The 72,089-nt window shown below is 40.6% G+C and overlaps 3 non-coding genes across 3 annotated transcripts; all 3 read right to left on the bottom strand.

Annotated features, from left to right (window-relative positions):
- Positions 1 to 42,722: 42,722 nt before the first annotated feature.
- trnae-uuc (transfer RNA glutamic acid (anticodon UUC)) lies at positions 42,723 to 42,794 on the bottom strand. The gene has a single exon. It is a non-coding gene; the product is annotated as a tRNA-Glu (tRNA).
- Positions 42,795 to 44,313: 1,519 nt separating this feature from the next.
- On the bottom strand, positions 44,314 to 44,385 carry trnae-uuc (transfer RNA glutamic acid (anticodon UUC)). The gene has a single exon. It is a non-coding gene; the product is annotated as a tRNA-Glu (tRNA).
- A 16,492-nt stretch (positions 44,386 to 60,877) lies between these two features.
- Positions 60,878 to 61,064, bottom strand: LOC131970927 (U2 spliceosomal RNA). Its single transcript, XR_009394330.1, has one exon. It is a non-coding gene; the product is annotated as a U2 spliceosomal RNA (small nuclear RNA).
- Between the last annotated feature and the right edge of the window lie 11,025 nt (positions 61,065 to 72,089).

Here is a 72,089-nt window from a genome sequence, read left to right as displayed (position 1 = left end):
CTTTGTTCTGACATTCACTAAGAATGTAAAGTGTTGCCCTATAACTGAGAGCAGTGCTGTTTTAATATTGTCCCTGTGAAGCAGCTGTATCTGCAGGTCTCCCAGCCCGAAAATACTCCATTATTAATATCAATATTGCAGAATCTCCCACTTGGGGAATCATGTCTCATCTATATGCCAGGTCTTTCTGCTCTCAGCCATGCGGGACTAAGCTGTTTCTCTCTGCTGAACCTCATTCAACCTCTGACATTTTGCTATTTTCACTGGAGATGAGATCTCCAATAAAAAGCCACAAATGCAAACTGTTATTACAATTTATAAAATATTTCATTCACATTTATCATTTCAACATTTCAAGGCTTATAGGTTTTATATTGAACTATTTTTTTTTTAGTGTGGGGATGCACCGGAAGCAGCTTGCCTGTAGGCATGCTCAGGGCCAATGATATCTGAAATGTTTTTTAGACACGTCTCTGACATGAATGTCTCCACGGCTTTCATGCAGGAAATTTAAGCAATGCAGTGGAAGGAGATGCCATAGTGAATAACCATCTGACCCAGAGGAAGTATATTGTATTTCTCTATGCTGCTGGTTTTATATAGACCGAGATGCCACAAGTGGTGCCTGAAGTACTCAGATATGTTACTTAATTAAAAGTACTGTGAGATTCTGACCTTGTTGCTGTGAGGCCACAGTGTTAACCACTGCTGCTGATCTCCTCTCCAGCTCCACCTGTAGCTCCTCCTGTGCTGCTTTATGGGGTGAGGGTGATGATAAAGAAGGCAGTCAGTATTCCTGCAGAAACAGCTAGGACCTGGAGCACATCTTTCCAGCAACAAGCTGAGCAGATCAGTCTTTGTTGTGTCTGTGGTTTTGGAGAGCATGACACTCGGTCATCTCGTCAGCAGAAAAATAAACAAGCTGGTTCTCATTTTCTGCCTCAGTTGTCGACTCCCAGCCAGAGAGAGAAGGATCAGCAGACTGTAGATGTGTTAGGTCGGTCCATGGTGACCTCAGAGCTGTTTCCTTCTCTGGGATTGTCTCTGGTGTTTCTTCTTCAGATACAGAACTCTGTCATAGATTCTAGAACTCACATTCACACTCTATGAGCCTTTGATGTGTCACAGATTCTAGAATGCCACTGAATGAGAATGAGCAGACACAGAGCAGCTCCTCATGAAGAGGAACTCAGATCCAGTTGTTGCTTTACAGTCACAAGTCAGTGCATGTACTAATATATTATTGGATTATAATGATGAATGTGCAGCTCAGTGGTGCCATGGTTACCTGTTGCCTCACAGTGAGAGAGCAGCTCGCCTCCTTCTGTCTGGAACCTTCTTCCTGTGTCACTGTGGCTTTTTTATCCGGGTCCTCCAGCTGCCTCCACAGTCCACAGACCTGCAGGTGAGCTTAACTGGTGACTCTAAATTACCCGTAGGAGTGAATGAGAATGTGTGTCTCTGTGTGTCAGCCCTGTGACTGACTGGCAACCTGTCCAAGGTGTGATTACAGCCTCCCACCACTCTCTGTAGGAGAAGGAGTTATAGCTAATGGATTTAGAAGTATTAGAAGTATTTACTTAGAAGTCTAAGGTAACATGAAATTAAAATAAGAGAGCCTCAAATTTGTCCTTCAAGACGCATACAGATTTTCAACCAGCTTTAATGCACTTTTTTATGTTGTTACAAAACCATGAGCATCAGAGCTCTCAGATGAAATGAAACATTTGTTTTTCTTGACTCAAATTAAAAAGGCAGCAAATTGAAATCCCAGAGCAGGTGGCAGAAGCAATCTTCTTTTTTTTTCTTTTTTTGTCAGACAGACAGATGGGCAGTTTGACCCACAGTGAGTCAAGGCAGCTCAAATTACAGTTCATACAAAATGTTGACAGCCACACAGATAATTATAGATCAGATCAGATACTGAGTTCACTCTCAGTTGCTTCATTCCTTTTACGTTAGTTTTAAACAGACATATACTTTAAAACAGCTCACTTCAGTCCTAAGCTGTTACACTGTGTGTGAGAGATTCTTCAGAGCTTTGTTGGATAAATGGAGTGAATAATAAAGAAGTTCAGACAAACAAACACAACATGCTGACAGAGCAGCACTGCTCTGCTTTCATTTATCGGAGATGATAACAACGAGATCAGTCTTCAGAAGCAGTCGATGATCTCAACTGGACCTCCATTCAGTAACAATCAGCACTGATTCATGTTCATACAGAGGATTATAGATTCAGGGTCAACTGCAGTTCATTTTCTGACAGCTGAATCAATGTTGATGAAGCTGATAGTTTGATATGAATCAGGAAGAGACAGAAGCTGTGAAAGGTTTAGAAGATGTTATTACCATCATTGTAGTACAAATTTAAATTCTGTATGTTTGTAGTGTTCTACTTGGTGTCTAAAGCTGAGTGTTATTTTTATGTTAAAATCACATTGAGGGATCACTGTCCCTCCATCCATCCATCCATCCATCCACTCATCCATTCATCCATCCATCCATCCACCTGCATCAGTTTCTCTATCACTCAGTGTGAGAGGAGATCTTGGTTTCTCATCTTCCTCCTCCTGCTTGTCTGCATATCAAAGCCTCCAGCTCGAGTCCTGTCTGCTCTCTCAGACCTCAGTCAGCGCTGGACGTGTTCACTCACTCATTTGTCCTTCATGTAATCTGCTGTTTATTTTTTTAGTGAATGGGGAGAGTGGTGGGGTGCAGAGGTATTCTACAGGCTTCCTTCCAGTTTATGATGTGTAACTATATTGCAGCTACTTGTTCTTCTTTGTACTGACATCAGATTGAGGGGAAATGTGACTTTGTGGTCTTTGTGCTGTTGCTGTCTAAAAACTTATTTGGCAAGCAGAAAGTGTTGAGTCTCTGGGAGCAAACAGCTGAAAAGAAACCTGAGAACCATAATGGAACCTTCTTAAACTCCCACCTGCTTTACTGTGATCGGTGCATTAGTGGGAAATTACATTTGCAATTGTATCTCATTTTTGAAAGATTGATTTGATTTTAACGTACACTTGCTGCTATTGAAATAGTTTCCTATTCAGAGTCATTACATATTCACAGTAAAATGCATCAGACTGCTGAATACTTGAATGAATAAATAAAATGGTCCTGGAATCTTAATGTCCCTCTGATCACCCAACCTGCACATCATCATTGTGAAAATGACCCTGAGCACAAAATGTAAAATATCCCAGAGGCTGTTTTTGCTTCATTTGAGCAAAATGTTGAAACAGCCTGCTGCTGTCATTTACTTCAGAATGTGAGTCATTTAATGTAATTATTAAGGAATTTATAAGCACTTTAATATTAAAAACTTTGACGGTGGCCTCTAGTCTCGTTTGTTCCATTGAGTCCAGGATCATTTGGGACATTTATTCATTATTTATTTATTTCCCTGGTGAATCCAAACATCTGGACATTTTCTCTGTTAGGAAACCAAAAGTTTTTCAGTTGTACATGCAATGCAATATAGCCTAAAATATGACAATATTATTTATAGACTTTATCTCAAAGTGTTTTGACCAGGAGGGATGTCCACACTCACCTTTGCCATTAGCTTCCAGCCGTTTAATTAAATGTGGTCATGGATTCCCACAAGAAACGAGTTGAGCAGAGCATCAGCTGATCTGATCTGCAGCTCCCTGATGGAGAGAGAGAGCAGGGGTAGAGAGAGGCATTGTGGGAGGTAGAGGTTCACGTTAACAATGGAGGGATGAGAGGTGGGAGGAGATGAAACAGCTTAATGTGAAATACAAACACATCCAGCACCCTATTGTTCCTGACTCATTGGCAGCTTCCAGCAGCCTGAGGGTCACATATTGTTTTAGCAATGAGGAGTGAAAATGCTTCAACATAAAGGCTTTTGATTTTATTCCTACCGTCTCTATAAAGGGAGCTAAGCCTCTGCTGATTAATATTCTGTGGATGAATTTTTCTTAACTCTATGAAATGTCCCAATATGTTTCTTTATAGTCACATTAAGATGCAAATGATTTGCTGTCTTGCTGAATATTATTTCTCCAAATCATGTGAGAAAAATATGTTTAATTTTATTGACTGTGTTTTTGAGTTGAGGAATGCATTTACATAGTCTGATGAGTCCCAGCAGTGAGAAGCTGAGAGCTTAAATCTGACTTGACACAGTGACGTGTTTACAGACACACTGTGTACCACCCACAGTTAATAGTTTGGTCAGTGCTTTTGTCTCTCTGCCTCGTGCATTATTTCTCTCTGATAATTCATGCCACCTCCTCATGACATTATACTTTTAGCTCTCAGCATTACAGTGTGCTTCACTCTACCATAGAACTATTAAAACACTTAAAATCACTCTTAATGCAGTTTACCAGATAAATAGGATGATGATGTCTTTATTCCTTTCCTCCTCTGATGCATAAAAGTTGACCTGGTATTAAAGGAAAACAAGGAATAAAAGTCCTTCACATTTGAACAAATCCAGCAAATTGTTTCCATTTGATTAATGTGACATTTAAAAACTTTCACTCTCTACTGTAAAGTATATATAATCTGTTTTTCTTCTATTAAAAGTCAGAAGGTCTGCTATGAAAGTCAGCCAGTAGATGGTGGTGAATCATAGATGTATATCTGAGTCATGGAAATACACTCTGCTGTCAGTTAGAGTTTCATGTTACAATGTGGCTCCTTGAACCTTTTTTTCCTTCCAGTAGTGAGAGTGTGCTGTGTTGGAGAAGCTCAGCTGTGGCTGAATGTCAGTGGACCATGTGATGAGGAAACGTGCAGTGGCCAAACTTAAAATACTGAACATTTCTTATTTTACTGAGTTTATGTAGCATTGATTTCATGTAAACAGAAACATAAAGAGTTTTGTTGTATCAGTTGCTGATCACAGTAGATGAGAGCAGAATAAATAAAGGGCTGAGTAGTTTCCTGCTGACATCATCAAATCTTATCTGAAGCATATGAAGAAACTACATTGTTAGTTGAACCCACTGAAGACAGAGATGGTAGATGGTAGAGTTGACTCCTGCACGTGTCACAAACAGTCTTGGCAGCTGTCCAGTATGAAACAGTAAATCAAGTGAATGGCTACTAAAGAGCTGAACATGTAACTTGTTAATAAATGGACCAAACATATATTTGCATTCATCAGGAGACCAGAAACAACTTGAGTTGTGACTGCTCGTGTTGCTCTGTGTCTGCTGGATGTGTGAGGCAGTCTTCTGCTAACAGTTGAGCCAGAATCACTTGATTAGCTGTCTGTATATCAGCAATAAAACATTACCTCAACCCATGTTACAGTAGCAGTATAATAATGTTCCCCAGTGTGTCTGTATATTAGATGTGTGATACAGTTCAGAGGACTCGTCCTCTCTGGTGGAACTGAAGTGTGAATGTTCACTGAGCAGCTCTAAATACGTATAATCCTACAGAGCCCTGGGGTGGCAGCATTAGAGAGGGAGATGAAACAGACCCTCAACAAAGAGGACACACAAGTCTGACTGCACTTAACAAAACATGACAGTAATTGTATCTGCAGACGATGGATGTCTGTTTTTAACATTTGGTATTACCCTAGAGGGAGCTCTTGGGAATCAAAGTGTGTGTGTTACCTGGTAGGAATTTACCTGCCAGGAAAGGTATATGTAGATGCCCCCTGGTAGCAGATGTGGTTCTGTCTGTGCTGCCTGAAATGTTGGAGTAAAGCTAGAAGAAACCTGCTCCTGAAGCCCTTTGTACTCCTTTGACAAATCCTGATCCACAATGTTATATTGGCGACGACGAGACTTTGGAGATATGCTGCACCGAGGCCGGAGCACATTGAGTGGACTTGGCTGATTGAAGACTCCTGAGAACAGAGAACTTGGTGAAGGGAGGAGGACACGTGGGTGAGACGGCTACAAGAGGGACACTGCCACCGTTTGATCACAGTGTGCACACTTGGAAAACTGAGATTATGGAACACTTTTTATTGCAAATTATGTTGATGAAGATAAAAATAAATCCATATTGCTCAGTTTGGTGGGTAAAAACCTACAGTTTGATGAGAAACCTTCTCCAAGAAGGACGAAAGACTGGAAGTATGACTGAAAAAACACTTTAAACCCAAACCAAGCATCATAATCCAGATATTTAAATTTGATTTGATTATAACCCTTGATTTGCATGAGAAAACCCACAGAATGTGTTGTTGAATATGTGGCTCACAAATATTACGGGACAGGCTGGTGTGAGGGATAAATAATGACAGAATCCAAAGAAGATTACTATCAGAGACTGCTCTCAGATTTGAAAGTGCCTTGTCTCTAGCCCAAGCTATGGAATCTGCTAATAAAAATGTGCAGGATTTGATAATAAAAGTGGAGCTATGTCATGTAATGCAATGAGGAGTGGTAAAGCAAAGAGTTGTGGAAATGTACAAATTGACAAAGAGTGTTAGTGCTGCAAGGGGGAACATGCACCACAGACTGTCGATTCAAAAAGGAAAAAATGTCATGCATGTGGAATGATTGGACACATAGCACTGGAGTGTCACAGTAAGAAAAGAGACAATGCAGAAAAAGGAGGATTGACAAAAGACCTAGAGAAGGAAGAGGAAGGAGCTTCGAGCAAGAGCACAAGGTGCACTACTGTTCATCCAGAGTGGCAGAGGAGAGTGATGAGGATCAACCACTTTCCCTGCACCATGTCCAGCAGAGGATGGAGAGGAGAGGAACCACCATTTAAGATTTGCATTGACTTAATGGGGAACCAGTAACATTTGAAGTGGCATCACTATTAGATACGAACCATTGAATATTAACAACTGCAGAGGAACTAATTTAAACAAGAAAGTGAAGAGAATTAAAGTCACATGTGAACTTGACAATGACAGAAAGTCTGAGACCAAGTAGTCATCATTCAGACAAGCTTCAACTTTGTGATAAAACAATCTGCAACTATCATGATCTTTGAACAGGATATTTCACAGAGTTCTCTGTGTGCTGTGTTGGTCACCTTTGAATCAAGTAAACATTAAAGTGAATGGAGGCTGGGTGCTGTTGAAGCTCCCGTAGGTGCTGCTTATCATCCAGCTGATGGAGGTCTGACTCTTCTCCTCACTCTGATCTGCTCCTCTTCTGTCTTTTCACTTTTTATCTCCTCCTTTAACTTTAATATCAGGGACATATAAATAACAGACAGGAGGTAAACTAAAGACAGTCAGACAGTAGAAGCAGACAGACAGTGTCAGGTCCATGAGGTGAGTTCAGGCAGCAGTGTTCAGTTATAGTGTGAATCAGCTGAACTCAGATCAGCTGCTGGAGGAATAACACACAGTGACATCACTGGTGTTACTCTGAGAGTCAATCATACACTGTTCATCCTCTCATCTCACTTTTATTTATTCACTCGTCTGACTGTTACTGACAGGAGATCAGATCCAAACTCTTATCAGAGGAAATTATACAAACATCATGTGTTTCTCCTCAGACAGACAACACGTAAACAGTTCAGTATGTCAATCAGGCTGCTGTTTGCTGTTAAATAATTTAATTATGTAACCTACTGAACTGTATCCACGTGTGTCTGTGTTATGTTAATAGTATATTCTATGTGGTTCATTTTATGGAGATCAGATCAATATTCAACCTCAGTTGGAGTTGGATTTTACACAGAAGCCCACAATAATGATTTTCACTTCCAAATGAGGAGGTCAGATAACTTTTAAATATACTTAAATAAAACCTTTCTGGATGTGATGCTTTGTGTTTCTGACCCATCACTTCCTCTGACAGCAGGGATGTTTCATGGAGGTTGAAGTTTGTTGGCAGTTTGCTCCAAGCTATAAACAAACTGCAATAAAAAATTAAAAAAAAAAAGTTTTGTCCCTGAAGACAAGAAGAAGACTTGTCCTAGATGATCTGAGAAGTCTGGGTGGCTCATATTAGAATATAAATGTGTTTTGCTTCTGAACAACTCAGTGTCTTGAAGTCAATTATTTGACAAACAGAAAGAAAACAGTGCAGATTTCTGACAGCTGGAGGCCAGAAGATGTTCCCTTGCATTGTAGCTTTTATTCTCATGATCTCACAAGATCACAATATCATAATCCATCTTGCCAGGCTCCAAGTAATGCTTTAAGTTGTACAACTGGAGGTTCAGACCAATCAGCTGCTGGCAGCTCCGTGTCTGTGACACATGTTGACTGTTCCATCAAAACAACAATGCCAGCTCCTAACGAGGTTAGCAAAGGTGCTGCAACAGCTTCAGTTATTTCAGAACTGGAGAATATTTTTTCATTAAAAGAAGAGCAGAGAACACTTTTGTTCTCCTGAGTGGTTTCAGCAGGGACAATATCTGATGAGTCATGTGTTTTTTGAAAGTGACCTCAGATGGTTTTGTGTAACCGTCTCACAGTGTCAGGTTACAGAAGATGTATTCAGACAGCAGAGCCTATAGGAGCCAGTCTGAGGCTACGTTTACACGAGGACGGTCTGAACAGAAGACGCAAAAGTGGCGGCGCGTCTTCACTTTTTATTCCTCGTTTAGACAAGCGTTTTCGGGAGGAAATCTGCGTGCATACGGTGACGCAAAAGTGTGTGAAATTCGATTGTATGCATGCCAGGCGGCATCACTTAAAGCGACAAGAGCATCTTTGGGCATGCAGAAGTTTTCACGCCACACATTTTCATCAGCTACTCCTTCCACAAAGTTTTCCACCATCCACTAGATCTACCAGGTCTCGTTCACAGCCGTCTGGCTCGCCTCCGACGAATTGCTGCATCCAAAATGTGATAGAGGTAATTACAGATCCTTCTCTGTTCAGTAATACTATCTCTACATATCCTGTACATTTGGTGGAAAGACTCCTGTAAGTTTATTAGAGCTGCCAGAGCAGCTTGAAGATCGGACGCATGGAAATAATCCTACGTTTGTTTATTTTCCTGTACTGGAGCATGTATGTGACGTAAACACATACGTGACGTGAGCAGATCTGAGCAGAGTTTTGCGTCTTGGCAGTGTAGACGGACACGCTACGGCGGAGCGTATTTAACTTTTCCACTTTGGAAGGTGGTTTCAGATTTTTGCGTCTTTAAGCCCCAAAAACGCCGTCACTGTCTAAACGAAAGGCACTTCCGATAAAATATTTTGTTGTTTTTACCCGCGAGCGTCCTCGTGTAAACGGGGCCTGAGATTGATTTCTGTTGCATTGAAGCAGGCACATCTGGCATTTCACATCACATCACAGGTCAACACAATGTTTGTTTTAATTCAACATCATATCCACATTTTTACATCTGCCCCAATTCTATCACACATTTATGTTTAAAGAGATGATTCTACACTAAACAACAAATTGTAGGATAACTACAGATCTGTGAGAGTGTTTGAAATGTCAGTTTCTTCAATAATAAAGCAGAAGAAGAGAGAAATGCATTATATAGGAGTGGAGACAGAAAAGTAGAGGCTTTATGTCCATCATGATCCTTTATAGCTGCTGTGCATCATTAGGATGTTTGATTCTGATGTTACTGAGGCTCAGTGGCCCATGAGGAGTATGTGAGAAAATGGAAAAGAAAATCGACTCTTCTCCACTGTTACGACCTTAGTTTGAGGTCTATGGGTCACAGGAAGTAACATATTTGGTAAACATGAAACTATGCAGAAAAATGGCTGCATGGACTCAAAGTTGAACAATTATAATATTCATTAACAGGCAAATGGAATAAACAGAGATAAACCAACTAAGTAGCACAGAAAAAGGAAGCAGCTAAATCTTCAGGGTTTCCAAGGCCAAAATAAGAAACAAAAGTCAATCACTATCTGGAAAATAAGATTCAGCTAAACCTACCAAACATTGCTAAGCTCCCTAAATAAGCAAAAACAGGAGAAAACAGGTTAACAGAAATGGCAGAGAACCCCTACCAGGCTTCCAGACACTCTAACAAGTTTGATTTGATTTGATTTGATTTGATTTGATAAATCTTTATTGTCCCCGAGGGGCAATTTGTTCTGCATTCAGTAGTAAAAAATGTCACACAACAAACAAATAATCATAATAAATACAAAACACAGAACATAAAAACATTAAAGCATAAAAGCATATGGGAGACATCATGGAATATATAATTTACATCGCTTAAGAAAGACAAAGCTACTACCCTAGTTTATTAAGGAAGCCAACATCTGAGGGAACAAATGATTTTAAATATCTGTTTGTTTTGGCCCTCTTCCTGTAAGTATATCTCCTTCCTAGTGGCAGGAGTCGAAACTCTGCATGTAGTGGATGTAGGAGGTTTGACAATATGGCCTTTGCCTTCCTCGTGGCTCTGACTTGATAAATATTGCCAATGTGTTCCAGGTCAAGGCCAATGATCTTTTGGCATAACATAACAATTTTTCCAAGCCTTTTTTTATTTATCAGACTGAGGTTACCGAACCAACAGATCATTCCAAATGTTAAAATTGACTCGATAAAAGATGAATAAAACATTTTTAAAATCGATCTGTCGACATTAAAACTCCTCAGCTTCCTCAGGAAAAACAGCCTCTGATTGGCCTTCTTACAGATGAAGTCTGTATTCACATCAAAAGTCAATTTGTCGTCTAAAATGGTGCCGAGGTATTTATATGTGTTGACTGTCTCCACAGCTACGCCACTGATTACAGTGGGTGCTGTGGCAGGAACATTCCGGCGGAAGTCGATTTTCATTTCTTTTGTCTTTGAGACATTTAATTGTAGATATGAACTATCACACCACTTGACAAAATTGTCCAAGACAGGCCCATGGTCCACCTCATGGTCCTGCAGGAGACTGACTATGACTGAATCATCGGCAAACTTAATAATAGTCCTTGACTCAAAGGTACTCTGGCAGTCATTAGTGTAGAGCACAAATAGTAAGGGCGACAAAACGCAGCCTTGTGGGGATCCAGTGGAACACATCAGGGCATCGGACAGAGTGTCATTAACACGAGTTCTCTGTGACCTCATTGTCAAGAAGTCAACAAGCCAACATACAGTGCCAAAGTCAATGCCAGGTATATTAGAGACCCTCTGAGCAAGAATATGGGGCTGCATGCAGTTGAACGCTGACGAGAAATCTATGAAACATAAGCGTGCATGTGTGTTCTTTCCCTCCAGGTGCCCAACAATGGAATCCAGCAGAGTAGCTATGGCGTCATCTACCCCCTTTCCTCCCTGATAGGCAAATTGGAGAGGGTCCAACACACTCTGTGTCACTGCCAATAAGCCTCTCTTAACAATTTTTTCAAACACCTTCATTACCAAAGAAGTTAGGGCCACTGGACGATAATCACCCAACTCCTTTGGTGATGAACCCTTGGCTACGGGGACAACAATTGATTCTTTCCATAGCATGGGGACTTTGTTACTGGATAAGGAGAGCCGGAAAATATAGGTTAAAATTCCACTCAAAAACAGGGAGCAATTTTTAAGCAGTTTTCCACCGATATTGTCAGGCCCTTGACTTTTCCTCACATTTGTCTTTTCAAGTGTTCTCCAAACATCTGCTTCATTTATCTGAATGTGACTGCCCTCTGAACTACCTCTGAATTCATCTAATTCATTACTAAAGTCATGGGAATCAAATCTCAGGTAAAATGTGTTTAACTCCTCTGCCAGAATGGAGTTAGACCTTTCAGGGTTAGACACCCCTTTTTTCTTATCCTGAATGCCTAGCATGGATTTGATCCCTTTCCATGCAGAGCGAGAGTCCCCATTCTGAAGTTTATCCTCTACCTTGTCTTTAAAGTGCATTTTGGCCAGATTTATTTCCTTTTTCACAAGCTTCTGAGCATCTCTTTGTTGGTTAATGTCACCTTGGTGAAAAGCAATTTTTTTTTGATTGAGGCAAATTTTGAGGGATTTACTAACCCAGGGTTTATTATTAGGGTACACTTTAATTGTCTTCCTCGGGATTATCATTTGCTCACAGAAGGTAATGTAGCTTGATACAGTGAGAGTCAGTTCATCTAAGTCACTACAAGTATCTCGAAAGACATCCCAATTGGTACCATGGAAGCAACCATTTAATTCACGGGTAGCATCATCAGTCCACACAGACACCTCCCTTCGCTCAACTTTCCCTCTTTTGAGGACCGATTGGTAGACCGGGGCAAGAAAGATGCAGTTGTGGTCGGAGGAACCTATCGGTGCCATTGCATATGATTTATAGGCTGCCTTTATGGTGCCATAGCATAAGTCAAGCACTTTACCATACCTAGTTGGACAGGTTACATACTGGTAAAAATGACCAAGGGGCTTTTTAAGGTTGACTCTATATGTAGCTGTGAGACAAAACACAGAGCAGCTACAACACAAACTATATGCAGTCAACCAGAACAGGTCAGTGGCAAGAGAGAGGGAAGACCACTGGCTCTGGAGGTAGATAACAGCTCCCCTGACGAGCAGATCACAGTCAGGTGTGAGTGAACCAGGTATGCGGAGAGGGGCTTGGCAGGACCTGAAACACACAGAGAGAGAACACACCTGTCCTCCAGAAAGAGGCTCAGAGACAGTCAACAGCCGTAACACCCCCTCCCATAAGAATGAACACTTAAAAGAAAATGTTCTCACTGCACCACAGAAGTTACACACTGTTAAGCATGTCACTAAATGACTCAAACTCGAGACAGAGCATCAGCAATGACATTATCAACCCCTTTCTTATGTCAAGGTGAAACTCTTGGACCAGTAATGCCCAGCGCATAAGTCTCTGGTTGTGATTATACATTCGATTAAGAAACACCAAGGGGTTGTGGTCAGTGTATACCACTACAGGAGCTGTACTAGAACCCACGTAAACTTCAAAATGCTGTAAGGCAAGGAGCATAGCCAAGGCTTCCTTCTCAATAGTTGAGTAATTAAGCTGATGGCGCTTAAACTTAACTGAGAAGTAGGAGACAGGGTGGCTGATGTCATCGTCGCCATCTTGAAGCAGCACTGCTCCAGCTCCAGTAGCACTTGCATCCACTTCGTGCTTGAAGGGTTTGGTGAAGTCAGGGGCAGCCAGCACAGGAGAACTACAGAGAAGAGACTTTGCACATTCAAAGGCATGTTGGCAGTCACTGGTCCACACAAAAGGCTCATTTGGACTACAGAAGTGAGTGAAAGGGGCTACCACCACAGAAAAGTTTCGGCAGAAACACAGATAATACCCAGACAATCCTAGTGTAACGGCTATGTGCGGTCAGGGATTGAAGGATGAGTCGATTGCACTGTTTTCTGTGTTTATTTTCCTCCTGCAGAAGACATAATAACATTTTTCACATGTTCTGCTTCCTCCTCTGCATCACCGCTGCCCTCACGAACACAAACAGGGACTGTCGCAGAGTTTAAAGACTTCACAAAACATTTTATCACAATTAATTTATAATCTCAAAACCATAAAAGAACATACAAGGAGCAAACAATGCCACCTGGTGGCGAAACAAGCACAGAGAGTGGGTGAGCTAGCTAAACAAAATTAACAAAATCCATAACTTAACAAAGAAAACACATACCTGCAGAAGACATAATAACATTTTTCACATGTTCTGCTTCCTCCTCTGCATCACCGCTGCCTAAAGATGCAAACATACACTGTCAACGCCAGGAGAGGGGGGACAGCTTACACTACTACACAGAACTAAATCGCGCCAAAAATGTGAAACTAAAAACATCCATAAAACGTATATTTGTGGTTAAAACAACACAAACCAAAGTGATGACATAAAGTATACAATAAAGAACAATATACACCGAAGAGTTATACTTAAATGACTACATTTTCAAAGAAAAATAACACAAGATTACAATGACATTTTCCCACACAACTTACCCTCACGAACACAAACAGGGACTGTGGGGGCAGAGGGGAGGGGCTACAGAAGCCCAGGAGGTACACAACAGACGGAGTGCAGGGAGGTCAAATGTATAAAATAATGGTAAACGAAAATAACTCATTGAGATAAAATTCATAAATACTCAAAATAATCATGAAATGATAATTAAAATGTACAAATACAAATTGGGAATAATAAATGCATTTTTAGCTCTGTTACACTAGGAACCGCCGAAGCTCACGTCTGGTGATGGGCACAGGATAGGTCAGGATGGCATCCACCTTTGCAGTTACGGGGCGCACTTTCCCGTGACCAACCTGCTTCCCCAGATAGGTCAAGACAGCCTTTCCAAACTCGCATTTTGCCAGGTTCAAGGTCAGAGATGCTTGAGCTAAACGGGCAAACACAGTTTTCAGTGAGGTAAGATGATCAGACCAGCTGGAGGAGTACACAACAACATCATCCAAATAGACATTACAATTGGAAATGTCACTCAACAAGGAGTGCATCAGCCGTTGAAAGGTGGCTGGTGCGTTGCGCATCCCAAAAGCCATCACTGTATACTGAAGAAAATGGTCAGGGGTGACAAAAGCAGAAATATCTGAAGCTCTAGGAGTAAGGGGAACCTGCCAGTATCCTTTCAACAAGTCTAATTTAGTGATGTAGGTAGCTGAACCTATAGTGTCTACACAGTCCTCAATGCGTGGCAAAGGAAATGAGTCAGGCACAGTGACTGCATTCGCTTTGCGAAAGTCGGTGCAAAATGAGGAGTACCGTCTGATTTGGGTGCCAACAAGCAGTGGGAACTCCAAGAGCTACGACTGGGCTTAGCCAAGCCATGTTCAACTCCACCTCTTTCTTCATAATCTCCCGTTTTGGTAGTGGACACCTGTAAGCATGTTGTTTAATAGGGGCAGCGTGGCCTACATCAATATCGTGCTCCAGTACAGTGGTACATGAGGGCACATCTCCAGGGTGGAGATAGGACTGAAGGAGACACTGCATATCCTCCTTTTGGGCTTCTGGAAGATAGGAGAGGTGAGTATTTAGGTTAGCCAGAATTACTGAATTCGGCAACCTACCACATTGCTGAATGTCATCATGCAGCTCCAAACCGTCAGCATGATCCACATGGGTAGACAGCAGAGAGATGGAGGCAACAGTGGGAGTAGACTCAGGCTGCTTCTCCTTTGGATCTTGGTCACTTTCCCTGTAATGAAACAGCTTAAGCATATTTATATGGCACAGACGTTTTTGGCGTCTCCGGTCAGGAGTTTGAATTATGTAGTCTGTGTCGTTCACTTTCTTCTTCACCACATATGGGCCGGCAAACTTTGCAGTAAGGGCCGGACTAGGTGTAGGCATCAACACTAACACTCTATCACCAGGCTGTAAAGAATGTGCGACTGCTTTCTTGTCGTAGTGCTGCTTCATTTGTCCCTGTGAGGAAGAGAGGGTGTCTTTGGCGAAGGAACAAGCATGGTGTAGACGCTCCCGGCACTGTGTAACAAAATCAAGAACATTCGTTGGAGACGAGGCACCAGCACACAATATTTTTTCTTTCAGGACTTTCAATGGCCCACGCACACTATGGCCAAATACCAGTTCAGCTGGGCTGAACCCAAGGGACTCCTGCTTTGCTTCACGGGCAGCAAAAAGTAAGAAAGGCAGACCATCATCCCATGCTTTCCCTGTTTCAAGACAGTATTTACGCATCATTGCTTTGAGGGTCTGATGCCACCGCTTCAGCGCACCTTGTGACCCTTGAGGGTGGTATGGACTAGAGACAATATGCTAAATTCAAAGTGACTGTAATGTCTGATTGAAAACCTTCGATTGAAAATTTGTGCCTTGATTGGTTTGGATAACTCTGGGAAGACCAAATGTTGTGAAGAATTTCAGCAAGGCTTTGGTTACTACAGGAGCAGTGATCTTACGGAGAGGAATAGCCTCAGGAAAACGGGTGGCAGAACACATAAGTGTGAGCAGAAACTGATTAGCAGACTTTGATTTTGGTAATGGCCCAACACAATCAACAATAACACGCTCAAAAGGTTCACCAACTACAGGTATTGGTTTGAGAGGAACAGGGGGTACCACTTGGTTAGGTTTACCAGCTATTTGGCAAACCCTACAGGTTTTGCAGAACTTTGCTACATCAGTTTTCAAACCTGGCCAAAAGAAATGCTGGAGAATACAGTCATAAGTTTTTGTGATTCCCAAGTGACCCGACCAGGGATGTTCTTGTGCCAACTGTAACACATTTTGTCGGTACATAGTGGGAACAACAACTTGATGCACTGTACCCCAATCATCATCCATCCCTTCTTGTCTTAACATTGGCCTGGAGACCCATTTCCGCATCAACATCCCCTCTTCTATGTAGAAGGAATGGGACGTTTGTGGGACGATGTTTTTGGCTACAACTTCTGTCACTCCCTCAAAACACTTAGTGAGACTAGCATCAGCTTTCTGAGCTAGAATCAAGGACTCACAAGTCACAGGCAGTGACGAAGAAATCACTGTGGGGGTAGTTGAGTCCTGTAGAGGAGGTGCAGACTCCGGGAGAATAGTGGGGGTCCTATCCTCTGTGAGAGCTTGTGCAAGCATGGAGTCAGCCAGATTGGCTTCTTGCTGTTTACGAGCCTGGGATCTGGTGAGGACACTAACAGAAAACACAACAGGATGACTTTTTGACACTTCGTCCTTATCTGGGCTGGTATCAGGGATATCCACTACTTCAGGATTAGGTAGTACTTTGTCCCCAGCTATGTCATTTCCCATAATAATGTCAACTCCTTTTATAGGAAATGAATAACGTGCAGCAACATCAAAGAAACCAGAAGTTAGCTTGGACTGGACATGCACTACTTGTGTCTAACCTGCAAGTGTGAGGCTGGAGGAGCTACATTATGTATGTATAATGACACATTTATAAGGTCATCAGTTATTATACACAGTTTTATCTTTGCCTGAATCTAAAATGGATCTTATCTGTTTTGTCTTATCTATATACGTTGATAATCAACTCTCAAGTTTAAAACACAGCTGTTTAATTTTATGTTAAAATAGTTTCTTGCATTGCCTTTAGATATCATAGATGATCTATGGAGACCTGTAATGTCACAGTAGGCAGCTGAGAGAGTGAACAGCAGGTAGTTAGCAGTCTGCCAACATTTTCTCACACATCATCTGTATTGTGGCCCAGTTCATGCACACCTCTCATATATTTATCAGTGGCTGAGCCCTCAGAGTTTCATCCTAGAATCCACTGACCTTATTGTTACACTCATGATACATTACATTTCTATGGTTGCAGTCCTCCAGAGTGTATTACGAATAGCATCATTCTGAATAAATGAGTAAGAAGTGAGATCATGTACAGCAGCACCATTATCAAAAACGTATGTTGTAATCCTGCATACAAGCACACATTACATGTCATGCTGTTCCTTTAAGAGGATGCTGTGAACTCCGACACTAGTCCCCATATTGGAATGAAAAAAAGATCCTGCATCGTTGAGAGTTGAGATGATGTCAGTGTCTGACAGTGTCAAATGGTGTGTAGAAGTTACGCATCAGAAACACAGTAAGACATGGCTGACATGGTTTTCATCTGGAGGGAGGACTTGGACTGACAGGAAATGTGGAAGTGGACAAGCTAACAAGTGTGCAGAGCCTCAACAGGAGAATCCTCAGGAGAACAGCTGAGGTCAGTGCAGGACATTCAGCTGAATGCAGCAGCTGGATGCAGGAGAGAGAAAGATGAGACTGAGCCATTGTGTAGCAGGAGAGAAACATTAGAGAAGGTTGAAGTATGATTTTTGTGTTTACAGATGTTAAAGTTACAAATGTGCAGGTCAGCTTCTGCATCACATTCATTTTCTGTTTCTGCTTCAGTGACTCCAACCTGCCAGATCCACATTCACAGCATACAGGACAGAGCAGAGACCCTGTGCAGCTCACTGACAGATACATTTAATAACTAACACAAGTAATGTGTCAAATGTCAAATGTTCTCAGGGAAGTTATTTAGTGGATCAGGTACCTGTGAGCCTTTCATGTTGGGGAGCCCAGGGATGTTGTACTCTGTGGCTTTAAGAACAGCCTTATCAAAGGTTTGCATCCATGTTGCAGGCAGACACACACCTGCACACACACCCTCTCACATCAGTCTACATGTCTGGTTCTTCCTCATTTTTCTGTCTCTTGTAACTCACTGTGTGTTTTCCCTTCAGACACACTACAGCAGCAGAAAACTATCAAGTTAAAACACAATGAGACAAATTGTGAGTTTTGTTACTTTCTGTGTGTGAATACTGGATGCCAGTAAGATCACCATGACATTATTTAACAGGACCAATGAGAGGGATCACATGACACAGAAAGGGAGAAGAGGTGAAACAGGAGAGACAGATTTAGTCCTCTAGCCTCCATGTGAAACCTGCTGATGTCAGTGAGCTGCATTAAGAATGGTGGTGTGACAGTTTAATAAAGTTAAAAGGTTTCTGCTGTGCTGAGCTTCAGATCTACACTTCAGGCTGTCATGGTTGGACATCTATCAGAGATGAATGAGACAGAAAGGAGGAGGAAGAGAAGAGAGTCTCACAGACAGAAAGAAGACAATTTTTACCCTTGAAACATGTTCAGTGTGTCGGACTCACACACCAGAGCGCAAACACACACAGCCCAATCTCTCCACACAGCAGCCTTCAATACTTAATTACTACATTAGGGAAATACAAATAATCACATTAATATTATGTGAGCATGAACTGACACTCTGTACCAGAGCTCCATCTACTGAGTGAAGAGACAACTAGTCAGCATGTCTTTGGGCTGAGATTTAAACACACATATTTCCAGTGTAAGCAGCAGTTTAGAATGACTGACCTTTGAGAAGAGACTTGGCATCTGCGAGGTGTTGAATCTTTGTTAGAAACAGTGAAACAGTGCAGAGTCTCTGTGTGTCTGAACTGGAATGATGGAATGATGAACACAGCTCTGATGTTCTTTGCTTTGATCTTCTGTGATGAACATTCTGGAACATTATTGTGTCGTCATGGTGATATGGAACCTTCCTAAGAACAGGCACACTTTAGCTTCATAACAAGTGACATTATAATGACTGTTGTCTGTAATGTTGAAGGGCTACACGGTGGTGTAGTGGTTAGCGCTCTCGCCGGTCGCCGGTTCGCCTCCCGCCTGCGTGGAGTTTGCATGTTCTCCCCGTGTCAGCGTGGGTTCCCTCCGGGTACTCCGGCTTCCTCCCACAGTCCAAAAACATGCACTTAGGTTTAATTGGGGACTCTAAATTGCCCGTAGGTGTGAATGAGAGTGTGATTGTCTGTCTCTATGTGTCAGCCCTGCGATAGTCTGGCGTCCTGTCCAGGGTGTACCCCGCCTCTCGCCCAATGACAGCTGGGATCGGCTCCAGCCCCCGCGACCCGATTGCGGTTAATGGTAATGAATGAATGAATGAATGTAATGTTGAAACTTGTTTTCTAACAGCAATCTGTTCAGGTACCAAAACACTGCAGAGTTCTTTACAACACCATGATTTTTGTCTTCATGTCTGACAATGCAGGCGGTTCTGGTTCGTCTGGCGTTTGCTTGTTCAGTTGAGAGAGAAGAACATACAGTATTTTCAAGGCAGTACAGCCGATGAAGTTGGATGTTTGTCAGTTGACAGCGCTTCTGTTGCCACTTTGAAGGGTTTCAGAACCTTTTGTACCTGTAATAAATACAATAAGTAAATATAATATGCGTTGAAATTAGGTCAGGTTTGCAATTGTCCAGTTTATCGAAATTCAGACAAAGTAAACTAGGGTTGTCATTCTACCTATTGAACAACAACAAAAAAGTTTTGCATTTTGTCCAACCTTTGTACAAATTTCATACACTACGCTCACCTTTTCCATGAGGGACCATTCGCTTGTGGTGAGCTCCATTCCAGACAGTTTTTTTCTCAAAGATGACAGCAGACACAGCTGCTTGCTGCTCCGACGCCCGGCAGATCATGTCCTATGTGCTGTTCCATGGCGTCAGACAGTTGTTAATCAGCTTCTTCGTTTTCCCCCCAAAAGTTTTGGTTTCTGCTGGAGGAGGTAGATGTCAATGGTAGATTTGCTGAAATGTGCCGCTGCCACTTTCAGCCTATTAACGGGTGTTTCAATGGCTGTGACCATGAGCCCTTTACACACAGGCAGTAGTATATACAGGGACATGGAAATCACCTGCTAGGCATTGCTGCCTTTTCACACCTACTCCAGTGCCAACAGGACAGCTGCAGGGTTTTCAGCCAAGAACCACCAATCACCAACATTTCTCTCCTTTAATCCTGTAATGTCTCCTGGTGGTGGAGCGATGCCAGGGACGTCTCCCTGTCACCTCCTGTAGCTGTTGTTGGGGTAAGTTGTGTTTTCCCCAGCACTAATTGTGTTTTTTTTGTGCATTTCAGCGGTTGTGGGCTGGAAAATCTCACTAGCACCTGTCAACACTTGACCCGACAAAAGCTGTGCCACACATGATATCTTCACTGTTTCAAGATGTCTCTACACTGCATTTACGTAATGAGTGGCATTGTCCATTGTTACGGTAATCACAGATCCCCTTTTTGCGCTACCCTTTTAACAAAGGATATGTCCAGGACACTCAGGACGTGAGTAAGGGAGGATTGGATGGTGGCTCAGGGAGCCTTGAGGAACTGTAAGCTGAACATCTGTCGGCTGCACACCTGTAAGTAGCTGTGCTTCATGCAGATTTTTCTCAAATTTTGTTTTGTAGGCTAAGGACAGATTAGATCCTGATTGTGTTGGATATAAAGTGCTATATGGTCACACTTACTGATTATTGACTTAGAACGTAGCCTAACCTAAGAAATATCTCGGCTGCTGGCCAGTCCTGTAATAACGGGTCTCTGTGGGGAGTGTCTGTTGTGAGTTTATGGAGCACGTCAGACAGAGCTGTAGTAAGTATGACAACCCTGGTCGCGTCTCACTTTCAGCAGTGACGCTGTGACTTGTCCCTGACACGTGATTCAGTGCACCCACCCACAAAGCACCGCAGCCATTTTTTTTCCACAGTCGAATATTAATTTTCACAACAAACAATTTAAACATTTGAATATATATTCGAATTTCGAATTTTCGTTGACAGCCCTAAAGTGTTGAGAGCAAAGCTGTGATAAAATAAGAGAATGTGATCCCTCTCCATCTGTTGCCTTTGACTCACACACAGTTAACTTAAGTTAAGTTACTTAATAACTACATTATGGAAATACAAATAATCACATTAATATTATGTGAGCATGAACTGACACTCTGGACCAGAGCCAGCTACTACTCCATCTACTGAGTGAAGAAACAACTAGTCAGCATGTCTTTGGGCTGAGATTTAAACACACATATTTCCAGAGTTAGCAGCAGTTTAGAATGACTGACCTTTGAGAAGAGACTTGGCATCTGCGAGGTGTTGAATCTTTGTTAGAAACAGTGAAACAGTGCAGAGTCTCTGTGTGTCTGAACTGGAATGATGGAATGATGAACACAGCTCTGATGTTCTTTGCTTTGATCTTCTGTGCTGAACATTCTGGAACATTATTGTGTCGTCATGGTGATATGGAACCTCCCTAAGAACAAGCACACTTTAGCTTCATAACAAGTGACAATATAATTACTGTTAGCGTTTCACTTGTCGCCATCTTTCTTTTTGTATGTTGCCATCTTTTTTTCGGAAACTGGGAGCAGACCATATTTGGACTGTGGAGGAGTGTGAGGGATCTGACGATGCTGACTACATCTCTCTACACCAGCAACCTGACTGAGCGAAGACACTAATAATTAATGTCATCATTAACTGGAGCATTAACTAGAATGTACGTAAAGATGTACGTTTCTTACCTGAACAAATGAACAGCCGACTCCTCGGAGTGTGTGTTAGTACAAACAAATGTTGAACTAGATATTTTAAATGGACAAAATGTTCAAAGAGTGTTGTTTTATGCTGCAGATTGATTTTTTTCTTTATTTGATTTAAAAAATACTGTCATTAAGTTAAAATACAGTAGGATACGCATTGGATTTCTACTATCCTGATGATGACTGACCTTGTTAGCCACCTGTCAATCAATGGTTGCCATGCCCCAAATCATATGATTCTTTAACTTCTAATTCCTTCTACATGGGGCCATTATTTACACTATTAACATCAAATTGTCTTGAAGACTATTTTTTACTCGCAATTAAGACCATTGTAGTGTTTTAAAAATTGTTTTCTGAGGTAATAAATCGAGTGAGAAGATTTCTCACTTTGTATTGAGATGGATTAGACTGAAATGTTTCTGCAACCGCCATCAGCGTCTCCTGTTGGAATTTTTTGGTAGAATGCGGCTAAAGACACTTCCAGGTTCCTGCTCAGACCCGGAGGTTGCTGGTTTCAACTTGTTCATGTACCAAAACACTGCAGAGTCAGGATTTTATTATATGATTACCATGGCAACAGCAGACATTGTGACATGAGCACAGGTCTAATTAATAACACTAACGATGGAGCTGTGCTGCTGCTCACTGGCTCACTGGGACATCGTTAGTGTTATTAGTTCCACCTGTGCTTCTTTGCTGTCACAATATGCTATGAAAAAGATCTCTTTAATTTTCATATCAGCTCATTTATTTATTTTCTTTTCATCCACAACTTTTATCACAGAGGCTGAAACACTGTTTGACAACAATTATGTATACAAATCATGTGGTAATCATTAATTAATAATGTAAGCTATAAATCACCCAAAAAAATATTTGATTCCCTAACAGTCCTGAAACATGTATTAATATTAAATTTCATATTACACCAAACACCCTTTTTTAATTATTGAGTTCAGGGCTGGACTGGGACAAAAAAATCAGCCCTGGCATTTTTGCCCCGACCGGCCCACCACAACTGATAACTCACCAAGTATCTTAGTGCTCTCCTAGCCATGTAGATATCTGAACTATATCACTTCACACTACACTACATTTAGGCTACATAAGATGGCCCTCATCCTAGAGTGTCAAAACACAGGAAGTCAGAATGGATAACTTCCACTTTTTAATATAAATGCAATAACATGCAGCACAACAAAGCAAGATAATAGGCCTGCAGGGAAAAAATGAAAGAACATGCAGTACTGTAAAAGTACAGTGGAAACTCCATGCTCACTTTTAAATGGTGTTCTACTAATTCTCAAGAAACAAATGTTTATATATCTAAAAAGATCACTTTGAGTGAGCAAATTAGCCTGCAGAGACAGAAATGTCCTACTAGCAAATTTAACACTGTCACACCAAAATCATAATTTTCACGTCCAACTGCTCGTCTGTTTATCAACTCCAAATCTATCAACAACTGATCACGCTAGCACAGACAACCGCAAATCAGCTTCAAACACTAACAGAACTGACCAACATGAAATTATGACAACGAGGCACTAGAATGTTAAACTGGTAACAACAGCATGCCTAGCATGTTGCTGTGCCAGTCAATGAACTTCAATCAATTAAGTTAATAGAGTCATGTTTAGGGATGGGTACCAAATTCTGTACTTTTATAGGTACCGACTGAATTCCGTCGGTACTACCGAGTACCGATTCATGTAAAATCAAACGGTACCATGTTTCGGTACCTAAACGGCGTTAACTTTAAACTGATCATTGATTTCAACCTGTTTTCATTTGACGTCTTTGATTAACAAGCGTGCTGACGATCCGCTAATACTCCGCTCTTCAACTCAGGAATATTACCTGCCACTTTACTCCAAACTGCCTCGGTGCAATTAAATCCCTCGGACTCCGCGTAGGGTTGCCAACCGTCCCTTGAAAAACGGAATCGTCCCGTATTTAGAAACAAAAGCACCCGTCCCGTATTGAGGTGAAAAGGGACGCACTTTGTCCCGTATTATTGTGACAGTCGAAAAATAGTCAGTAAATGCCAATAAAATTTAATAACCGGGCGCTTTATATGTAAACTTACGGTAAACTTGTTCCCAGGCCCCGTCCTGCTCTGTGACCAATGAGCTGACAGCATATTCACAAACGAGTATGACGATACAGAATACGCTCATCCCATTGGTCGAGGAGAAGATAGCAGAAGACAACAAAGCAGCATGCGTAGGTGACAGTGACACAGACGCCGACACTGCTTTACGGGGCGCTACACCTTCGAGCAGCATTGTGTCTAGTACCCCTCTGAGAAAAAAACAGAAAAGGATGCAAAAATACTGAAGAATGGGTAAAAGGAAGCACCTGGATGGAAAAGTGCGTGATAACATCTATAAAGCACACTGCACATTGTGCCGGCGCTCTTTTTCCGTAGCCCATGGTGGACTGACTGACCTGAAACAACATGCTTCCAGTACTGCGGTCACGCCATCCGCACTTTAAATTTTAGTGCGCAATTACATTGCACTTTACGGCCCATTTGTCAGCTGCATGACTCCAAAATAGCCATTCAATTGTGTTCATGCTGCTCCAATAAAATAAATATATCAATTTGTTATCAGCAAACTCCAGTGCATTCTTGAAGACCAGGTCCCCATGTGTTCATGACATGAATTTAATGCCTTTTTACTGAACCAATTTGGAATTATGGAATGCTATAATCTTCCAAAATGGCCATTCAATTGCATACATGCTGCATTTTAAAAGCCAACAAAAGGCTTCATCATTTGTTTTCCATGTATTCATGTCACACAAAAATATGCATCTAATTCAATTCAGGTTCGAGTCAAATTGTTAAAAAATCATTTAACTTACAAAAAAGGGGCTAAAAAATTTCACCACGCCAGGATGGGTGAAGGCAATCGGGTCGGCCGGCCCTGCCAATGAAGTGTCCCTTATTTATTTTTCGGGGAGTTGGCAACCTTACTCCCGCGTCATCCTCGACATGTGCACAGAGCAGCCTGACACAACTTTGTTTATTCCAACCATGCTATGCCCACAATACTGTCTGACTGGTGCTGCGCCGCACAGCTACGACGTCATCACAACAAATCACACGTGCACTTGCAACCTGTTTTTTTTTTTTCTCCTCCGTGCACTTGTAACCTGAGAGCGCTCCTCTGCATTCTTTGATAACCAAACCGTTCTCATTCCCAAAGCGTAATATACCGACGATTTGTCACACCCCTAGACGTATCATACTGAGTGTGTGTGAAACGCTCTGGGTTCTCAATTGACTCCAATATAAACCCGCTCGCGGCGCTGAGAAACGCTGAGAGCAGAGGCTACAGCCGTCTATTCACTCCAATGATATCCCGACCACGGCCCTACATGACACTGCGAGCGACAATTTGATTGGAGAACCGAGGACCCTGTGCACAGAAGTATTTTTCTCCCTATTTTAAGGATTTCTTTTAATGACATCGTCAACATTTCTCAACACAAACACATCAAAGTCTCACTGATAATTCAACAATAAAATAGCTTCATGTTGTGGCTCTCAGTATCATTTTTTTCTCATTCGATTCTGAGAAATAAACTTTTATTCATTTGTTTTGGATAGCGGAAAGGCCTACATTACCCACAATCCTCAACAACAGTTGCTACGGCACTCCGCTAGTGGACATTTTTCTCATTTATAGTGAAAAAAAAATCAATATTTTGACTTTGTTTCTGCATAAAAATGGATTTTGATTACATTTCTAGCGAGAAATATATGTTTTATTTTCTTAATATTCACTCAGTGAATGTACATAATCACTTTGTGGCGAAGATCTCGCCAGAAAAAGACGATCCGCTGTGTTTTATTTTGAAATCTGTTTTATTTTGTAATTTACCGTATCTGCTGAGCGATCCTACCGGATGTGGTCCGATCCTACCGGATGTGGTACGATCTCATTGAATCGCGCTTCACTGTAAATGGCCCGGACTCTGCTCTCCTGTTTTAGTTAAAATATCTTCATTAATCAAACATTGTTGTCTTTTTTTAGCATAGATAATATACATACAGTATAATTATTTATTAGACAGTGTGTGATATTCGATATATTGGGTAGAAATAGGTTTTCACAACCCTAATAAGGAAGAATTACAAAACGTTTTTTCTAATGTCGACATAAGTACTGAAGAGAGGTCTAGGGAGTTGTAGTTTTTTTAATAAAACAGGGTTTCCCCTAAAATTGGAAGTTGGAAATACTTAATTAGTGGCTTTCCAGGGGTTTGAGGGGATGTCAATCACATTTTTGGCATTTTGGCAATATTGTCTTGTTCAATGGGGGATTTTTTTATTTTTTCAGCATATCCTAAAGCCCCCCCACTCCCACCCCTTAGTGACTATGCTCACATTATAGTCCATGTCAACACCTTTCTATAACAGTAGGTCTCATGTCTGTAACCCTTTTTGTCTCTTAGTTATAATCATTTAAATATGCCCCAGGGTTAAGGTTCAAAGGTCAATATCTCAAAGCAAGAATATTATAGAACCTTGAAATTGATATATGTTACTCTCCTGGCCAAAACCTTTCCGGTGATGTATTTGGTTTAGCTCTATGACAAAGTTTTATTTTTTTCAAACCTTGGAAATCTGCCCTAACAGACTTAGATTCCCACAGCCCTTTGAGTGCTCTGAGTGCGAGATGTGAAAAAATGAAACTTTGCCACAGACGTGGAAGGGTACCCATTCCGTCAGTATGATACGTCTAGGGGTGTGACAAATCGTCGGTATAACACTGCAACCTTCATGTTACAAAATGCACGTTCACTCTACAATAAAGCACTGCTCATCCTTATATTGTTTTGATATTTTTTTTAAAGTTTATATTTTATATTTTTATAAAATTGGTACCGTTGAGTACCGGTACCGATTCCCAGGTACCGGGTATCGGTACCGTATCGGTTCAAATGTGAAAGGTACCCATCCCTAGTCATGTTGGGTTTGTTAGTTGATTGTCAGTTCTAGTTGTTGCACATCTCAAAAGTTGTGTCTGTGTTTCATGTGTGCTTGAAATGCGTGAAACAAAGAGCCAGTGCTCAGTGAGCTGGATGAGTGACACATAAACACCGTAGAGAGAAGTATAGTAGAGATCTGTCACATGATTGTTTTATGAAATCTTTGTTTTTGGAGGAGATTGAGTTCATGAAGTCCTGATGAATAAACTGTGAGTTTCAGAGTGTTGAGAGCAAAGCTGTGATAAAATAACAGAATGTGATTCCTCTCTGTTTCCTTTTGTGTGAGTGCTGCAGTGAGACGATCACTTCAGCCAGCCAGTAAAATGGTCTGAGCTGCAACACTGCAGCTGGCGGTCTTATTTAGTCCAGACTGACTCTCTTCTCCTTTCATTCACATCGTCTGGCCTCACAGATCTCTCTTCACTCGAGCCGTGACTGTACTAATAGAGCTGATTTGGCCCGTCTCAGGGAGCTGAGAGTTGAATTAATTAGCTCCTTTAGTCTCCCACAGGAACACACTACCTAGAACAGTGTGCAGCCTGACCGAGCATGTTGGACTCACTTTAACACTGTTCTGATGCTGGCAGGCAGCCTGGGTGGTGTCAGTGCCAGATGGGGAGAGAGAGGGAGACAGTCTGAGGGGTGAGGATGGAGAGAGAGACAGAGTGCAGGAGGAGAGAAGATGTTTGAGTCAGATACATTTAGAGAATACTGTGTTTCTTTCCTGTACATTTGTAATCAGATATCAGCAGGAAGTGATGCTCTCCACTCTTCTTCTGTTGTTCTCAGTTCTATAAGTGAATCTGTGTGTTTCACTTTAGTGTCTTGAATATGAATACAGGATTATAGACAATGACTGAATGTGTCATTGTGGCATTAATTGTGACACCACTGATGTTTTGTCACAGAGCAGATTGTGTGAAATTGTGTCAGTGTCCCTTCACTGTTACTGACAGTAGTAACTGTCTGTATCCTGTTCTCTCTTCTTTACTCACCCACAGGTCTTCTTTTTATTCAGCTCATGTTCACTTTGCTCCCTGTCTGGAATTTAAAGGTGCTGCTGGAATATTTCTCCTCAGAGCAGAAACTTTTACATTTTCAACCTTGTAACACTGAATTCTTTCACACATAAATTAGTGCTCAATGTGTGCAAATCAATACTTTTGACTTTCTTCGCCAACCTGATGCTGGAAACTCCCAAAGAGATCGAAATCCCGAGATTCCATCAAATCAACACACACACACACACACACACACACACACACAGAAGGTAAAGTAGCATCAGTGTGTCAGAGATCAGACTCAGCATGTGTTTAACCACTAAGGTCCTCTGAGGTGAGGAGCTCAGTGATGTTTAATGGCAGCTTTTAGTTTTTACATCCTGAGGTGGAGGATCAAAGTGTCCTTGTCTTTTTTCTCTGGCTGCAGCTTTAAACAGCTCAGCTGCTGTATAGGTGTGCTTCAGTGAGTCTGACATCTTTTAGCTGTCAGGGATTCAACCTGAACCTCTGAGGGCCTTTGACAACATAAAGAGGTCAGTGAGGTCGGACTGTTTTCTTTCTCAGGTTTAGACTCAGATATAGGTTTTATCACCACTCTTAGATTCACTAAAGACACTAATGACTGTAATTTCTCCATGAAGTTTACATCTGACCAGCAACTGAAACTAAGCTCAGCTCTTTTATTTTCATGACTCGAGGTATATTGATGTGGACCTGTTCAGACTAACTCCCATGGTGGAGACATTTCATTCATTAGTACAAACTGTACAATGTAATGTTTCATTAGCAGCAGCTTTGTACATTACCTTCACAATTTGACAGATACATAATGAAAACAGATAATGTCAAGAGGACAAATAATCATTCAACTTCCTTTGAAACCTTATCTTATTTAATCTTGTTTTAATGAACCCGTCGGTCCTACAGCACTAATGGATGATTTGACTTCGGAGTCGAACATTAACAAGATACACACAGTTCAGTTTATGTTGTAGATGAGGATTAAAAGATGATCATCAGCGATTCAAATCTCCTCAATCTGCTACAGTGTTTCTTATCAAACAAAACTTATTTGTGAAGTTCCCACATCAGGCCTTCTGCTGTCTATATGAATCTGTGTTTGTTGTTAGCTGCAGATAACTGCTGCCAAATGTGCTGTTGGGAGTTATAATGTTTAATTTAGCCAGAAAGTAGATTGTCTTTGTAAATATTCCACAATGTTTCTTTACATTATTGCTTAAAATCCACTCTATGTGAGTGGAGGTTGAGAATAAAATATTTGCTAACAGTGCCAAAGCAAATTTGCAGCTCTGAATCACTCAGAGTTCAACATTGGAGAACTTGCAGACTGAGCTGAGAACAAGCTGTGTAAGTGATTTAAAGCTTGAGGATTTCCCCTCAACTACCATGCACTCAGCTGCTTCATGGTTACTCTGTGGATTACATTTCATGGTAAGCAGGCATGTGTTTAAGTACCAGGCTCTCCACTGCTGAGCAGCAAAGCTAGAAAGAAAGGCGCAGAATCAAACCTTTGATCAGTTTTTCAAGCTTGGGTGCCAAAATAAAGGTTATTTCAGCTGTGCTCTGGAAGTGAAAAACATCTATATTGATCATGTTGGCTTTGAGGATTCTGCAGTTGACCTGCAGCAAACTCTAATGAATATCCCCAGAGCTCTGTGATGAAGGATCAGTGCTGGGAGTTCCTGGGAAAGAAGCAGACAGAGAACAAGCTGCAGGAAAAACTGACAAATAATCATAACAGAATTAACTCATACACATTTCCTGAACACAGCTAAATATAATGGTAATCAACTTGTATTATTGAAAATCATCTGCTGTTTAAAGCAGGATCAGGACTGATGAACACAGCTCTGATGTTCTCTGCTTTGATCTTCTGTGAGGAACATTCTGGAACATTATTGTGTTGTCACGGTGATATGGAACCTCCCTAACAACAGGCAACAACAACTTGTTAGGGCCTCGGGGCAATCGCACCGAGCACTGGTCCCATACAGCAATAGCTGTAGGGACCAGTGCTCGGGGCGAAGCAGGACAAATTATATATCAAAACGTGTGGTTTGATCGGGATCGGTGTGCTATTACTTTTCTCTACAGAATGCGAATTTTTCATGACGTAAGTCACGAAAAACTGCCCAAAAATTTTGCATTGAAATGAATGGGACGGCCGACAAAAAATGAGCGAAAAAGAACAATAATTGGAGATTTTTAAACGTCGACTTCTCCCGCATAATTTCAGCTAGAGACTCCATTTAAACTTTAAACAGTAGACACAAGTCTGGTGTATCGGTGTATTAATCCACGTTTCGATAGGTCATATAGTTTTTTATCAATCCCTGTTCAATGACCATGATCATTTTTGGAGAAATTCTGAGATTATAATGGGTGTGTATCGCACGGAATGTTTGTGTTACAGTGTGTGACATCATCGCCAGAGTGTAGAGGGAGAGAAAAAATTGTCAAAAAATTAATTTGAAAAATGCGCTCCAGGCCACAAATTCCACTCTACAGAAATAAATTATACATAGAAACGTAGGAAAATTTGTCTTCTCCCTCACAATCCTCTGGTAAAGCTGTCAGAGTTATAGTTTGGGCGTAGGATGCACAGATGCGCCACCAACATGCACCAACATCCTCATTGGCTCCCATATTAAAAATGCAGGAAGATTTCTGAAAAAGGGAGATGTAACAGTTTTTTTAGATCGCTCTAACAAAGCTATTTTTTCATTTTTCTTAAAAAAAAACCCATATGTAGACGTTCAGGAAGAACTCAGGACGCTCAAAGTGAAGTCGGATCAATGATAGGTATTATGGTTTTGCCAAAAATGCTTTCTGTTCGAGGCAAGAAATTCCAGTCTGTCCACCTCTGGCTGCTGTCACTCTTCCGGAACATTCGACAGGTGGCAGTTAATTCTGTTGATTGCTCTGCTCTGATTGCCTTTGATCCTTGATGTGATTACAGTTACAGATACACGCACACACACATGCGCGTAAGCACGCACACTCATACACGCATACACATGCTTCAAACACACACACACACACACACACACAGGTAACTTTATGCGATTTTCGCTACACACACACACACACACAAATGTGCGCCTACGCACGCACACTCCTCCAGATACACGTTTCACACACACACACACACACACACACACACACACACACAAATGTGCGCCTAAGTAGCACACTCCTCCAGATACACGTTTCACACACACACACACACACACACACACACACAAACACATTTTGAGGTTAAAGGGCATAGTTTGAAATCTCTGAAGAATCTCATCATAGTGTACACACACCGGCCCTTTCAGAATTTCCCCAGAGGAAATGTTCTAGTTACTGTTGTCCGTAATGTTGACACTTGTTTTCTAACAGCAATCTGTTCAGGTACCAACAAACTATGACTCAGGATTTTAGTAAAGGATTACCATGGCAACAGCAGACATTGTGACATGAGCACAGGTATAATTAATAACACTAACGATGGAGCTGTTCTGCTGCTCACTGGCTCACTGGGACATCGTTAGTGTTATTAGTTCCACCTGTGCTTCTCTGCTGTCACAAGTCACAATATGCTGTGAAAAAGATCTCTTTCATTTTCATATCAGCTCATTTTTTTATTCTCATTTCACCCACAACTTCTATCACAGAGGCTGATTGACAACAATTATTTATGTGTTACAAATCATTTAGTAGTCATTAATTAATATTTGATAATGTAAGCTATTTACAAATGTTACACCAGGGACACTAAAACTGAATCAGGTTCAGACTCCATGTTATTGTCCTGAATAATCCATGATCCACCTCTTGCCTCTGCAGTCTGGACTGTCTGATGTCTGTTGCTCAGCTGTATAGAAATCAATGAGAAAATGACCCTTCTTGTCACCTGAGTTAATCCCTCAGTTAACGTTTTACTAATGAGTTTATGATCTCAGTGACTTGTTTCAAATCTTCTTTATTACAGCATGATGTTCATTTAGTAAATGATGGCCCCATTTAGATTAGAATAGACGATGAAGCAGATAATGTGTTCAGTGTGTTTTCAGCTCGTCAAACTTTATTGTTACTTATTGTCACAAACACCAGGAAACTGGACCATATTACACCGGTCCTTAAATCACTACACTGGCTTCCTGTGAATCAGAGGATAGATTTTAAAATCTTACTGCTGGTCTACAAAGCTCTGAATGGTCTCGGACCAAATTACATGCTTGATCTGCTCCCTCTCTATGAAGCATCCAGACCCCTTAGGTCATCTGGAACTGGCTTGTTGCGTGTCCCAAAAACAAGAACTAAGCGGGGTGAGGCAGCTTTCAGTTATTATGCTCCTCACCTGTGGAACAAACTACCTGTAGATCTGAGGTCTGCCCAAACGGTCAGCTCCTTCAAATCAGGACTAAAAACACTATTGTTTACTGAAGCGTACTCTTAACTTTAACACTTATCTGCTCTACTCTACTGCCCTTACTTTTTAACTACACAATGTTTGACTTGTGCTTTTTATTATTTTATCTCTTTTTTTATCCTGCTGTATCTTCCCTGTTTTAATTGACTGTTTTTACTGTTTTCAATTGTGTCTTGCTGTTTTTAATGTGTATGTAAAGCACTTTGAATTACCTTGTGTTGAATTGTGCTATACAAATAAACTTGCCTTGCCTTACATTTTGGCTGCTTAAAAACATCTTAGTTTAAAAAGTGTTCTGTTGGACTAAAACACTCTGAGGAGTCGGATGTTCATTTGTTTTTTTCAGGAAGATCATCAGCTTCAACCAAATCCATATTCTCCATCAGATTATTATACCATACTGTCATAGTAAATGATGTGCAAGTATGTTACAGTGTCTTAGTTCTACATTCATGTCAAAGACTCAGTGTGTCACTTTGTGAGCGAGAATATATATATAGAGAGAATATAGAGTCATCCACTCCTCCTGAGCTCAGTTACGTTTGTCTCTGCCTCAGAATGAACATTGTGCTGCATATTGAACGCAGCACAATGTAACAATGTTGTTTGTTGTAACAACAACAAACAGCACAATATTTTCACTTCAGTGTGTAGAAAACTGCCGAGATGCCTGTGACTTTAAACTCTCCAACATCTTTTCATTCTTCCATGAAGGTCATTTTTAGTGATTTGTATTATTCTTCAAAGTTATTGTTCAGTTTTGATGCAGTCGTTATTCTCATCAAGATTAGATGGGGCCATTTATTCACCGTAATATAACAGCTTTCCTGTCAGTTTGCTAATAGAACAGTCTTCCTCCTCACAATGACGTGATGCTGAACTTGTGACTATAAATCAATGCTGTCTCAGCTCAGTCCATTGAGCCTCCATGGATCAGTGAGCATGTGGCTTTTACTGAACGGTTGTTGGACTAATTTGATCTGATGACTGACAGTAAATGTTGAGAGATCTGGGATGGAAATGTTGAGTCATTTGCTGATCAACCAACATTCAAAGATGCTATATTAGTGAACAGAAGCTGTGACGTTGCAGAAATGAGGCTTAATGCGCTTCAGGAGCATCACATCATCTGCTACCATGAGATGATGAAACTCCTCCTCCTCCTCTCTTCATCATCTCTCCTCTGCTCTTTTTATCCACACTCTGTTTTCAAATGCAAGCCAACCAAATCAATCTGTTTCATAAAGCACGTTTCACAGATCAAAATGCTGTGTAAGACACTTCAAATATACTCAGAGAGTGGAGAAGATTAAGGAGAATATGAAATCTCTTTCCACATAAATCACCTTGACTCAGTGCTGGAGGAAGATGTGTCAGCTGGCTGGGAGCTCCAAGCTGCTCGTCCCAATGATCCACTCCACTGGCTCAGAAAGCTGCACTCAACATGGAGGCTTTCCTTACAGATATTGCTCCATTCCCCTACTAGGTGATCCATCTACATGTGAGATTAAGATGTTTCAGTCATTCCATAAATGTGTTGAGTTTCTCTCATCAGATCAGGGAGATGTGCTGTGACTCCTGCTGCAGGGGGAGGCTGATAAGAAGCAATAAAACACTCTGGTAGCTGTGAACCTGTAAAGAGAGAAGAATGAGTGTGAGTGGAGCAGCTCCGTCTCACAGAGCAGTGCAGAGAGACAGCAGCAGGACCACCACTGTAGGCCAACATCTCCTTCTGACAAACATCTGCAGCTCTAGTCTGCTCATGTGGGATCATGCTACACAAATGGAACAAATACAGAAAAGAAAGAGAGACTGTCTGATGAGATGGAGAGAAGTAAATTTTAATGCCTTCTATAACAGCAGCTCTCACCTTCTCTCTCCTTTTCTTACCACAGGCTTTTAAAATGAACCTTGATAAGCAGTGGCAGTTATTTATATGGTAATTCAGCAAAGAGGCTCATCACACAGAATAGCACAGTTTAGTAGAGAGGGAATGAGATATTCTGTGTGTCTGTGTCTGTGTGTGTGTGTGTGTATGTGTGTGTAAGTGTTCGCTCCACATTGACCTTGTGCTGTTATTTTCTGTGCACCTTTAAATATCTCTATAGAGTTTTATTCTTTCTTTGTCAGGTTTTCCAGCACAATGGTGCTTTTAGCAAGATGACTGAGTTTGACTTACACACAAATATGAATGAACTTTGAAAGGACGTCCTCCCACATGATGAGACACTGTCAGAATTAATGTGGCTGTGTGTCTATGTGATCATGTGATGCCTCATTGTTACTTTTTAAATGTATAATTTTGAACTGATGTGTAATTGTTTTATTTGTTTGTTTCTTGGCTTGCTTCCTGGTGTCTTATTGATGTTTGATTAAAGTAAACATTAATTTCTTTCTTTACTGTTCTGACTGTAGGCTCCTTAAACAAAGTCTGATAAGAAGTTATTTATATGGTAATTCACCAAAGAAACACATCACACATGAACCTGAAGTTTAGTTGAATGGGAATTACATTGTGTATGTGTGTGTGTGTGTGTGTGCGTGCGTTAATTCCTCATTGTCTCAGTATCCAAAACCTATCACATATTAGTAGAGCTAAAACAATTACCAGAATATTTGAGACTTAATTAAATAATTAAATTGTATGTTAATCAATTGATTATTTGTCAGAGATCCAATCAGTCTCTAGTTCCTGCTTCACACCTTTGTGGCCTTGTTGCTTCTCTGTGTCTGATGTGAGGAGCTGTCTGTGGTGCTGAACAGTATTTTTACTGTTCTTATCTCTTTTGCTGCAGAATGTTTTCACTTACAGTTTTTGTTCTAAGATGTTTTGTTTTGGCTCGTATCCTGACACTTCCTCCCACCACATAGTATCATTAAATAACAAACTATGGTTCATTATAAAGAAATGTCCTCCTTGTTGGACAGAGGAATCTCCCCTCACCATCAGTCAGGACTGAGTGTTGCTGTGAGTAAATAAGTAAGATTATTAAATGTGAACATGAGGTGTGTAACACCTTTAGAGGCTCAGTAGTAAACAGCTAAAGGGCTAAAGACTGCTACACTCTGCTCATCTACATTTATGCTTATCCCCAGCTTCATGCATTAATCAATATGTTCTAAACTGCCTATTGATTTTAACAACAGCTGATCAGGAAGCTGATGAGAAGCTTTAAATGTTCCACTCAGCAGTTTTAAACACTGAACTGGTTCAGCAGCAGTTATACCAAAGTCACTTCACTGTCACTGTGTCTGTGATGTTTAATTTCTGTCCTAAAGTCATGTCCTCTTCTGCTCTGTGTCTCTGGCTCCAGTCTCATCAAGTCTTCTGGCAGCATTGTGATGTCAGTATGACTCCAAAACACACATTTGTCTCCAGTTGTGGACATTATCTCTGTTAGGACGCCCGTCAGCTGGAGCCTCCTCACAGAGATAATGTCAGAGGGCTGGCCACGCTCACTTATCTTTGCTGTTTGATGCTCATCTCAGGCAGAACACTGTGGCAGCCATAGGACCCACAGATACCATCAGCTTCCACATGTTTGATTCACTGTAGCAGTTAATCTACATGAGTGGAGCAGCATCATGTGATCAGAGCTGCTGGCTCTCTACAGTAACAGGTGGAGAGAAGGATTGTGGCTGGAGGACGTCTGCATGTTTAACAGAGGGATGAAGGTGTTTCTACTATATGTGTATCTGTGTGTTTGTGCTGTAGGAGTGAATGTTTTCCTCTCAGTCTGTCAGCAGCTGTGTCACTGCAGTGAGTCAGACACAGTGACAGGTCTGTAGACACACTGACTCCAGGTTCACTCTCCACAGCTTGTATTGTGTTAATGTCATGTGACATGCTGACAGTGTGAGGAGAGGCTCCAGGAGTGGATGTGACCCACAGAGAGGTTAAGAGAGACACAGCAGGCAGGAGGCCAGGAGAGAGAGGAACACAACACAAGCCAGTGTCAGATACACACACGGCCTCACTGCCAGAGGTTACTCAGCTGGCTGACACAAAGATTTCCACTGAACCAACCAAGTGGCATTAACAGCCTCTAGACATGGCAGAGGACAAGGAGCAGCCTGTCCCAGCAGGAGAGGACAGCATGGGGACAGTGAGGGAGCAAAGAGACATCATCTGTCCCAAAGGTAAAGGCTGACACAGGCAGTGATAGAGGTTTAAAATGTCCCAGAGGACAGAGACTGGCTGCACAGAGAGAGACAGAGTGAGCCACATGTTCAGCTGATCCAGTCTGTGTAATTGAGCACTTTGCAGAGGTTTTACAGATAACACTTATATTCCATCTATATATATTATAGATATAACTGTGCTGTGATCACTATCATCCACTGGGCTCTGTGCTCTGATGGCCCTCTGGCCTCCTGCCCGGAAGTCTGACGTACAGAGCAGACAGCTGTTAGAGAAACACTGATCTTCTCTCTGACATTACCGCTGACTGAGCTCTGACGTTTACCCTCAGTTTGTAAAACTCTGACTCTGGAACACTTAGAAACTGCCACTGACAAGATAGTAGCTGAGCAGTTCAGAGGTAGGAGCTAAATTAGAAGCTGTTTTATTGTATTTTCAGCAGTCTTATGAATATTTAAGAGAGAGGAAGGCTGGAATATAAAATAGGAAATAATAAAATTGGCTTCTGCTTCTTTGGCACGCTTTTTTCCTTGTTGTTTTTTCTCTCTGTTGGTTTCTTCTGTCTTACTGAGAGACTCAGACAGCAACACAGAAGCAGATAACTCTGAATCAGGACATCAAGCAGTTTCTGTTTATGTACACAAGTGTAGTCCTCTCAGTCAGAACATAATTTTCATCTCCGAGCCACTGATTCACTGACTCCACTTTTGATAATGACAAGATGTCTTGCTGCTTTGTTTTTTATGAGAAAAAAATATAGATTTTGTAAATTGAGAAAAAGCTGAAGATGCTCTGTATGAGAAATTCTTCTCTGAACTGACAAATTGTTTCTCCTTGTGCTGATTGAGTGTCACATAAAACAGTTTTTCACCACACTGAAACTTCTTGTTGCACAGCTTGTTCACATTCAACAATGTGACACATTTTTATGTTTCTTAAATGCATGAAAGAAAGGTATATGCATATGTGTATCACTGGAACTGGCATTATCAATATATTTACAAGAGTTTTTACTATTTAAATACATTCAGTTTGTCACTTGTGGTTAATGGGTCTAAATTAATTTTGATTGTCTCACAGTGACAGAAACCAATAAAAGATGTTGAGTAGAAAAGCTTCATAGAAAGTGTTTTCTCAGCGTTTTGGTTATTGAACATTGTGCATTCATTTCTTCTTAGTTTTTTGTTCCTGCAGATTCATTGAAGGTCTCCAGCTGCCAGTTGTTCCTGATCTGCAAGCCTTGCACTTTCTCTCCATAAATACAGTCTGCATGATGTGTGTAATAAAGAGAGCAGTTTGGTATGTAGTGTTATCTGGGGAAAAGCACAGACACTGGATCATTTGAATCATTTAAATGGGACATTGAGACATTGTCATCCATTACATGATAAATGTTAAAGTATTGATGCCCAGCAGCAATCATGTCATCCATGTAACATTTCCATGTGAAGCTGTGAGTCAGGGCAGCCTCTGCAGACAGAGAGAGGTCTGGCCATCAGCCTCTTGTGTGTCTACTGCAGAGTGAAATGCTGCTCCGCTTGGCTCCATCTCTTCACGTCTGATGGTCCTTTATAATCAGCAGCTCCTCAGATATGAGCTGGACTGTGAGCCACGTGATGAGAGCCAGTAAAGGAGAGGACAGCTGTGAGAGACAGAAAGGACTTTTATTATGTGTTTTATAGTTATAATGAAGACTGGTTATTTTGTTTTTAAGACTGTTCCAGATCAGCGAGCCTGTCAGATAAATAAAATGTATTTCTCTTGGTGCAGAATGTGTCTGAAGGTGCTACAGTCTTGGTAAATTTCTCACATTATTTCAGGTTGAATCTGTCTGTGTAAATGGTGATCATTAGTAACTCCAGCTCTGGTTGCTGTCAGCAGGCAGATCTGCTGCTGTGACTGTGATCAGGGCTCAGCATGCTGCATTATAACTTCCTGCTGGGAGATCTGTGATGTAACAGGGAAGATTAACAGCTGCATCAGCCAGTATGCCAGATAAATGAAGAGGTGGAGATAAAATGGAACATGAATTAGTTTCATCATAATAAAACCTCAGAGAAAATGTGAAAGGACCAATCCCTGAGAGGGAGGCACACAGAGAACTATCCTGTATCGTTCTTCTTTAATGAAGGAAGTCATTTGTTTTCAGTGGAGATTATTCTGAGTGAAGCTTGGTGTCTCTCCTCTGTTGTGCATGGTGGCGCACAGATGATCAAGTCAGTGTGTTTGTCAGAGAGAGAAGCTGGAAATGATGGTGTGTCTCATGGAATCAGCTCCTTCAGGGGAAACCATCAATCAAAGCAACATTGTGTTGATGTTGTTCTGCTTCAGTTACACAATGACTCAACAAATGTTTGACTCATTTAAAATTAGTTTCCAAGGTTTATAATTGAGTGCTGTATCTTCATGTTTATGTCCCTGTATAAATGGATTCAGTGTGCAGTAGTGACAGGACGTGCTGTGTAGACCTGCAGGCTGATGATCTCTCTGAGCTGTAAAATCCTCTTTACAAACAGTTTGTTTGTAAAGAGGATTTTACAGCTTATTGCCACACTGCATAGTGACATCAGTGATCAGTAAACAAGGTGTTTGTTGTTGTTCTCATATCTGACAATGATCAACACTGTTGTTACCATCCACTCTGTATTGAGACTGTTTCCATAAAACAAAGAGACAATCATGTTGAGTGAATCTTCAGTATGACGCGTGCTGAAAGAGCTGCTGAGACGAATGAGATCCACTTTAATGAGGAATAAACTGAAAGTGTCAGCAAGAAGATTTAACATGTCAAATCATCACAATCACTGGCTGACGTGTCAGTAGAACCCATCATGGTGGACTTTACTGACTTCTTGTGTCTCAGTGTCCATTGCTGTGAGCTGATTTGTCTCCTCAAACAGCAGCTGTCAGTCAAATGAGACAGAAGCTAACTGTGTGTTTGAGCTCAGTGATCCTCCTGAGGAAGTAACACACACACACACACACACACACACACTCAGCTTGTTCTGCTGAAAAGCCAAATCTTTATCCTGACAGCTCCAAAACTGACTCAGTGCTGCTGAAGCAGCTCAGCATCATGCTGTAGTGTGTGTGTGTGTGTGTGTGTGTGTCTGTGTCTGTGTGTCTGTGTGTGTTTTTGATATTCTTCACAGTTTCTTTCCTGAAAATTCATCTGGCTCCACAGGAGTCCTGCCATGATCTGACAGCCCAGGGGAGAAGTGTGTGTGTGTTTCAGTTAGTGAACAGGCTTTCTGCAGTAATAAATGTGTTGTGTGTTATTAGATAGTTTGACAGGAACATGTTGGAGGATCATGTAAACAGTATAACAGATAGTGTATAATGACCTACAGCAGCAGAAACAGCTGTTAACTCTGATACAGATCTTTGATACATCACATCTGGCCTGATCTATAGTTCAATATATATAGTTTGTTTGTTTTTTTGTTGTTTTGTTATTTATGCTGCCAATATACTTACCTATCAGACTTACACGAATGTTGATGGACTCTACAGAGCATTTTATAAAACACAACTATATCATGCTTTCTCTAGTTTCTCTTGCTCTCTCACATTTCACCACACACAACTATCTCTCTCTGCAATAACTTGTGAAATCATTTGAAATTATCACATAGAAACTCGTTTTTTTAAACAGTGTGTTGCAGCCTGATGCAGATGTGACTCTGTGTGTGTGTGTGTGTGTGTGTGTGACATCACATTGGCATTCTAGAATGTTTGACAGATTAGAGACATAGTTCCAGGATTCTCTCCTATAAACCATGTGAGTCTAGTTTTATGATCAGTTTAATGTCGAGGCGTCTGACTGAGCCAGATGGAGAGGATACAGGTATGTGTTCATGTCCTTCTTTCATGTGTTGATTATTGTTGCCATGGTGAGAATCGTCAAGAGAACAGCTGAAGCATACAGGACGTGTGTCAGTGATACACAACTAACTAACTAACAAAAGTATTGTGTCAAAAGTCAGATGTTCTGAGGAAAACTGGGTAGTTTGAATTGAATCCAGTGTCAGAAGTTATTTTGAGACTCAGGTACCTGTGTGTGTTTTCTGCCTCAGAGAACCAGGAGCCTTTCATGTTGGGGAGCCCAGGGATGTTGTACTAAAAGCAGCCTTGTCAAAAGGCAAACACACACACACACAGGCACACGGTGACATCAGGGTGACTTCAGAAACACTGACACACATCAGGTGTCTGCATGTTTCATGTTGATGGTTGAAATGTTGGACTCTGGAAGTCTGCTGTGTGTTTGTCCATCACTCTTCACCTGATGATGTCATTCTCTTCATTACAGAGATGAAGCCAGAATAAGATGAACTTTAAACAGATTTAATTGAACATCATTGTGTTGTCAGTGTTTTTGAGAGATGCTGTGTGTAACTCTTTCTCTTCAGATGTAAATCCAGTGTTTCTGTGCCACATCAGTCTCAGCCTGACAGACACATTTCCTCCTTTCTCTCTCCTCCTCCTCCTTCTCCTCCTCCTCCTCCTCTCTGTGTTGGAGCTCTGATCCATGTCTGACCATGACAGTGAACAGTTTGGATCTGAAGCTCCACCAGAAAGCGTTTGACTGTATTAAACTGTCAGGACGTCACCTTCATTCTGCAGCTCAGAGATTTAACCTGCAGTCTGAGAATGAGAGGGAGCTCAGTGAAGACCAAGTCTCTCTCCTTTTTCTCTTCTCATTCTCTCTCTCCCATCAGCTGCTAGATGACTCTGATAGAACTGTTGAGCTTTACTAGACATCTAATTGACCCCATGCTTGGCCTTCTCACTGTGGTCAAACAGATAAGATGAAACTTTAATGATCCTCCAAGGTAAAGCAAATGCAAAGGTCATGTGTCATGAGTTTCAGAGTGTTGTCTATAGAGCAGCCTCCTCCTGGCTGCCTCTCTCTGCTCTTTTCTCTTGTTATTCAGGACCGGCTCTGAGCCAAAATAATTGGCCTCTGAATAACATGGCCACTGTCTTCACTCTTGTTTTGCTAAGTTTTATTGTTAGCTGCAGCTTGTTTGTGCTGCTACATGCGGAATATTCTCCTTTTACCTAAACGTGTCACTTAATGCTTCTGTTTGTCAGATTTCTGTCACCAGTAACTTTCCTCCTCAGCTCTTGTGAGCCTGCTGTGGTGTTCATGTTCCTTTAGATTCAGCATTGTGAACTTCAACAGTGAATAAAGCTGTTTTTAACTGAAGAGTCTTGAGTTAACCCATATAATAAATATGATGCAGAAAAATATGTTATACATGGCTGAGATTTGGCTGATGATACTATTATTGAATTACTTGACCAAATCCATTTTACATAAAATATTTTATCTGTGTACCATACTCAGGTTAACCTGCTCTTGTCGATTTAATTCACTTTGAAAAGCTGAGAGTTTATAGTCTGTTAAAGCTCAGCTGGTGACTTTAAAATGATGAACCTGCTGCTCTTCTTCTTCTGCTGTTGTTCCGTTCAGCTGACGAGTCTCACTGAATGCAGTGTGACTGATTATCTCTCCTCCTGAACACAATTATAGTATGAATGGACCTGGTAATATTGGCTCTCTAATGAAAGAGTTTCTTGTAACTGTGACGTCAATCATAGTCCAACACACAGAGAGAAACCAAACGTATGTACAGTAGTGATGGTGAGAGTGTATTTCAGAGGACAGCTGTGAGCTGCTTGTTATTGTCTGACTGGTTGCTGCCTGGTTGTTAAATTGTTCCATATATCATTTTAGAGGCCTGGAGTTCTCATAAACCTTGGTACAGGAAGGTCAGAGGTCACCATGAACTCAGTTTGATTTTCCCTGCTGCCTGTGTGAGACAGTGAGATGTGGAGGTGGATCACTTCCTGACTTGTCTCTCTGATGTGCTCACACATATATGTACACATGTGCTGCCTCCAGCTCAAAGCAGCAGAAAGGAAACAAAGTGCATGTTGATGTTCAGAGGAACAGCAGAGTGGATTCTGTTTCTTTACTAGATGAAACAATAAAACACTGCAGGTCTCTTCTCTGTGATGTGTGCTCGTCTCTCTGTCTCAAAGGTTTTCTGTGTTCATGTGGGATGTGTGAAGCTGCAGGGTGTGGACATGTTAGTGAACATCTGTCCAAGGGAGTGGAAGAACTGTTCCCTCAGAAATAAGAGGAGTATGAACTGTTCATGAATCATAAAATGTCACTTTATGTTTATTCCTCACGTACATCATAAATATAATTTCAGGTGGAGGCTTCAATTTAATTTAGAAAGAGAGGATATTGTTTATTCATGTCTAACTGAAGTGTTGTATGACACTTACCTGAATTCAGCGTTGGGCTTTGTCCAAATATAGAAATAATGAGTGCATGACAGATATATCTCAAGTTCATGATGCAAATGTTTATGTTCCCATACCGGGAGTTGAACCCGGGCCGCCTGGGTGAAAACCAGGAATCCTGACCGCTAGACCATATGGGAGCTGGTTTCGGGGTTGAAATCATCATTACTCTGTTCATACTGTTAAAATGTGATTGCTGACCTCCACATGACATGTGGAAGACATGTATCACTGCTTTATGTCCTATATGTTCTGACGGTCAGGATTGCTGGTTTTCACCAGGCGGCCCGGGTTCAACTCCTGTCTGGGAAATACAGTTTTGTTGAGCCATTAGCTGAAGCCAGTTCTTAGTTTGAATCTATTGATAATTACATCAAACATCTGTTGAACATATTAGACAGAAAGCATATTTCCTAAACACATAACTACTTTTACTCCACTGTGTCTTCTAACAGTTGTCATCGTGATGAACAGGCTGCTGAGCCAAACTGAATCTAACAGAGAAAACAACAACTTGCCATTAAATGAGTTCATAAGTCAGTTTTTTTCAAGAATAAGTAAATGAGAGGAGGACAGAATAATACTCAGCAGTGAGCTGCTGCTCTGTCTCTGTCCATGGTGCTGACTGGGAGCAATGATCAACTGACTGCATGTTCCCTCTCAAAAGGTTTTAACAGACACATTCAAACAACAACAACCAATATTCTCAGACATTCTCCAGAATATATCATCCAAAAATAACTGTAAGATTCAATCTAACCTTTGTGTTGTTCAGAATGAAACAGTTTTCTTTGCATTTGATCCTAAAATACAAATGAGCTCTGAGAAGGAAACTCTTCCAAAATCTTAACATCTCATGTGTTGAAGCTCCACAGAGGAAAAGCAACAGATAAGTGAAAGTAAAATGAATCAAGAACAAATTAAAAATTCAGTTAAATAATAATACATTTAATATTAGATGTGTGCAGAACTAAATATGACTGTAAAAGCTGAAATATTTGTCAGTGACACAATTAACCTTCTAATAAAACAAGAGGGTGGACTCATTTTCACACCTGATTATTTATGAACTTGATTTACACGGTGATTTTAGATCTGGCAGCAGCTTTTCATTTGGCAGTTTTTGCTGTGAATTAGTCACAATCACTGTGATTCACAGTGTCACCATCACCACAGCAGCAAACTGTTTTAACATGTCTTTTTCTAACAGGTTTGTTTGCTGATTTATCATCACTGCTGTTGTTGTCAGAGAGGCTTTAAATGAGAAACATTTTAATCTTTAAATCACGTGTTCTCTCACCACAGCTACAGTCGGTGACATGATCCACTTCTCTCTACCTCTCATCTGACAAAACACCACAGATTTATTTTAAAAGATGTAACATTGAATAACTTGCTCAGTGGGAGTTAACATGTGAGAGTCAAAGTGTTTTTCTGCTGAAGTGGTGTATTAATCACTATGATGGAGAGGCTCGGCTGCTCTCTGGCAGCTGTGTGTTTGTGAGTCTTTCTTTAAACTCAGTGAATCACTTCACACTCAGCAAACATTACTGAGTGTTACGTTACCATCTCTCCTTTCTTTATTAAAGTTAGTGTAGTCTTTGTCCAAATACAGAAATCATGACAGACATAGCTCAAGCTTATAATGCAAAGTTTATGTTCCCATACCGGGAGTTGAACCCGGGCCGCCTGGGTGAAAACCAGGAATCCTGACCGCTAGACCATATGGGAGCTGGAAACAGGTCAGCACGGCTCCTGCAGTCTTATTGAGATTGAGAGTATATACCTATCCTTCCCTTTACTAGATGGAAGTCTGTCTGATTGTGAAGTTGAGGATATGATGTAGAACTGAGGGCTTTCTTACTTTGTTGTCACATGACTGAGATGACTTCACAGAAACATAATGTCTTCATTTTCTGCATTGTCCCTTTAGCAGAATATCTTTACTCAAACAGAGTTTGTATTGTTGACACTTTTATGGTCATTTACATAAAGCTGTTTTTATTCTCTGCTTGCCCTCAATGACTCCAGTATTCCCACCACAGATGACCTTACCTGAGGCTGCTCACACTGTTTAGTATAAAGTTAACAATGTGAAAACAGCTGCAGGCTGCAGCTGGAAATGGGGTTAATGAGAGCAGTGAGACAGAAACATACAGGTCATCTTGGACCCCCAGGATGGACATTGGCTTAGAAAGAAACCAGCAGCCCCCCACCTCTCAGATACAGTCAGCTGAGCTCATGTACAGAGGACAGACATGTCATGACATGATCCGGTCAGCTCTGTCTTTGTGTCGTCTGTCTCTGAATCCCTCCTTCGGGTCCTGCTGACTCAGCAGTCATTCTGTGATTCAGCAGCTGAAAAATGAAGCTGGAAACTAAATGAGCAGAACTCTAAATATCACATGTGTCTTTTTATTAGCGACAGAACAAAAGTTATTCAATGTTTTTCCTCTGATGAGTTCAGGAGAATCAGAGGTCATGAACCTCCTCATTCCCTCAGTGTGTTAATTACACAGTGCACAATCAGTGAACAGAACTTTATTATTTTTTGATGGTGATGAACAGAGAGGAAGTCTTGCTAATGATGGTAATGTCTATATTCACATGCTGGGAGTTGAACCCAGGCCTACTGCGTGCAAACCAGTAATCCTGACCACTAGACCAGATGGGAGCTGGTTTTAGAAACTAAAATCCTCAGAGTTAGTGACACAGTAAGCAGCACTTTATTATATTTGATGGTTATCAGCAGCAGACTGCAGAAAGAAAGTCTTCACATAATACAGAGAAGTGACTTGTTAAAGGTTCCCTTGGTGCTCATTTAAAACTGATGTACTTTTTAATAAGGGACGATTCATCTGACAAAAAGTCCATTAAATAATTGAGAAGTAGTTTTTTAAATGATATCTACATGAAGTAATGTAATTAGATCTCTTTCAGGCTTGTTATATATTTTAATGAGGTTCATTATAACTGTTTTATCCACTGACTGAGTGTCTCTGCAGTGAAAACACTGGTGGAGTCACATCACACACAGTCTGCTCGGCCTTGTTCTGTCACTGTTCTTCAGTCACTCAGTGGATTCACAGCTTCAGTGTTTACTAATGAGCCTTTTATGGACATAAATACAGCAAAGTGTCATTAACAAAGAGACTCTAGCAGCAGTAAGATATGCCGGGGCTGATGGGAGTTGGAGGCTGCTCTGTCTCAGTGATCTGCCCCCCCCTCTGATCTCACCTGGACCACTTCCTGTCCACGTCTCTGTGACCTGTGTGTGATGGAGGAATGCTGCAGTGTGCTTGTAGAGAACACAAAGCAGAAAGTGCTGATTGATTATTTCAGTGTACATTACAGTTACCAGCTGATTCATTAGAAGTCATCACATTTATTTATCTGCATATTTAATCCTGCAGTAATGAGGCTTTAATATGTTGCTATAAAGTGTGTAATGAATGATTAAAGCATTAAGTGGCTCTTCAAACAGAACATTTGAAGCCAAAAGGCTCCTTTAGAGTCTCACTTCCCCTCATGTGAGGATCAGTGTTGGGACATTTATTAGGAATGTGAAATGTTGCATTGGTGTCCTCATGTCTTCACATTTAAGCAGTTATATATTATAGACTGTAGTAAGCTCATTAAATATAGATTGAACATTAATGTTGCACTCCTAATCTGTTTCTCACTAAACTATGACAGTCACTCAGTGTTGTTGGGTCACATAATCCAAGCTGTGAGTCACAATCTGTCCTTTGTTTTTCATGAAGAACGATTATTTTCTCTCTGAAGAGGATCGTTGATATTGTTTACATTAGGCTGTGATGAGGTATTGATTTCTTTCAACACTGGATTGTTAACAGTTTATTTGGCGTGAAAATTCAACCGTCAACCAGCAGTTATTTAATCATCGACTCCCTGAAGTAAAATTTAGATTAAAGTTGAAATAAACAGAAATTCAAACGACTTTAGATTTCCAGAAACATCAGTCCAGTTTGAAATGATCGGCGAGGCTCAGACGACTCAGTGAGATGCTTTTTTCAGTTTCCAAATATTCTGTGCAGATCACAACTTCTGACTGTAAAACTCAAGCTGACAGCTTCATGTTGAGGTTTTAATGAAACACACTGAAGAAAGAAACAAGTCAAATGTAAATCAAAGCATCAGCTGCCTGTTTTTCTGTTGTTGTGTCTGTCCTCTCTCCTGTCACAGAGGCTGAGAGTGCTGCTCACGGTTTATGCACTGGAACACACACACACACACACACACACACACACACAGAGCTGGCAGGAATTATTGTTAGGATTCTGTTTTGTTTGTTGATTGTCGTGCTGTAGCCTTAATGTATAATTTAATGCAGCATGGTTTTATTTCAAAAGAAGAAGCTTTAATGTGATATATTACACAACAGATGATGGCTGCTCTTGGTATTTTCATTAGACACCTGATAAAACAAAGTAAAATAAATATGATAAACATTACATTTATATTACAATCACAGACTCCAGCGAGACGTTTAAAGTCGCTGCAGAATATCTGTGTTCGTAGACACGCACACACACACACACACACACACACACACACACACACATACACAAACAGTTGTACAGTGGATTGTAGCATCATAAAGGAGTTGTGTATTAGTTGAAATGTGGACTTGTTTGATGGACAGATGAACAGAGAAGTAAAGAGCTTGTGTTGTATCAAACAGAGAAGGTGTCTTATCTTAAATAGAGGGTAAAGGGAATATTTCTCTCCATGTCTCTTTATTGAATAGGGACTTTATGGCATGGCGAGATTTATCCTCTTCTTCTGTGATTTCTTCTTCTGTCTAACATGGGGAGAGGGTCCAACAGGCAGATTGTTCCAAACTGTGCTGCATGTTTCCTAAAATCCACTTAATGCACATGGCTCAGTCCTTCTTCATGTTTGGCCTTTTTCCAGTTTCTGATTAACCAAAACAATCATTTTGGAAACTGTAATTACAGCTTTTTGTTTATTAAACAATAGAGAGTAGAAACAGTTTAACCCAGCAGTGTGTTGCTGTATTTTCACAGTAATGTGTTAATGTTGGAAGGACACACCATCACCATCCAGTTCAAGCTGTAAAACACAACATCCACAGATGAAACCAGATCTCTTCTGTTTGTGATTTCATGAAAATACCAAGAGCAGAAAGAAACAAAATAGAGGTGGAACTGAAAGACAAGAAGACAATTTATTTGATGGGACAGTTCCAGTATCATTCTCACAAAGACACAGTCCACCATGGAGAGAGACAGACAGAGACAACTGGTGTCTCTCTGTCATCGTCCATTTGTTAGCAGTCCTGGACATTGTCTCTTTAGGACGCTCTTCACCTGAAAGATGGATGTGGTTAATCTGTGACTCTGACCTGAGCCAGTGCACTCTGGTCTCGTCCCCGAGCCCCAATAAAGCCACGAGCCTCCAGTGAAATCCAGCATGAGCTGATCAGAGCTGTCAGCTCTCTGACAGAGTGATGGAGGTGGAGAGGGATTGTTGGAGAGAGAGGTGGAGATGAGATGAAACAAACAGTGACAGAAAGTAAACTCTGTGTTGTTCAGGATCCAGTTACAGTCCCCAGGAGCCTCGGGGCTTCAACATGTTTCAGCAACAAGGATTCTGATTTTCTCTCTGTCACTTTACAGCGAACTGAAGATTCATCAGCCTCAGTTATTTCAGCTGGATTCACATTCTGTGGGACCTGTGAGTCTGAAATGCCACATTTCATCTTTGTCAAGTTACATTCAGAAGCAGATTCTCTCAACATGATGATCAGATAGTTTTGCTCCCTGACATGAAGGAACAAAGGTGTGTGTCTTGTTTTATGTGCTGGGACTATTTTCACTCTGTGTGTCCCAGCTGAGGTCCACTCTCCACATGTTGTATGACATCATGTCCTCAGTGTCAGGAGAGGCTCCAGGAGTCGAAGTTCTTGGATGTTTTTACTTGTTTCAATGGTTTGTGCTTCAGCGTGACATTTGGAAAATCTAATCACGGACTGAATACATTTCACACAAATTTTTACTTGGGTGAAAGAAAAGGAGAGCATTATGTAAAAAAGAAGTGGTCATCAGCAGTTTCTATACAGTAAAACAATCAATCAGATGTTGTGAAGAACAGCAATCAGCAGAGAGTCTGTGAGTGTTTGGGTGGAACAAGGTGGGTGTGAAGAAAGCAACCTGGTCTCACAGAAATCCGTGAAATAGCCACGGATTTTCTTAACTCAAAATCCGTGGAATAGCCACGGAATCACTCACATTTCCGTGAAATTGACACGGATTTCGCTACAATGCAAGTTAATGACAGTCATATCCCAACCTGGTATTTTTTCCTATTGGTTTGTGTCCAAGTCACGTGACTTTCAAGGTTCCGGCGGTCGGAACGAAAAACATGGCGGACAGTTATCTAATTTTTTGTGAAAAAAATCTATATTTTGACTTTGTTTCTGCATAAAAATTGATTTTGATTACATTTCTAGCGAGAAATATATGTTTTATTTTCTAAATATTCACTCAGTGAATGTACATAATCACTTTGTGGCGAAGATCTCGCCAGAAAAAGAGGATCCGCTGTGTTTTATTTTGAAATCTGTTTTATTTTGTAATCTACCGCGATCCTACCGGATGTGGTCCGATCCTCCCGGATGTGGTCCGATCTTATTGAATCGCGCTTCGCTGTAAATGGTCTGGACTCTGCTCTCCTGTTTTAGTTAAAATATCTTCATTAAACAAACATTGTTGTCTTTTTTAGCAAAGATAATATACATACAGTATAATTATTTATTAGACAGTGTGTGATATTTGATATATTGGGTAGAAATAGGTTTTCACAACCCTAATACGGAAGAACTACAAAACGAGAGGTGTAGGGAGTTGTAGTTTTTTTAATAAAACAGGGTTTCCCCTAAAATTGGAAGTTGGAAATACTTAATTAGTGGCTTTCCAGGGGTTTGAGGGGATGTCAATCACATTTTTGGCATCAGAATTTAAATATTGTCTTGTTCAATGGGGATTTTTTATTTTTTCAGCATATCCTAAAGCCCCCCCACTCCCACCCCTTAGTGACTATGCTCACATTATAGTCCATGTCAACACCTTTCTACAGTAGGTCTCATGTCTGTAACCCTTTTTGTCTCTTAGTTATAATCATTTAAATATGCCCCAGGGTTAAGGTTCAAAGGTCAATATCTCAAAGCAAGAATATTATAGAACCTTGAAATTGATATATGTTACTCTCCTGGCCAAGACCTTGGTTTAGCTCTCTGACAAAGTTTTATTTTTTTCAAACCTTGGAAATCTGCCCAAACAGACTTAGATTGCCACAGCCCTTTGAGTGCTCTGAGTGCGAGATGTGAAAAAATAAAACTTTGTCATCTTCGCCACAAAGTGATTATGTACATTCACTGAGTGAATATTTAGAAAATAAAACATATATTTCTCGCTAGAAATGTAATCAAAATCCATTTTTATGCAGAAACAAAGTCAAAATATAGATTTTTTTCACAAAAAATTAGATAACTGTCCGCCATGTTTTTCGTTCCGACCGCCGGAACCTTGAAAGTCACGTGACTTGGACACAAACCAATAGGAAAAAATACCAGGTTGGGATATGACTGTCATTAACTTGCATTGTAGCGAAATCCGTGTCAATTTCACGGAAATTTGAGTGATTCCGTGGCTATTCCACGGATTTTGAGTCAAGAAAATCCGTGGCTATTTCACAGATTTCTGTGAGACCAGGTTGGAAGAAAGCAGCAGTCAACTTAACAGACACACACACACACACACACACACACACACACTCTCGACTAATTAACATGGTGGAAGCTTTAAATTATAATCATCATGGTGTTTCAGCCTGATGTGATAAATATAATTGTCCAATCAATTTTATTAAATGATGAAATTATGGTTATTAAAACTGTCTTTTTGGTTACAAAGTTAAACTCAGCTTCTCCCTCATGACCCACAGCTGCTTTGTCTCACACTCTCACTTTGAGTTTTCCAGTGAAAACACCTGCAGGCAGCAGCAGTGTGACTCCAGAAGAGCTGCTGTCGGTCAGTCTGTGTGCTGTTTGATTGTGGTCATAAGAGAGAAAAGAGGAAATTATATGAGGTGATGGAGGGAAGATGAGTGTTTGTCCTCTCAGGGACAGAAGACATGAGGAAGATGAAGACACAAAGAGTCTCTGAGGGAGGAAGAGAGGACGATATGAGTCTCCTCTCTAGTTGTGTGGGGGACAGGTCTCAGTGCAGCTCAGAAATACAACCTTTGAGCTGGATAATGGTTCCACACTTTAATGATGAGCCAGTCATGTCTCTTCCTCCAGTACCTCTGTCATCATGAAGCTGCAACTGTTTTTACTTCCAGTGTGAAAGTTTCTGTTCTGGAGCAGCAGGAAGACATGTTTAAGTGATGGATCCAAACCAGTGATCCTCCTCCACTGCTGATTGACATAATGGGACATTAAACGGTGAGAGTGGGCTGTGTTGTAGATGGGACTTAGCAGAGGCTCAACTCAGCGGACCATGTAATGAGAAAATTTATCAAAATGAAATATGTTGAAAAGACCATATTTTTTTCTCTGTCACTGTATCCAGTGTTGCTGTGTGACTCTTCAGTACAACATGTACTACATGTGTCTCTATGTGTGAATACAATCTGAAGTAGGCCTGTCTATTATATGATCTATATATTTATATTATATGCAAACATTATACAGACCTCTGAAGTTGACATTTGAAACCTGGTAGCAGAGTGGGCAGCAGGAGAGTTTACAGAGTGGTGAGTTGATTTCCATCCTGATGAGCGACTCCTAGTTTTATGTCATCACTGTCCAACATCACAACAAGTACAACTAATATTTGTGAAATAAAAGTAAGAGCTCAGAGTCTCCCAGCTCCTCTGGATGTGCTTTGAGATTCTGTGTGAAACTGAAGGATGAATTGTTAAGAGGACAAAGTATCAGCAAGGCGTTCATTCATGTCTTATTATCATCATTACGTCATCTTGTGTTTCTCAGAGGGCTGCTGAGTATCTTCACATGTTAACGGTCGGACACAGGCTTCCTTTATAAATACGTTTCTTCTGCTGTTTCAAACAAACACACAAAGAGAATCCTAACAGAACAAAGAGCAGCTCTGCTCCGCTCTCAATACTTTTTTTGTGGAAAATTGAAGTTGTTGTGTTGAAGAAAAAGTCAGGTAGAAGTTAAAAGAAGAAGAAGAAAGCTTCGGTCAGACTCTGATGGAGATTCAGGTGTTTCTCACAGTGTTTGGAGTGTGACCACCTTCATTATTTAAAGCTTTGATCCGGTTGTTAGGTTCCCCAGTTCCCCACAGAGCAGAACCAGCAGAAACCTTCAGCCTTGTTACCATCAGAGTGTTGGCCTTGTGTTGTAACTGACAGCTGAGGCTTCGTGTTTCACACTGGAGTCACAATTTCTACACAAACCCTCAAGCTGTGTGTGTGTGTGTGTGTGTGTGTGTGTGTGTGTGTGTGTGTGTATGTGTGTGTGTGTGTGTGTGTGTGTGTGTGTGTGTGTGATAAGTGTCATGGCTGACTGACAGAGATCAGCTGCTCCCCAGAGGATCCTGTTCATCTTCTCCTGCTCTGTTCTCTTTGTTTGATGCCTGTTCTCTCCTTTTTATCTCTTTTTGTCAGGTTTTACAATACAGTCCTGCAAAATCAAAAGGACTGAACACAATCATTTAAAACACAGCATGTAATAACAGAGGTCAGTGAGAGCAGTGAGCCGGTTAAAGAGGTGAGACGTGTCGACTCTTAGGCTGCGTTCAGACTGCAGGCGAATCTGATTCAAATCAGATTCCTACTCAAATCCGATTTTTAGGGCTGACTGTCCACATTATTTTTAGCAAGTGTCCAAATCGGACAGTCAAAACCGATCTGAGTGTTTGGAGCAGTTCAGACTGAGACGCATCTGTCCAAATGCGATCTGAAACTACCTCCCGAAGGTGGTTTCAGTCCGGTTTGCAAAAATCGGATTTCATGTGATTTGTGACTGTTGGGACTTCAAAAGAGCCATCCAGTTCCAATCTGGATGGGCGAAAAATCGGATTTTGGCTGGCAGTCTGAACGAGGCCTTAATGAGTCCAGCAGCCTCATCAACAGGTGAAACTAATTGAGTGTAACGAGCCTCCTGACACTGTCAGCTGACTGACTGCAGAACAAAGAGCTTTCTGTCCCGTCGCACTTTCACTCTGTTCACTTATTGTTCACAGTTTTAGACTTAAAGCTTCACAAACATTGTTTTTTTTTCTTCCTTTGAAAACATTTGCAGAATTTTCCTCTAAATGTTTCTCGTTCTACATTATCCTGTTTATTACACATCTGCTTAGTAATTAAATTAATTGGACTGTAGATGTTGCACGTTGACCGTAGCAACACTCTGTTTTACATAGCAACGGACCGACTGATGAACACTGACTTTAAAATTACATTTATTGTGTTTGGACAGAATGGGAGCATTTCACAGTTTTGAGAGCAGTAAATTAAGATTGAGGGTTAAAATCATTTGCATCTAAATTGACATTGAGTTTCTGTTTTAATTTCATTAAATGTTTATCCGACAGATATATGTTGTTAAATATAATCCTGTCAGTCTTGAAACATTATTTTCAAGACTGACATAATTTTACTACACATTTTTTTTCTTACTTTTGTTGATCAGATCTTCCCATTATTGTTTAATCACCTGATTCAAAACTTGTCTTGAAAGTGATTAATAATGAAAACAGAGACTGTAGATTTCACAGTTCATTGCTGTTTTCTCTTACACAGTATTTTTTTAGTTATTGTTACGGCTTGGTTAAAAATATGAGGAACTTTCCTGTGGGCCTTTCTGGCTGAACACAGTGATGATGTGAAACCTCCAGTGTTGGTTATTACAACGGTTCAATGGTCCATGAGAAAGCTGTAATGTAGTGAGGAAATGGGAGGAACATGAGCCTCACAATGAAAGTTGTATTGAGCAGCACTGTGTGAAACACAGACAGTGGCTGCTAGATGTACTCGTGTGTTTAATCTACTGAAACATGAGCTGTCTGTCTGACCACTGAACTAATGATAAAAATAATAGAGGAGAAGCTGAGCAGTGAATGAGACTACTTGCTGATTTATTACATGTGTATGCATGTTTCTATGTATACTGCAGCAGAGAGACCATGTGGATGTCCAGCAGGAAAGCTGATTAAATGCACTTTCCAATTGTTACATTTAGTCAATATCTGAGCACTGTAACTGTTTTGCACTATCAGGTGTGTAAGTTGTCTGGAACGTGTTTCCTGATGCAAAAAAATTCAAACAAGTGAAGCAGAGCAGCAAGAAATCAGGCAGCAGTTTGAAACAGACTGAAGCATCAGAGAAGGAAGTCAGCAGAGACTCGACTGGTGTGTCTCAACTACAGTTTTGATGCCTCATTAGTATTTTACTACCATTTATAAACGTCTTTTACCTTCCTGTCTCTGTCTTGGTCACATGTGAATGAGTCACATCTGCTGTAGTTGTTGATTCTGCTGTTTCCTCCATCATGAGCTTGTTGAAGCAGCTTCTCTGACTTCAGTCTGCTTTGATTGGAGCAGAGCTGTTTTTATCCTGCATGTCTCACACCTGTCTGGTCCTATTAGATCACAACACATCTGCTGAGCTCATCATCACTGTAATCCAGCAGATGGTGAGCTGATGACCGTTCATGATGGAGGAACTGAACGTTAAATCAGCTGATAATAGAAATCAGAGTGACTTGTTTCTTTTAAAGGAGCCTGCAGATTCTGTGTTGAGGTTGTTAAGATACACAGTTTAGTCTTCAGTTATTTTTTACTGAAGCATGTAAACACAGTCCAGTTATATTTAAATGCATCATGTGTAGTTCATCACCCTGCAGTCAGTGTTTGTTGTCTTGGTCAGCCAAAGGGACGATGTGTGTCCCCTCAGTGTCCAAACCTTTCATATTGTTCCATGTCCTCCTGTAGCTTCTTCTATAGAAAGTTGGACAGCTGTCTTCTCTCCCAGTCTGTCTTCTGTCAGTCAGAGGACAGGCTGGAAGGAAGAAGTCGACAGCCTTTCTGACATGTAATATTAATACATAGATGGTGGTATCAGTTGCTTGGTTGTTATATGAGGCTTCCTGACAATTACGTGAGGAAAACATCAAACTCTACATATATTTTTACATCCATACAGCATCATGTTCACTGACCTCCTCTCACATTATATTTATGATACTGTGTTCAGTGATTTATGAACTTCTATATTCTTCTTCTCACAGAAAATAATATTCCATTGTTAACATGTTCACCCTCAGACCTCATGAGCTATAAGAGTATATATCAGACAACAGTAGGTGTTCCTGGGTCAGTCTCACTCTCTGGAGATTTACATGATGGATTAGTTATTGTGTTGGCCAATACAGCCTTTAAAAAGGTATTATATCACACAGGAAGACTTGTATAACTAAACCTTAAACCCCTTTACTACTATCGGAGTGTTAACATGTCCCTGTCTTGTTTCCTCTGACTGAAGCTCTAAACTGATACATTGATGTCAAAGTTTTGCTTCAGTGAGTCTGAAATCTTGAAGCTGTTGAGGTTTCAGCCTCAGTCAGTCTGAGAAGAAGAACATAGATATGACATAGGTGAATATGATAACAAACGAATAGAAACCTAGGTCAATACTAATTGTAAGCAAATACAATAACAATTGTGTTTAAGGTAACAAGAAGCCTTAAAAATAGTGAGACTGTGCTATGTATCATTATGTTTGTGTGTACTGCTCCTTTAACAAGTGTCACGGTAACAGCCAATCAGGTAACACTAGCGCCGCTTGCTGGAGGGAGAGGATAATTAGAGCAAGAGCAGCATGTTATAGACGGTAAACGGAGAAGTTGAAAGCGAGACGGAAAGAAAGTAAATAGGAGTAAAAGAAGTGTGTTTTGAGGTTTATATCTTGTTTTTTTTACGTTTTTGGGAAGATACTGTTTTCAACCTGTTGTCTGCGCTGGATTTTGTTTTGTTTGAGTTTTGATCGAGGATTAGGTGAGTCAAAAAGCTATTTTTTTAGCGTGTGTATTAGCAGGTTATTCCTTTGTTGTATAAGATCAATGTGAAGACGATATTCCTAGCAGCTAAGCTAAGGCAGTCTAAACGAGTGTTAAGCTGTGTATTTTGTGTTTTTCAATTGTGCAATGTGTAGCAAAAAGCTAAAAAACAGCATGTGCACGGTCAAGTTAACCTCGCAGAGGAGTGAAAGCGAGAGCCCAGCTGCCATTTCAGGTCGCGGGTTGGATTTGAATTGACAGTTAACTTGTATTTCAGTGCTAGGATTTTATTTTCATTTATTTTACTGATATATGTGAAGCTAAAATGCCTGCTTGTGCGTTGCCTTGTTGTATGGCAGGCCAGGTTTTTTTTAGTTGGGATCGCTGGGGTGTGACAACACCTGGAGCTGTGGAAAGAAGATGGCGAGCTACCCATAGGAGAGACACTCTGAGGATCACGTACTCTGCAAAACTCACCTGCACACTGTGGGCAAAGACACTGATTCTGACACTTGTGGATCATGGGAGGACAGAACTAACAGGTTTTGCAGAGACACACAGTGAATTTCATTTGGACCGAAAGGACTTAACTAAAGGACTGGTAATTTCTAATTGTTCTGTGAGATCTGACAATTGAGTGTTTTCTTTTATATATTCACTTTTTCACTTATTGTGTGCCAAATTGGTATTACATGAATGGGTTATGTAAAGTGAGTAAACTAAAGAGAAAGTAGGAAAATAGAACTAAATTCATAAATAGGCCTAACTGAGATAAAATGAGAACTTAAACTGAGTAAACTCAAAGGAGATATCAGAGATTAAACAACCGATAGAAGAAACATAGGTACAAAATTATACCTCAACTCAAATAGGTTTTATTGAATCCAAAAGAGATGAATAGGGGTCAATAACTTTATTTTCCTGAGATCTCAGATTAATTTGGGTTGAGGGGAAATTGAACCATTCTTTTCTTTTGTGTGTGTTGTTGTGTATGTAATAGTGTTTGGTACCATCACATGGTTATTGTTTTCTAATCAGTCACTATATAAACAAGCCGGCATTTAATACTTATTCACTGGTCTGTGGTCTGTTATTCCTGAGCACTAGTATCAATCACTCACCTGAACCGAGAATCTATACTGTGGTCCTAGTAGTCATAGTAGTCATAGTGGTCATACTTACAGTGCTACATAAAGGTGTAAAACATGGATTTTCTTGAACTGAAAGGTTGACAGACTGCATTAACTGACTACATAGAAAAACACACAGATAACAAATAGAAGCTGTCTCTCATCTGATATGACACATTAAATGCAGGTTTTGATGTCAGTCCTGTAAATGTGCTCCTTGTTTTCTGTAGAATGGCTGTTAGAGTGAACAATGAGCTCTCTGTTTCACTCTGATGTTTTTTCTTCCTGAGACTGAACTCCTGAGCTGCTCCACACTGACAGAGAGAACGTGTTCAGGGAAGAATCATTCAGGGAAGCTCTCTGTTTCTGCTGCTACATTTAACTCTAATAAACCACACACATTAAATCATGTGACTGCTGCTTTGGAGTAAAGTGGGACACAGTTCTTGTTTAGATGTTGTAAAGCTCTCAGCCATTCTGAACAATGAGACAATCAGAAAGAGCATTTGGCCTTTGATGAATGTAATTATGTGTCCGCTCCAAATGCCTCCAGGTCTGTGTGGAGCAGCTAGTGTCATACATTATGTTTACGGCTGTTTGGAGCTGACTGGATGAATACAACACACAATGTGTTTGTTTCTGCAGATAAATGAGACCCTAATGTGTCGACTCACACTCATATTTCAAGACGCCCACACACACACTGACACTTCTCTATGAGTAATTATAGTTTGTGTTATGTGAGAGCAGGTCAAAAAAGGACTTCCATTTCAGCAATACTTGATTCACTTTTTCACTTATTTTCTATTTAGGTACATGAGACAGAGACACATCGAGAAATATATTGTCTTATGACAGTTATAATATCATCCCTGGTATCAATACATGCAGCCTGACCAATCACAGTCCAGTGATCCCTACAGATGTGATCTGCTGTCAGCCCGATATTCTCCAGGCGGCTTTGTGTCGGAGGTCTTTGAGTCTACAGCTGACGAGGTGGTCTCGTTGGGATAAAGGATCCAGGACCAGTTCTAACTGCAACAGCTGTATCATTTTATTGTTATCACCACAATTACACCTTTACAGCCAGATTGACTGTATCATTACAGGCCCTGGGTTCACAAAACACCATTCACCACAGACTGATGTCTTCATGATGACTGTAGTAAGAACATATTGAAGAGAGAAGAGAAAGAGAAAGAAAGATAGAGAAAATTTATTTTATATTTTATATTTTCTTTCCCTCACAAAACTCACTTTTAACTGTATGCAAAGATAATTTCAGACTTTGGAATTTCTGTCTGCTACATAATTAATCAAGGGTGGGTTCTAACTTAGTCCATTTGATTTAGTAATTTACTCACAATGGCCCTCATTAATCAAACGAGGGTACGTCAGAAAGTGAGCGTGAAGTGGGCGTAAGATTATTTCTACGCAAGCCTCGGCATTTATCAATTTGGACGTGAGCGGGCGGTACGATCAGATCTCACGTCTACTCTCAGCTCGTGTACGCAAATTTGAGTCAGCGTGAAGTGCACACGTCTGAGTCGGAGAATTGATCTTAGAGCTGATAAAACTCTGTGGTGTTTTTTTATTTTTAATAGTGACAAAGCAAAACATGTTTAGACTACATAATTTATCATTAAAACATAATCCAAAAATAAATCAACCCTGCGATCGTGAAATTCTTTAAACAGAATACCAGCCGAGGTTCTTAAATGTTGTTGTCTTCTGCTGTTTACTGTTATCCAGCTGGACACCGGAGCGTCAGCGTCTCCTTCACTAGCGGTGCTGCCCTGAATAGAAACATTTCCAATCAGCGCTGCCACACGCTCCTCTCACTAGGACATCATTATTAGTAAATGTAAAGAGGTCAATAATATCTCTCCATCATAATAATAGCAATATTCGGATATTATATAGATTATTGGGCTTTATATATCACGATGTAATTACTCAAACCTCGCCGGGAGTTTAATAGTCCGCTACTTTGCTGACAGCACCACTGATTTCCTTCCTTTTCACTTTTTATGCTGCCAAACAAAACTAGTTTGTTGTGTTGCTGCTGTTGGACGTCAGCGTTTCACTTTCTGACTGAGAAATTCCTCTTCTTTTTGAATTAAAACTTACTTTAAAACATTGTTTACCTCCTTCAAGTAAAAAGCTGAAAACTTCTAAGTCCGTGCTCCAAATGTAAAATATTCACTGAACTTGCTTGAGTTTATAACTATAAGTACTTTTAAACCAATAAGTACATTGTTCTTCTCCTGGTGGCCGTTGTTCCACCTGGACTTTGTTGTTCTCCTTCTGGAGTTTAGATAAATCACATTAATCATTCCTGGTTGTGTCACGTTGTCTCCAAAGAAAACGGTTTCTGTCTATCTGAGCATGAACTCTAAGCTGTCTATCAGCTGAGATCAGATTTAGAAGCAGATGCAATTGTGATTTACATTTACATTTACATTAAAGCTTTAGAGAGTCACGATTAATAGATCAGTGGTGATCTGTTGATGCTTGTGTCTGTTTCATCCTGCACATTAGTTTTGACCTCTGAGTCCAGAGAGCTGACATCATTTGAGTTTTATCAGGTTGAAGAGTGAAACTCCACTGCATGTTGAGGCAGAGACTGCTGTCTGACAGGAGCAGAGTTTCACTTTAGAAAACAGGTGGCGGAGATGGTGTCAGTGAGTCAGAACAGTGGAGTTTATAATGAACAGCTACTGGATAACAAGCATGAACACACCTGGAGGAGCTGTCAGTCAAAGCAACACATGCTGTCACAGCCGTCACTGTCATTTCAACACTACAAGCTCCTTATTGAGACACACACACACACGCACACACACACACACACACACACACACACACACATAAACATATGCACAATCACACAGCTTATTGTTGGTGACTTTTTGATTCTTCTCTCTCTCAGAAAGGAAGGAAATGTCTGAATGAGTCATCCCACTGTTTGATTGGGACTTTGGATTAAATCATCAGGATTTGGAGGAAATCAAAAGTGCTATAATCACATCTCATTTAAATGTTTATGAGATGAAGGAAAAGAACAATAGTTTTTAGTTTTATATCAACTTACTATGAAGCTGTAGATATATTTATGTTAAAGAGGGATGCACATTTTTTTTTTTTTACATCCATCTGGAATCGAAAGTTAAAATTAGAATTGTTTTGTTTTGAATAGTAAGCACTCATGGTTGCTAGGTGACGAGTGCATAATTCACCTATGGCTAAGCCCCGCCCCCTCCACTCACTCGGACAAACTGGCTGTGTCCCAATGTCAAGGAAGGATGCTCAAACGGCTGGATTTGAAGGATGCCACGTCATCGACATCCGCCGAAGGACTGTCCCAATGTCGAGGATGCTCCGGAGGACAGAGTCCTTCTTTTGCCCAAATTCCAAGGATGCACGTGTGTATCCTCCGTGCGCTCCGATTACCCATAAAGCATTGCGCACACCGGTCTACCGGGAGATTTAAAAATGGCGAGCGTAGAAACAGCGACGGCGGCGGCGCAATATGCATTTTAATATATAAGTATTTTCAGTTTATACTGAATGTTGTCACATAACTTACAAAACGTGTGTTTAAAGTCAAGCAAAAACATAAACATAAACAAATGCCAGAATATTAAGCTAAAGATAATAAACGTCATCTTGATACATTGCCGGTTAAGTTAATTAATGCCGTCTCAGTTGTTAAAGTTATTGTTAATTAATTTATATGCGTCCGATGATGATGTACTATGTGCAACTATGCCATTCAGAAAGTTATACGTTTCTTTATTGTGTTTACAGGGACCGAAAGTCCGCTATTATCCGTTATTGTTATTTATAAATAACTGCTATTGTACTGTACTGTAAAATAAAAAATAAAAAATCACAGAATATATTTCCATGATGAATTATGCTCCGCTGCTTTTATGAAACTAAGTAGTGGCCAAATTCAGCCAGGATCAGTTAAATATTCAGGTTTAATCCACTTTGTGGCTTTTACTTGATAAATCGTGGAGATTCAACCTTAAAGCATCTTCTTCCATTTTAACAAATATGTGTCAGAGTGCTGATGCCAGAGACACATTCATGTCGTGAACTGATTTTGAAATTGCGGCGCTGAATTTATTTATTTATTTTTTATTAAACTGATAAGAACAGATACTACACTTGATCTTAGCCAAAGGGCCGAGAGCGGCGCTGAAGTTAAGCAGGACGTCCAATTACGCAATGACGCACAGCTGCACACTCCAAAGGCTGTCCCATTTGTGCATTACACCAGTCAAAGGAAGGACTCTTGCCTTGCCTTCGGAGGACCCGACTCTGAAGGAAGGATCCTACCAAGGAAGGATCCTTGACATTGGGACACAGCTCCTGTCAACAGTCAGTGACGGGCGCTATGGCAGCTGTGACAGTCAGAGAAATTTCACAGGAGGCAATTAATCACTTTTGGAGACAGAAAAATGAAATATCATCTCGAAGTCACCAAAAGGGCCTTCATTAACAGGTTAGAGGTTTTCACTCGTCTTTTCACCCCACTGACACCGCTCATTCCGGTGCTTGTTGTAAACAAACAGAGATCGCTAAGTGAACACCTCCTGCAGCAGCAGCACATACACACTGTACTGCTACAGAGCTAACTGTAGCTAACTGCCGCTAACGAGGTCGGCCGGCTCGTTAACAAGAGGCTCTTGTTAACGAGCCGGCCGACCTCGTTAGCGCTCATTAAGATGGAGTCGCTGGATTTGATATTGATAGATATTGATTTCTTACGGCACACTTGTGTGCCGCGGAACAGCGGTTGGGAATCACTGCCATAGGGAACCGGGTTACTGCTCCCATATTATTGGGCTATACCTTGTGTCAGAGTTGCATGTACCCCATGCAAACCGTTTGACCATTTTAAACTTAAAATCTCAACAAAAAACACATAAAAACGATTGAAAACGGACTAACTCCAATGCATTTCAATGGATGTGGAAGCAGAGAATGTCCGAGTGTATTGAGTTAGCTATGCGCACTGTGATTGGCTCATCGCGTTTGGGGGTGTGGCTTAGCCATAGGTCAATTGGATAGTGGAGTTGATATCTAACAGTTGAGAAGGTAAATTAAATGGAGAGTGGACCTCTCAATATACTCCACTTTTTCCAAAACTGTGAGTCCTAAAAACTAAATAGTATCATCAGAAAGATAAGGCTGTGCTGAATGTGTTGATGTAGGTTTCATGTCCGTAATAAAACAATTCTGAGCAAGATGGCAAGTTAAAAAACTGTCTTTTTCTGAAATTTCTGGTCCCAGTTAACATGAGTCTCTATGGGAGAGTTGGCTGGTGTTGCTGTCACATTGAGGCTCACTGAACCAAATCTATAAATCCAATTGACTCCAGAGTAGGATGTCTGCAAAAAGCACAACTATATCTACAATCTGCACTAGAAATAGTTAATGAAGACTGAAAGTTGTGGGAAGGAGCACTTGTTGTTTGAAAGAATTAAACTAATTCCCAGCCTATCTGAACTGTAACTGTGATGTCATGCACTCTAGATCCAAACATTCCATCCAATACACACCCATTATTAACGCTGAAAGCTCTGAATATAATCACAAAACTTAAACTGCGATTTCGTAAAAACCGTGGTATTAATCGAAATGCCCATTTGACCCAAAATACACCAGGGACTCGTGACCCGTTTAAACTTTAAATCATATGTCTACGTTAAAGTGTAGAAAATTGGCACATCCCCAACATGAGGTGTTTCCTAAAGGATTACAGTATACTGAGATTATTGGATATAACTTCTTTTGAACACATTCCTGCTAAATGTCAACTCAGACGATAATATTCTTCTTCAAACAGCTGAAGTGATAATCCCATGACACTACAGGAGAGTGAAACTGAGGTGTCGTCCTGACTCACTGCAGGGTTTTCTCTGTCTCAGAAGACGCCTGCTGAGCTCCAGCTGTGCAGCTCTTGACTTCACATTAAACTCAGAGATGTTAGCTTCACTCTCCTCACACCATCTTTAACATGTTTACAGTCTCACAGGAGCTGTGATGCTTCCAGTGTAAATTTGAACTGAACTGAACCTTTGCTTATCTTAAAAATCTGCTTGGTTCATTTTGAATTCACATTTTGCCCTGTGAGGAACAAAGTGTCTCTTTTGATAAAAAAAATAAAATGTTTCCCTACAATTCATATTCCCAGTGTTGTATTAATGTTCTTGGAAAGCAGCTGTGTCTCCAGGACCATAGTGTCCATATGAAGTATGTGCTGCATGCTTCCCTTACCTCTGTATCCTCCTGCACAGCCTCTTCAACACTGCATTATTAATATCAGTACAGGAGAGTCCCCCACCAGGTGAGACAATGTCTCATCCATCTGTCAGGACGTGCACACACTGATGTCTTTTAAAGGATTACAGTATACTGAGATTATTGGATATAACTTCTATTCAACACATTCCTGATAAATGTCAACCCGTCCAGCCTCAGAGACAGATATCACTCTCAGCACTGAGCCTCATCACGTCCCTTTCTAAAGTGTCTCTGGGAAAGCAGGACAGATCAGAAACAAGTGGTGTGACTCCTGCTGCAGGTACAGGACCTGAGAGAAGAAGAATGATTAGAGATAGAGGACAAACTCAGAAGACAAGACAGAGACAGAGAAGAGGACATGAAATGAGCCAGAGCCTAATCTCAATAATAATGATATAATTGACCCTGAACACATGTAACATATTGTTAGTGCTGTTTGGTGCTCAGCATGTGATATTTTAGAGTCACAATGTTTCTGTTTGAACAGCGAGCATGTGTTTTGTCCACTGTGTCCAAACGGTCTTCCAACACAGTGGGACAGCTGCATGTGGTTTAATGTCTGCTGGAAGAAGAAGATCAGAAAGATGAACAGTTATTGTAGTTAAAGGAGCCTGAGGTTTGTCTGCAGCTCATGTGTTTCATGTTCTGTTTGCAGATATCTTCACAAACTAGTTTCCATCCACATCAGTGTGTTATGACACCAGTGGAAGCTGCTAAAGAACTCCACTATCAAGCATCCCATTGGTTTTAATCCTGATGAATGTCTCAGATTTAAATGTCAGTTCTGTTTAAATGCAAATTAGTGGTTTTCCTTTTGAATAGTGTCTCCTTGTAGTTCCTGATGGAAACACACGTGTGTTGCACTGAAGGCAGCTTTTCCTCCAGCAGGATGGATTTAGTGCAGTGGACAAAGAGGAGGGTCAGTTGAGCTCTTTGTCACAGTTCAGCAGGTTTAACAGCTCCCTCCTCGGTGTCACCTGTCAGCTGGAAGAGTTTCTATCTGTCTGCAGGAGAAAGCTCTGTAGTGGATCAGGCTGTGTGCTGCAGCAATGTGTCTTACTGTATCTACCGCTGTAGTAGAGACTGAGTCCTTTAGAACAACACACATAAAGTTGTCCTTTTCTACAAACACATCATTTGTTTATCAAGCAAGTGTTATCTTGTATTTTGGATTTGATTAGAATCATTATGCAGCCACTAGTTAACAGACATTTATTTTGCTCAATAAACCAAAACAAAATGATCTATCTTCTGTCTGAGATATATAACAACACAATCTAAATGGCTCTGAAAAACAGTTTTCTTCCAAGTAGAAACTCTTAATAAATCAACAAACATTTATTCAGTACAGTTCACCATTATTACAAATGAAGCCCACTTTGTGAGATTGAAGTTTCTCTGCTTTGGTTTGTTTGTTCAGGATTGATTTCTTTGTGGAGGAGAACAGATTGAATATTCAGGCGGTGATAGATGTAATCACTGTGGATTATTAGAGGGCTGTTTGTGCAGATAGTGGCTTTTCATATCTGGAATCTGTAGATCTGCAGGGGGAAATGTGAAATGAGCTTTCAGCAGTAAAGTATCATTTTATAACTCTTCTTTACACTCATCAACACAGCTCTTTTATGGAGTCTGTTAAAGGAAGCTGACAGATGAAACACAATATGTGTGAAGAGAACATTTGCAGACAGCTTTATAGTTTCAAGTGGCTCAGCTGTAACATGTTCTCTTTCTCCTGAAAGAAGATGCAGCTGTGTTTTTAGAGAACAATGTGTTTATTTAAAGGATTTAATGTGTTTAATGTTGACTTCAGTGATGTGATTTATCAATAAAAACTGCAGAGACATAACTGAAACACCATAAGGAGCCATTCAGCTCAACAACTGCTGTAGTTATTGTCTTAATGGGTAATGAAGCTGAAGGAAAGGATGGATCACGACAAGAGAAATCCATATTTATCACTTTTACTGAGTTGTTGTACAGTGAGATTATAACACTCAGTGGAGAAACAAAACTCATAAAGGTCATAAACAGCTGGAATATTTCTCACGTCTCAGTCTGAGGACGCTGTCAAACAGCCTGCACTACTAAAATAAATATAATTAATAGAAAAAAATACATAACATATATTAAATTAATAAATTAAATAGATTAAATATATTAAATTAACAAATAAATAAATTAAATTAAATTAAAATGAAAAAATAAATGGTAAAAAGTCAGGCAGCAACACTTACTGTCAAATAACAGCAAACAACCATAAATTATTTAACAGTTGATTTCTTTAAAAATAAAGATAATATATAGTATATATGAATACAAAAAATACATCTTGAGAATTAAAGAACAATATTTTTCGGATTTTTTAATTGGAATACAAATTAATGTATACATAACAAACACTTTTACAATTGTCATAAATATTAAATATATAATATAAAAATGTGTCTCCACATGCTGTACATATTGAACAATTTGCATTTTTACAACATCTTCTTGCAACCTCTCCTCTCCTCTCCTCTCCCCTCTGCTCTGTGTAAACAGCCTGCAGTTCTGTCTGATTAACTGTTGCTGAGTACAAACAAGACGAGCTGCACATGTGCACATTCTGTGAGAGAACAAAGAAGAGCAGCAGTGAAATGTGTGCAGAAGTGGTGATAGATGAGCTGATCTTTCATTCTGCTGACAGGATGTTAGCATTGTACATGAGAGAACAGAACAACATGTGAGCTGCTCTCTTGTCTGTGCAGCAAACAGTGTGAACAAGTTCTAAAAGGCCAGTTCATCATGTTTAACAGACACACAGAACACGACACATCCTCCTTCCTGTCTCTCTACTGTCACCATATAATAAAGACAATAATAACAGAAAAACATCTTTCAGAAGCAGCATGTGCTCAGATGTTTGTAATAACAGACTTTCATGTCTTTGCTGCAGGCAGTTACACTGATGAGTTCAAAGTAGATCTTCACTTTGACACATAGATGTGTCTGCTTCATCTGTGCAATTCAACATGTTTTAACATTATTTTAGCATCACACAGCTCTCTCTCTCTCTCTCACACACACACACACACACACACACACAGTCAGAATAACACACAGATAATGATATGATCTCTCTGAAATTAAACAGCAAATTACTTTAATTTAATGTCTCTCAGCTCAAACAAAAGAAAACAAATCAGCACTAATAAATAACAGGCAGGGAGCAACTATGATCCATTTGAGCTCAACATTGAAATCATTTAATGAACCATCATTATGTGAGTGATGTGCTGTGGCTCTGGAAGTTAAACTTCCATATCAAAGTGAAAGTGATGGATCAGTGTAACCTGAGGGGGACTTTTAGAGACCAAATGACAACAAAACAGTAGGTGTCTCTGCCTTTAATGCATCTGATAGAAAGCACATTTGGTTTTTACCTGAAATGATTAAGTCATAGCATCTGAGTCAGTATCTACTATAATATATTAAATACTTTTTCTGTACCAATATTTCTCCAGCAGCATGAAATGCTGCCAGAGTCCTCCAGACTGAAGTGACTGACCATCTCAAGTCTTACTGTCTGCTCGTCTGCTGGCACTTAACAGACTGAACACAGAATCAAACCTTTAACTGGAACCTTTCAAACAAAGAGTAACCGACTCTGGCTCCATGTTCACAGAGAGTCCAGATACAAAACCTCCCTGAGTGGAAAGAAAGAAAAGCCAGGGAGCAGCCTGCAGGGAACTAAGAGCTCCATGACCCGTTCAGACTTCTGGAGACGGGTTCTAACTGATTTGACCCATTTAGTCATCCTGTTCCTCCTTTGCTGCTGAGGATTTAGCATCTCTTGACTTTTCTGCTTATTTTGACAAGAAAACAGCAGCAGAATGATTTAATTTAGTCAGGAAATGTGTCAAACTCCCTCACAGTTTATGGCTCCTCATCTTCTAGTCTGACATGGAAGACTGAAGTCAGTCTTTCTGGAGTGAAGTCAGAGATGTATAGAAGAAGAGCAAGGATCTGTGTTGGTAAATTTAAAGATAACAGTTTGCATCAGTTGTACATGAAGCCTTTGAAACTTCAGTTCAATCAAATGTACATTTTCTTCTTTCTTTGCTCCATTTTCTCTTTTGTCACCCTGCAGAACCAAAAATGTGTCTTTACTGGCATGAATAACAGAGACATATTAACTGTATAATGAATACTGAGCTCAGTAAATGTCATGATCATTTCAGATAATTCAAACACACCAATTCTCTCTCTGTGTCAGAGTCATTACAGCATTAGTTTCACTGAAGTCTTTATCTTTTCCTGAAATTGTTCTGTTATTTTGTATCGACTGTCAGGAGAGAACGAGTCTTTTATCTCCCGACAGATAAAACATGTTGTTAGTTTTAAATTCACTTTGTGTCTCGCTGCCTTTAAGTGTTGAAGGATAGTGCAGCTGAATGTAAACACATGGTCTCATGTGATGAGGTCACACTTCACTCTGTTTTTCTTGTTTGAAACTCTTTGTCCATCTGTCTCTCCTCTTTTTTCACCATCTCATCCTCACCTTATCTTTTGTTCCATCTCTGCTGGCATTAAAAACTCTCCTCTCACATTTCACTGAGTGGCTGTGAACAGTGGTTGGGTGTCTCCATGTTGTGTCCAGCTGTGTTGATCATCTCTAGTGTTCATGTTGAGCTGCTGAATCTCTGCAGTGTCTCAGCTCTGATTACTGTCACACTGACTCCCTCCTACTGTAGGAGGCAGGGCAGCAGGGCAGATCTGCAGGTGTGAGTGTGGATTGAGCTCAGTCTGCTGCATAATGACCTCCTGCTGACACAGTTTCACAGAGACAGACACACTGAAGAGTCCTGTGTTCACATTTTCTAAAGGCTTCATTAACAGTCCAGAGGTACAAGAGAATAAAATTATTATGTAGGAATATTTCACCTTATTAATGCTCAGACAATGTAACATTAAGACAGCTGGCAGCTGAACACAGGTGATGAGAATTGCATGATAACTATATGAAGTCACATTAAATTGTAAGTGCTACATAATAAATGTTCTGTAAATGAAGTGCTGCTGACAAGTGTCATGACTTCACAGCTGAAGTATTTTACAATTTATTATTCTTCTTTTAACAAGACTGATGATGTTAAACTGGAGAAAAAATCAGAGTTACAGGGAGTTCCTGTCCTCTCTGTCTCTGTCTCTGTCCTCTCTGTCTCTGTCCCCTCTGTCTCTGTCCTCTCTGTCTCTGTTCAGACAGAAGTGTGGGACATGCAGACAGAGCTGAGGTGGCTTGGTGCTCCAGGAGGATTTGTGGAGATTTAGGATTCAGAAATGAGTCGGCAGTTTAATCAGATTATCAGCTGAAGTGTGAACGTGTTTATCTTTCCTCCTGATGATAGTGGAGATATGATTTAGATTGAAATTATCTCCCTGATTGTTACATCTGCTTCATGTACATTTACATCCTGAGCATCAGGAAAAGTGAAGCCACATGTTTGAGATTTGAGTCTTTATTGAAACAGACATTTCACAGCCACTCTGGTTCTTCATCCTGATGTAAAAAATTCATGATGCAGCTGTTACACAGAGAAACATTACGAATAAATCACGTTGTACTTGGACCATATACTAATATTGATGCTGTTTGGCTTTTAAATTTGTTGTTTTACTTCTATAAAATCTTTGTTGTCATCTCTTCTCTGCATCTCACTGATCAGTAAACATGAATCTGTTCAGACTCCATCTGCTAATATGACCAAACAGGTTTTATCTCAGAGCTGACCTCAGGTCAGCCTCTCTCAGGCAGAGCTGGCACACACACACACACACACACACACACACACACACACACACACACACACACACACACACACACACAGCCTGGCACAGAGCAGACTCTGTCAGCCTCTGTTCCTGCAGGAGACATCAGCTAATGAGGCAAAGACAAAAGACACAGAGAGAGGCGAGTTTTCAGCAGCTCATTTTATACATTTCTCATTTGTGGCTAAATGTCTGTTTTACAGATCAGAGGTGTTGAAAGTTCATCTGCTTTCTAACTCCCTCTCTCTGATCACTTCTGTATCTTGTTTCCATGCTGAAACCATCAGAAATACGTCTGGAGGATAAAAAACCTGCTGCTAAATATTCAGCCTTGCTGAGCGCTGTATCACTCCACATCTCTTTCACGCTTCGTGAAGTCGTCACTTCATTTTATGATCAATTGGGAGTTTCTCGTGATACTGTTGAACCTCTGAAAGTTAAAATATGAGCTGCCAAAACACTTCAAATAACAGACACACCTGTCACCTGAAAACATGAAGATGAGGTCTTACAAAACTATTTTTAACTTTTTAATTTTTTAAACTTTGTTTCGTGCAGTGACTTTCACCTGATTCGGTGTGTGTATCGGTTCATCTTTTAAATGTGTTTTCTCTTTCTCTCTCTTCTGTTTCATGTCTCCTGAACTCCTTCATCCTGAATCTTCTTCTGTGGATCCTGACATGCAGGTAAAACATGACTTTTCTTTAACATATGAAGTCTGAGAGTTTCCATGCAGATGTGTGTGTCTGCTGAGTGTCACAGTGTGCTGAAGTTAGTGACATGTTAACCCTTTCCTCCATCTGTTGGTGGAGACAGATGGAGGCTAACAGGCTGTTACATTGTCTCATGAAGTCAAAGCAGCTCTAAAGTCTTCCATCTGTGTTCATGTTGATGCTGTGAAGAGTTGAAGATCATTTGTAAACAGGCTGTGAGTTCAGCACTGATGACAGCTGATGTTACATGATGAACACATGAAGTCAGTCATTGTGCAGCTCATCACTCAGAGGGAGGACTGTTCATGGCTGATATGTACAAAGTGTTGCTGCTGGATGTGTGTTGATAGAGACAGAATGGCTCACACTTTATGCTGTCTGCTCTGATTTTATACAACTTTTCTGATTCATTCTCTGCTGCTGTTTGTTAAATGGCAGCAAGTGAGCTGCTGGATTCTGCTGATGAGTTTGTGTTGAGTTTCCCTGTGTTACATTAATTACACATTTCTTTGTCTAGTTCTTGTTTTTTTTTTGAGAAATTCTTCTTCCTCCCTGTCTCTTGTTATCTTTGTGTACTTGTTGTTGTTGTGACTCATCTAATCTGACCTCTGCAGTGACTCAACAGACTCTGAGACAATCAGACCAAACCTCCAGTAAACTGGTGGCTGGATCATTTCTGGTTGTTCATGTGAGCTGAGACTGTTTCCAGATGAGACAGATCTCCACCATCAGCAGTGTCTTTACAATCAGGGAATATTAAAGCTGCTGGTAAATAAACAACTTCTTAACTCACCTTATTTATTCCTCTCTTGTTGAGAACAAACTGTAGAAATCATTCCAGCCTTCAGATGAAACGCTGCAGACACAGTATTGACTTCAGCCTCATCGAGCTCAGTACTGTCAGCAAAGCCTGAATGTGTTCAGAGAAGCCACATGTTGATCCACTGAAGAACTCTGTGAGCGTTATGTGCTGAAGCCAAACTAATGAAGAGCCAGTCATTAGACTGAGCACATTATTTCTCCTGAATGGTGACCTGTATCCTCCTCCAACACTCCAAAACCTCAGCTTCTCATTTTATCTCCTCAGAAATTAAACTAGTTTCAAACTTTTACAGCAAGTTTTCGCAGTGACATCCAAAGTTTATCTGGAGGACAGAAAGACTGTGACCTGGACGTTAATGACACATTCAGACACCTGGAGGTCAGGAGCTTTAACTTAGTGTTCAGTAGGAGACATGAGTGGCATTCACGCTCTACAGTTAATGAGAACTTTCTCTCTAATGAGGGGATGTAATGAGGAGGACTTGTTTCTCCCGCAGTCATCAAACTTCTGAAAACCTTTGTGTTTTGTACAAAAGATTATCATATTTTATCTTTTCGAACTTTCTTGTACTGATGTGTTAAACCTGTCAGCTGTTCAGACTGACATTCTGCTCAGTCTGATCGTAAATGATGAGACATCATGTGGTTTAACATTAAAAATGATCCTCTGGTACCATGAACACATAATAATGCTATTTACCAATATTGGTACATATAGCAGAAAATCACATCTTTAACAAGAAGCAGATCAGTGATTCTTCTGAGTTGTGTCATTGTGAATCACAAGTAAAATGTGTTCATGCTGATAGGAAGGTGTTTGTGCTGTCAGTAGCTGTAAACTGCTGTGGTGTTACTTCACCATAAAGTACCAATTCTCTCCAGTGGAGCATAAAAGCTGCAGCCCTCTGTGACTTCATTTCACTCTGATGCTTTTTATAATCTCCCACAGTCCCTATAAGTGTCTCCCATCCTCTAATATCAGTGTGTCCTATTTATAAAGTTCAGCTCCAGATGTGCTCCAGTGTCTTGTTGCAGCTGAATGTATGGAGGATAAACTCAGAGGTGACTTGTTGCTTTGAACTGTTCAGTAGTGAAGTTATCCTCGCTGCTCTGCTCTCTTCCTGTCTGACTGCTGTTCTGTGAGGATCACAGCTCGTTTCTTCTTGTAATAATCTGAACTGAACGTCCTCAATGTAAAGTAGCTTCAGCTGCAGGATGAAAAGCTACTGGTTGTATTTAAGGAGGATGGAGAAGAGACAGCCTGCTGAGAGAACACAGCACGCATTAGTTTACACTGTGTGTGTGTGTGTGTGTGTGTGTGTGTGTGTGTGTGTGTGTGTGTGTGTGTGTGTGTGTGCGTGTGCGTGTGCGTGTGTCCGGTCTTCTCAGATTGAGGCTGTCAGGCAGTTCAATGATCCTGTTTTTCCTTCACTGGTTCTGTCAGCAGTCGTCATGCAGAGAAACACACTGAGTCGTGTCTCAAACACACACACGCACGCCTGCACGTTCGCACGCACGCTCGCATGCATGCACGCACGAACACACACACACACACACACACACACACAC

The sequence above is a fragment of the Centropristis striata genome, chromosome 4 (genome assembly GCF_030273125.1).
Source record: "Centropristis striata isolate RG_2023a ecotype Rhode Island chromosome 4, C.striata_1.0, whole genome shotgun sequence".
NCBI lineage: Eukaryota > Metazoa > Chordata > Actinopteri > Perciformes > Serranidae > Centropristis > Centropristis striata.
This window is presented reverse-complemented; position numbering and strand designations above follow the sequence as displayed.